This window comes from Lagopus leucura, unplaced genomic scaffold (genome assembly GCF_019238085.1).
Source record: "Lagopus leucura isolate 7727_CA_CO unplaced genomic scaffold, USGS_WTPT01 Super-Scaffold_100004, whole genome shotgun sequence".
In the NCBI taxonomy this organism is placed as follows: Eukaryota; Metazoa; Chordata; class Aves; order Galliformes; family Phasianidae; genus Lagopus; species Lagopus leucura.
In genome coordinates this window covers 52155407-52206109 of record NW_024962264.1, presented here as the reverse complement: position 1 = coordinate 52206109, position 50703 = coordinate 52155407, and the positions used below count along the sequence as shown (strand labels likewise).

General features: G+C 36.0%; 2 long non-coding RNA genes across 2 annotated transcripts; both read left to right on the top strand.

Annotated features, from left to right (window-relative positions):
- Positions 1 to 14218: 14218 nt before the first annotated feature.
- LOC122180298 lies at positions 14219 to 26906 on the top strand. Its single transcript, XR_006178989.1, has 3 exons — positions 14219 to 14731; positions 15089 to 15205; positions 26717 to 26906. It is a non-coding gene; the product is annotated as an uncharacterized LOC122180298 (long non-coding RNA).
- A 1849-nt stretch (positions 26907 to 28755) lies between these two features.
- Positions 28756 to 44691, top strand: LOC122180299. Its single transcript, XR_006178990.1, has 4 exons — positions 28756 to 28842; positions 29090 to 29167; positions 39410 to 39514; positions 44076 to 44691. It is a non-coding gene; the product is annotated as an uncharacterized LOC122180299 (long non-coding RNA).
- The last annotated feature ends 6012 nt before the right edge of the window (positions 44692 to 50703 follow it).

Here is a 50703-nt window from a genome sequence, read left to right as displayed (position 1 = left end):
CTTCCCTTTCTTCCCTTTCTTCCTTTCTTTCTTTCAGAGGCATATTTATCATAGGTTCAGGCTAACGTCCGGATTAGATGATTTGAGTCACTTCATTGTAAACCTTTATTATAGTAGTTATATTTTTAAACTCATAGAAAGAAAGTTGATACAATAATTATTAGGAAAGACTGCCTTATCCTTTTGTCAGGATTCACTACATACGATACAGTGCTGTACTACAGAAAAGATCAAAATATTTTCTCTTTCTCCAAAGATAGAGTTACAGTCATGCACAAATACATCTGAGCAGAATGTGAAATCCAAGGTGGTCTTTAGATGCTTTTTTATCTTGATTTGCCTGATTATTTTTCATTATTTGAAACTACAGCAAATATCAAACGTTACATCTTTTATGTCCCCAAAACTTTTAAAGAAAAAAAAAGGAAGAAGAAAAATATACAGAAAGGAGCAAAATTTCTGGATATGGAAAGCTTTTTAGAACTGATTATATTTCTTTTGTTGGGAAAAGATTTAAAATGAAAAGGTCAGCAGTGCGTGTTTTTTCCTAAGCTCTTGAACTCTTAACGGGTGTCAGTCTGATTTTACCATTTTTTGTTAATACAGTGTTAAAGCAGAGGGAAGAACAAAGGTTAATTCCAAATAGCACTATGCTGAATTCTATTCATAAAAAGTAAGATTAGGTTGTATTAGAGAAGCCATGTCTTTTTAGAATATAGCTTTCTGTTAATTGCAAATGTATTCAAATTTTTCTTTAGAACAGAAATGGATGTAGAGCCCAGAATCACATTTTGACCTTAAGCTTCCTAAGAAATAAAAAAATTATCCATCATTTTCAGCTATAAAGAATTTCTATATTCAGTGCACCTGAGCTCCTTTTCTCTCCTTCAGGCTTTTGAATCATGAAGGAACAAGAGGTAATGAAATTTAACATAGAAAGAACTGGAAATGTCAATTCCTACTAATTCAAGATTCCTATTTATTACTCTTCTCAGACCATTTTCTTACCATTCTGTTTAGTGTCCGTAAGCCTCCATGATAAGAAAAGCTGATTAAGTCATGAAATATTTTTCATTACTTTTTCTGGAATCAAAGAGTCATTTTTGCAACACATTTTTAGAGAATACTATGTGAAATCTTGCAATTTTAACAACATGCCAACATTGTTGTTCAGTTCACTCTGCAGTCATAAAACAATAAAGGGAAATTCTGAGCCAAGGAGCTTCAAAAGAAACAGAATATTATATACATAAATATACATGGTAAGCAATTGTCTTCAGACCTTTAAAGATCCCTTATAACTCATGTGATTCTTTGATACTATATATACATAAATAGACAGTAATTGACCAAAAGATCTTTCTGGCAGGCATGGGGTTCTTAATGTGTGTGCCCTGATCTCCTTGCCAGTTACTATGCAGTACATTGTGCTGCTTTGTGCCCTCAGGTGGTTGTGTTTCAGCAATAGAAGAATTGTTCCTTGTGTGCACTGTATTGATGTTTATAAAATGTCTTTAAGTTTCTCTGAGATAGAAGCTGATATGCCAGTATAAAGTCAAACTATTAATGTACAGTTAAACTTTAGCCCTGGATTTATCAGAAGAATCTGAGACTGAATCCTCCTTGATAAAGTCTCCATTAATCTTGCACTAACAGAGATACATATGCCCTCCATTGCCTTGATTCATTAGCATGATTTCCATAATGACATACCTGGAATGAAAAAGTTCACCTTTCTACTCAGTAAATGAGTTGGAACAAATGTAGAGAACATTGACCTTACAGAGAGGCTTCTAGGTGATTAAATTGTTGAAACCATGTCAGTAAGTACATTAGCCACTATAGAAACTTCCCTGTGGTGCTAATGAAGAAGAGAGGATAAAGATCTCTGTAAACCAATTGTCCATGTGTTTCCATCTGTCTAAGTGAGGATGAAAAAAATAGAAGTTTATCTAATCACAAGTCCTTAGTCTTTTCCTCCATTCTGCTGCTGTGGAGTGAAACCTAAAACAGTGTCAAATTTTGAATCAAAAGGCTTCCTAGTCTTGCATAAACACTCAGATGTACTTAATTCATTTTCTGCATTGATTTTTCAGACCTGATCAGTGGAAATTCCAAGGTGTTACAGTGAAGGGAACAATAGAAAAGCTTAGCAGACAAATAGAACCAGCAGTTTTCAAGTCTTTGAAAAAAACTTTACCTTTCAATATATTTGTACCACATATTTTCCTGCAGATCTAGTAAGAGTCAGAGTACTTGTAGTGGGAGTTAAAGAACACAGAAAGCAGAGCAGCTTTTCACTGGCACTTTTAATATATTATCCTTTCTAAGCTTAGCTTCCTGTTTGCAGATCTACAGTTCTCTGCATAATTCAGTGCCCAGCAAGAAATTCTGCATGCCTGTGCACAGAATATTAAATCACAATCTAATACAAAAGCGAGTCTGTCCCAGTGCACATGAAGACTGGGGTGTTTTCTATGCTGTGCTGCTCTTTTTCAGGTTATAAGCCTACAAAAATCATACAAAGACATGGCAATAGATAATTCACAGGTTCAGTCTTTTAAAAGCTCACAATGGATATAACAAAATGTTCATGAAAGAGTGTTAACAGAAGTTTTCCAAAATCAATTTTTCTTATTCTCTCTGACCACATCTCAGTCAGAATGATACCCTTGTGACCTACAAAATGTCTGAGAGAATAAAAATGCAGCAGTAGCTGAGCAAAGAGCAGAATTTTCCAAGTCAGAAGAAAAGGCAAAAAAGCAGCAGAAACAGGACAAAGCATTCTACTTAATCATACTCCATGATATAACTTTGTTATGGTAGAAAAGTTTCAGTCTTCCTAATGTTAGCATTCCCTTTCTGTCACATAAGCTGTATAATGCCCAATAATTAATACCTGGAAAATTGTTGTATGAGACGTACTTGCATGATGTAATTTATATGGCTAGGATTATTGGCTGCTCCAAAAACAGCTGAACTAATGAAGTCTTTTCTCTTATAATTTGTGTCTTCTGTCTCTAACCTTTTCCAGATGAGTTCTCTTTCATGTCATCTATGATATCCCTTACAGGCAAGAGACAGCAATGCTCTACCTAGTCTGAAACTATCTGCATACTGATCAGCCAGCCAGGATGCACTTGCTGACTCGCTGAAATGCTGCTGCCAAATGGAGTGTGTACTGGCAGAAATCTGTCTTTCTCTCAGTAGGACAGCAGTTTGTGCCCTACCCTTCCCACTAACTGCTGATTTTCACATACTTGAAGGAACATAATTATCTTTGATACTTTACTTTCATACATAGCTTAGTACAGAGAGCAGGATTCAAATAGTAGAAGAGGCAGGGGAAGAATAGACAGATAACTAGACAGATTTTAATATGATATATCAGATTTGTTATATTTGTAATATCTAATTCATTCCCTTTAGGAAAAGAAGGAAAGGCAAAACAAAACAAAATGAAAAACGACAACAAAAAACTCCTTTATCTATTGGTAGAAGATAATAGTCTACAGAGCATCATAAGAAATGCATGTGATTATATTTCTACACTGATGAACATATTTTTATCAGAAAGGATTTTTACCAATTTACTGAATCCATTCCTGCTTGCAGACCTGTTTCTTGCCTGTCAGCAGAATAATTTATTTTAACTTCTCAAGGTCACTCTGCCTAGAGATGATAAAATTGTACAGCCTGGATGCAGATGTTTTAAGTAGTCTTAATGAGCCTCTGATTCCTATCCCAACAGCACTCTAAAATCATTCATGTGGCTGCAATAGAACAAGACTTCTGGTTGGAACAGGGGAAAAATGAGTTTTTTTGTTCCAGAATAGTTACTAATCATTTTACTGCACTTTTCCAGAAGAGTATGAGTATGAGTAGACAGGAGAAACAACTTGTTTCAAGTACCTGGTGTACCAAGAGGTAAGGGAGGAAAACAGTGGTTGTGACTGAGAAAAGTGACAACAGATCCTTAAACTGGCTTTCCTTCTTAGCTCATTGTACCTAGAACTGCCTCTGTAGGAGATACTAATGTAGTATTAATTTGAACATAACTTTATCATTCTATACAGATTAAGTGACTTTACATTACTGAATAAATGCCACATTCTTTGCTCATACTAAAAAAAAAAACAATTAACATTCTTGATTCTCTAATAGTTCCTGCTGTCATTCACTGGTCACAAGATCATCAAAACTGCTTCATGAAAAAAAAAACCCGTAGGAGGCATTATTTTTAGAACAACCCTAATTTTTAGGAGTAGACATCTTAGTATGACCATTCCTAGCTATAGGCTGTGTATTATCCTTTACGTAAGAATTCCATGAGATTTCTGAGAGTACCACAGATAAAGCCCATAAAAATGCTGTTTCAAGCACAAGTGTCTAGTTTAACAGTGAGCATCAATGCAAATCAAAGCAGCATATAGGCAGCCGGGAATAACAGCACAAAAATCATATGCTAATACAGTTGTCCTCTACATTGAAGCCATGGATATTAAGGGCAACAAGAAAAATTTTTATAAGTATGTTGTTGAAAAAAGGAAAACTAAGGAAAATATGGTCCCTCTCTGGGAGATGAGAGACCTGGTTACTCAGAATATGAAGAGGATTGAGATACTCAACAACTTTTCTGGGGTCTGTTCAGTTCAATACCATTACTGATTACATGGATGAGGGCATTGAGTTCCCCCTCAATAAGTCTGCAGATGACACCAAGTTTGGAGTAGGAAGGCCCTACAAAAGGATCTGGACAGACTGGATCACTGGGCTGAGGCCAGTAGGATGAAGTTCAACAAGAACAAGTGCTGGGTCTGCACTTTGGCCACAACTCCAAGCAATGCTACAGGGTAGAGGAAATAGACCAGGGAGTATTAGGTGATCTTCATCTGAATGTGAATCATCAGTGTGCCCAATTGACCAAGAAGGCCAATGGCATCACAGCTTGCATCAGAAACAGTGTTGCCAGCAGGAGCAAAGTCCTGGTCATCCCTCTGTACTCAGCCCTGGTGAGGCCACGCCTTGAATACTGTGTTGTTTTGGGCCCCTCAGTACAAGAAAGGCATTGAGGCCCTGGAGTGACCAGGGAAGGGAAGCAAAGGTGGTGAGGGGTCTGACCACAGATCTTATGAGGAGTGGATGAGGGAACTGAAATTACTTAGTCTTTAGAAGAAGAGGTTCAGGGGAGACCTTATTGCTTTCTACAGCTACCTGAAGGGAGATTGTGGTGAGGTGGGAGTTAGCCTCTTTTCCTATGTAACTAGAGATAGGACTAGAGGGAATGGCCTCAAGTTGTGCCAGGGGAGATTCAGGTTGGACATTAGGAAAACTTTTTCTCCAAGAGTGGTCATGCACTGGAATGGGCTGCCCAGGGAGGTGGTAGAGTCACTGTCCCTGGAGTTCAAGGAACTCTTTGATGTTGTACTGAGCAAAGTGGGAAATATTGTGATAGTTGGATGTTTGGACTGGATGATCTTGTAGGTCTTTTCCAACCTTGGTGATTCTATGATTGTAGGATTCTTGTTATTTTCTCTCAATCTTAAGCAGCAAGTGCTGTAGCCACACCACTCAATTCATAGAATTCAAAGACGGGTACTGAGAGAATGAAGAACTGTCCGCTATAGGGAAAGAACAAGTTAAAGACCATCTAAAGACCATCTAAAGAAACTGAAGTTCATAGGATCTGATGAAATGAATCTGTAGTTCCCGAGGGAACTGGAGGATGAAGTTGCTAAGCAGCCCTCCATCATATTTGAGAAGTTGTGGCAGTTTGGTGAGGTTTCCACTGTCTAGAAAAGGGGAAGTATAACTTACATTTTTGATACATGAGTGCATGAATTTGAGTGCATCAAATTTACTGATTACACCAATCTGTGTTACTGCTGATACACTGGAGGGATGCCACTCAGAGGGACCTTGACAGGCTTGAGTAGTGGGTCTGTGTAAACCTCTTCAAGTTTGACAAGTCCAAGTGCGAAGTGCTAAACCTGTGCTGAGGCAGTCTCAAACACAAGTATAGCGTGAATGCAGAATGGATTGAGAGCAGCCCTGAAGAGAAGGACTTGGGGGAGTTTGTTAATGAAAACTCAGCATAAGCTGTCAGTTTGCACTTTTATTCCAGAAAACCAACTGTATCCAGGGCTGCATCAAAGTGTGACCAACAGGTCAAGTGAGGTGACTGTACATTCATTTCCTGTGAAACACCACCTGAAGTACTGCATTCAGCTCTGGGGCTCCCAACATATGAAGGACATGGACCTGTCAGTGTGGTTCCAGGAGAGGACCACGTAGATGCCTGGAGGGCTGGAGTACCTCTCCTCTGGAGACAAGCTGAGAAAGTTGAGATTGTTCATTCAGGAGAACAGAAGGCTTCAAGGAGACTTGGAAACCTTATAGCAGCCTTCCAGTACATACAGAAGGCTTACAGAAAAGCTGGAGAGGGATATTTTACAAGATCATGTAGTAATAGGACAAGAGGAAATTATTTTAAACTGCGAGAGGGGAGATCTAACTAGATATAGGGAAGAAATTCTTCTGCATGAGTCTGATGAGGCACTGGAACAGGTTGTCCAGAGAATCTGTGGATGCCCCATTCCTAGACGTGTTCAAGGCCAGGTTAGATGAGGCCCTAGGCAGTCAGATCCAGTAGATGGCAGCCCAGCCCATGGTGGTAGGTTTGGAACTAGCTGCCAAGCCAAACCATTCTATTAATCTGATTCTATAACTCTATTATTATGTCTCTAGCTGGTTTTGTGAGCTATGCTATGCAATAGCCAAGAAGTCAGACACATATTGAAAAACAAAATGCTTCTTTGCTGGCACATATACACTTAATTTCTGTGACAAATTTATGCAATTAATTGCGTTCAGTGTCTGTGCACTTGCAGCGTGTTTCACACTAATTAGTCAAGATAGAATCAGTATAGTTTATCTTTTGCATGTAAATGGTTACTGAAAATATATTGTTTACTTTAGCAGCAGTTTCATAAGGGAAAATTTTTGTTTGAGATAAACAGCTATACTCACTCTACCTCAGAGCTCTGACTGTCTTGAACAGGTACATGGCTTTGGGAAAGAAAATCTGCTGAGAGCATGATAACAGCACAGGAGCTGCAGAGTTAGTTCTAAGGAACTGAGAGGCCTCTCTGCAGTTTTAGGCATTACCTTCCATCTGTCTATATTATGTCAGGAACCATTTTTTTGAAATGCTTAATATTGGAAAGATTTTAAAATATGTCTATCTCTGCTCCAGGGATGCAGGCTGTATGCTGAGCCTTTTAATATTTAACCGTTAAGACTATGTAGTTAAATGCCAGCAAACTTGCCTAAGGATCATAAAATTTGGTCTTTGTTTTTTAATTTTTTTTTTTCTCAAGTATGTTGTGTGATTGAAATGAGCTATTTTTTCACATGTGGAAAGAAATTTGTGTCCTTATGAGTAGTGTGTAATCTATTTGATCTGATAGTCATTAGTAATAAATACATTTGTATGAGGGTAAAGAATCTATGAATCTGGATAATTGAAACATAGAAGTGCCCTCTGAAATTATAAGACTTTCCAGTACAAAGACGACATCAGGGTTTTTCTTAGATGGTCACACTGTGGTGACATTGCTTGGTAAAAGTGAACGGGTCTTTCTCTGACAGAAATGACAAAAAGTAGAGAAGCTGAGAGAAAAGCATTTGAGTACTTAGTGGGAAAAAACACTGTGAATGTAGCTTTGTGAAAAACTTAGAGAAAGATCTGTTGGGCTAATTGCTAGAAATTGGGCTAATTGGGCTAGAAAGAGCCTTGACCCCACAGACAAATAAGCAATATCTCCTGCTGTTTGATTTCTGCTTCATTCATGGGACACAGACTTTGTGCATTACTTGTAAACAAACAGGATTAACTGGAGAAACACCTGACCTGAGCTTCATCTCCCACCTGAAATAGGGTTAACGCCTTAAGTCAAAATGAGTCCTTTCAATATTACTTTAAACATGCTTGATATCAGAAAGGCTTTCATAGAATCATGGAATGGCTTGGTTTGGAAAGGACCCAAAGGATCATAGAGTTCCAACCCCTTGCCATAGGCTGGACCACCAACCTTCAGAATCTCGTACTGGAACAGGTTGCCCATTCATCACTGATCTCTTTACTAGTGATGTGGAGTTCAGAATTCTTTCCTATATATTACATGTATGTCTACAGTGGAATAAGGATATTTCAGAAGGGAAGAACTTGCAGTATTTGCATTGTATGTTCAAGAGATCTATGTTAAAAGAAATACGATATGCAGTCAAATTAAATGTAGAACAGCTGTTGCCTGAGAAGCATTAATATTCAGCAATAGAATCATGAAATTATCTACTCTGTGGATAAGTATATACAAATGAAAAGTGAATATTAAGTAATTTCATCTACAGGATACCTATTACATGTAAAATTTGAAGAATATTGAATAGAAATTTTGTTCTGAAGGACTTGACTCATTTTGTCTTCACTGATCCTTAATCAAATTTTAATTATTTTGCATTACATTCTAACATCTTTGTATTGTGCATAAGTTTGTGATATTTTTATTTAATCATCTCTAGTGATTTAGATAGAAATCTTTGGAGTGTAAAATACTTCTTTTGCAAAACTTGTCTCAAAGAAAAAGAAAGATTTCTAATCTTCTGTAAAAATACAAATGCTCGTATAATGCATGCTTTGAAAGAGACAATAGTCATCATGTGAAGAACATTCTTGCAAGAAGACAGGTCTACATTTAATTGCATGATTTCTTAGAAAACTTAGACTTATTTGGAGGTATGTTTGAAAATCATGAATTATTCAGAAGTTAACAGTTTCCTAAACTTAAGAATTTTTGTTCTGATCAATGTCTGATCATTTTTAATATGGATAATAATTCTAGTGTTAATTTTTTTTTTTTTAATTTAATTTTATTTTTTTTACTCTTAGTTAAGTAGCTCAGCAGAGGTAATTCCTAAATGTAAGCTTGGTTGAATTTGTCACCAGGCTGCTCTTAATTATTGCAATTATTTTCTTGAGTAAACAAATACTATCTATATAGTATTTCTCTCTCCTCAAGTCAAGGAACAGCAAATGGGTAAAGGCCTTATGTTCTTTTTTTTTTTCCTTCATGTACCCACTCCGTACTTCTCAGTCTTCTGCGAATCTCTTATCCTGTTTGCAGGTGACTATGGATTCAATCATGGACAGAACTAAGGAGACGGTGACTTGCGCCCAGTATTTCTGTCCACTTGAGATAAAGTCACTTGCTATAATTTAACAATAGTCTCTTAATATACCACCAAGAATTCAAGCATGTGAGACTGCATGAATAATGAGAGCTCCTGGAGATGAGACAGTGGTGATGAAAAAGAAATTGCTACTAGGTATCATATTGATGAGTTAGTTAATGGTCAGCGGCTGTCTGTTTTATGTGGAGAGGTTTTTTTTCTGTGGTTTCTCAAAACAAATACATATTTCATCTTTTAAAATGAGTTATTGTGTTTCTGTTTCATAAGGAGGCTCAGTGGTTGTTAGCAGGGGGAAACAGTGGGGAAAAAGAAGATGAAGGAAGGTCAGAAAAGGTATTTAGTCATAACAGACTTTTTCAGTGAATATCCTGGTTGGTGTGACTTGTTAAATTTAAAAAGAATCCCTGGTTGGTTTGGATCATAGGATTGTAACAACCTGTACTTCATACCAAAGGAAATGTACACATAGCTCACCTTGCTCTGAAGCAACAAACTGAATAACAAAATGAACTTGTGTTCTTGAGATTGAAGATTCAGGGTTTCATCCCTATATGCTTGATGTCATGGAACTTTTCCTGCTCCCGTACAAATAAAAAGAAATAGACAAGTGTTTAGATGAGAGCATAATTAGTCCTAATATATACAAAATATTACTGCTTTTACACTTTCAAACTTCCCTTTAATTTCATCAGGTTTTATCAGGAATTATATTGGCCTTTTGTGTATTTAAAGTTTATATTTTCTTTTATGTTCTTCACTATAATTGTCATTGCAAACATGAGCTAAAATGTCCCTCCTGAGGGAGAAATAACCATCCCAAGTTCCTAATCTCTCTTAATATTCTGCTTTCTTATTCTTTATAATTCTCCCTAAAAGATTTGATTCAATTCTTATTGAAGTCACTGGAATGTTTTCTGTTGATTTTAATGGGTGTTGTATAAAGCTACTTAATAGTTTATTGTTGTGACCTCTTTCACCTCAGTCAGTAGTCACTGCTCACTACGTGGTTTTGATGAGTGAGGTAGCTGCAAGCATAGAAAGGTGCTTTTTTAGATGTACTTGCATATAGTTGCAAGCACAGCATCTCTTAAAACCTGTTCTAACCTGTGTTTAGGGACTTTAAGGCAGTGAAGAATATAATTTAATTCCCTTTGAGATTTCTTTAAGAGGAATTGGCAGCCCATCTTGCTTTAGGAAGATATTTGGCATGACAGTATATTGACTTCAGACTTTCTTTCTCACTTCCAGTGAGACACATTTACCACTGAATGCGCAACATAATGACAATCTTTGAAGAACTAGAATGAAGTTCCCAAAAAAGATGTGTTCATTTCAAAATAAAGTAGAATTGTTTTCTGTAAAACATTTCAGTGAACATAAACCAGTTAACCCTTTTCCCTAAATGAAGTATGTACGTGTAATGAATTTGTTAAAGAGAAAAATGAAAATATTTTCTGTTTAGCTTGACAGCATGATAACATAATATTCTGCTGTATCTTGATAACATATAAGGTAATAATTTGAGTAGGTTACAAAAATGTGTGCAAAATTGCATCTATCATGCTGAAAACCTTTCTGTATAAAACACGTTTCCTTGGAATCATTGAAGCAAATCTTATTTAAATTGGCTTACATTCCAGCGCTGTCTTTTAGAGTCAAATTTAGTTAGCTAAAATGTACTCCATCTAAAAGGCAGACTCATAAATGGGTAGAGTAGTACCTTTTTTTTTTTTTTTTTTTTTTTTTCCCTGCATAGTGTCATTTTAAAAAATTAAGTTCAAAGGTAGCTATCCCAAACTGCTACTTAACTCTAGCTAGTCATAGTCATACCATATCCTCTAGGAAAGCTTCCTGGCCAGCTTTTTCTGCTTTTGGCTTAATAAGAATTACTGAACAGCAGAAATTGTTGAGAGATTCATTCCTTGTTAGCAATTATTCACATTAACGTGGCAATGTGGTAACACAAGGTTGTATCTTCCAAGTGTAATGACTTTGCCAATGCAAGGAACCATGGCCCACAGTAGCTTTTACAATTCGATTATTTTAACCTTGTAGACACTATATACATTTCTGTTTCTCTATTCCTATTGGAATTTTTTTCCAGAAACTTTTTCCTATGATGGGTAAAGACTTTCAATGTTTCTTATTCTGATTTTATTCCATAACCACTTGCTTTACTCTTTTGAAGATTTCAGCTTAAATAGCTTTTCTGTCTCTTACATTTAACTTTGTGATGTGTTTATATGAAGCAAATTTATCCCCTCTTGGCCATTCTTCTAAGAAGTTCAAAAAGCCATGCATTCTTTTAGACTTCCCTGTAAAACAGGCTGTCCAAAGCTCCGATCATACTGGTTGCTCCCCTGGAATTGTTTGAGCTAAAATGTGATTGTTCTTGAATATGAGTGACCAGAATTGTGATGGACTATTTCAGTGAAAATTTTGAAAGTATCTTATATAAATAACACAAATACTTTCTTACCTACCAAAAAAAAATATGTAAGTTGCTCCAGAAGTATTTATTTATATATTTATTTCCACAGAAACTGCAACAGATACAAAGAGTACGATAACTTTATTTGATAGAACAAATTGTTAGCTACAAAACACTCTTTTTCAACATAATCACCACCATTAGCTATTCATTTTGGTCAGCAATGAACAAGAGCCAGCATGCTGCGCTTGTGAAAATGTTCATGGCCATCCAGAACATGGTTTGCCTTTAATGCCAATGTAGCCACTGATGAAATGCACCACTCACTTCTCACTGTGCTGACATCCAATGTTTGGTCTCCATAAACGCTCAGTAAGTGACAATGAATGTCAGTGAGTGCCATTTTTTATTTGTAGAGGAGTTCACTGACACACCATTGCTTCACACATAAGCCCATGTCAGATGCCATTTTGTTAGATCTATAGGCTGCTGCCATCTGTCACATGGCAGCAAAATGTAATGGAATATTGATAAGAAGATTTTACCTCTATTGTCATACCACCAACATAATCACCACTCTGATGTCATAGGCCAACATAATGAAATAGGAGGCATTACTTTCAGAGCAGCCCTCATATTTCACATAATAACTTTCACAGATAGATTTGCCTTTCCTCTTGGTCTGATTACACGTTTGATTATTAGTCACTAAAAATTTATCTCCCTTCTCCTGTTCGCACTATTTGAAATTTCCTATTTCAAATGTTCTCCTGCATGTTGTGAATTTATTATAGCTCCTACAAGTATAACTTTGCATTTTATATTACTTAATTTCACTCAGATTCTATTTCTATAGTTCTCAGAGTGTGGCACTGAGATTCTTTGTGGTCTTTCTGAAGGATCTACCTTAATCAAGTTTCAGCAACACAATTCCAAATAAGACTATGCTGGGCCTAATTTATCATTATGTTGTTCTATTTATGAGTCACTAACTCCATGGAGTTCAACAGAGTTATGAAAGTTTAAATTTGAATTAACATATGAATCAGACCTTGCAGTCTCCTTCCCTAATGGCAGGCCATGTTTTTTTCTCTAAAAGGTAAATTATTCATGAAGTTAGAGAGTGTACGTATCTTATTTGAACAAATAATAACTAACATACTGAAATCATGAGAATTTTCATTTTTCCGGAAGTAAATTCTGTGACAGTATAATTTTCAGTTTAGATACAGGATCATTAAACTAGAGGATAACCATTGTTAGTAGTCTAGGGTTGGAACAGAGCAAGGATCCTATAAAAATATTTACAAATAGAAAAAAGACTTTCAATCAGTCTAAAGTAATTTAGTGAAAGCAAGTCAGAAACCACACAAGGCTATTCTTCTGGTTAAAGCACAACATGCAGAGAAAATTCCTAAGGAACTTGCTTTGGCAGAGAGGTTTCTTCCCATTCCTATGATTCTGTGATTCATGAAGGGATGGTTGGGCTCTGAAGGGCAGATCCCTGGAGATCCCTTCTAAGTCAGGATATTCTAAGATTCTGTGATTATGAGAATTTCCCTCTACAGTGGTGATTTTGAGATGAATAAGTTGAGTGGTAGTTCATTGCAAGAAATGACTGACCTGAAAAAATATGAAAGCAAATGCAGTTTATCAATCAAAGTTTAATGTAAAAAAAAAAAAAAGGAGGTGTAAATGGAGAGATTTGAAGCTACACCACAGTGAAGTACAGAATTTTGTCAAGATAATGATGATCATAAGCTAATGTAAATGTGAAATTTGGAAATGGGATTTTGAAGCAGCTCTCAGGAGTTGATAATATCAGGCTATTCTGACTTTTCTAAGGTGCTTCCAAGGTACTGAAGCTGCCTGCAGTACCAAGAATTCACCAGGCAGATCCAGGATGGAGGTAGGGCATAGTAGGCTCCTCATACTGTCATGAAAAAGTTGCGAGAAGGCTACCAGTATATATGAAGCAATGAAATCAGATAGAGTAGAGTACTTTTGCTGTTTGATGTCTGTATCCTTTCTCGCTTCCAATGTACAGGTTAGCTCTCAAGCCAGTGTAATATCTTAATAGCAGCAATACTTAGAACTGCTGTAATCAGACCTCCCTTTGTGTTCACTGCCCAAAACCTGACCAGCTGCAAGAGGAAATCCTCATACCAGCTGTTGCTCAGGGGTGAAATTATCTGGATTTAAGCTTGGATGTAATTTTTTAAATCAAGGAACCAGATTTTTATGTATGTCATATTCTGAATGAAAATAAGTTTTGATAGAGTTCGCATAATCTGTTAAATATCAGTCTGGGAAGTAACAAATTGTGAACAAAACCCATACAGCTTCCTTTAAAGCAAAGTAAAATACTATATAACCAACTGACAGAGCTTAATAATTGTTTTGTTTTCTGTCTGTTGAAAAGCTTCTCTTTACAAATTTAGGTAAAAAAAAGTAATGCTGTAGTTCTTTCTGGGGTTTTAAACCTTTGTTTTCATGTAGTATACCTTTTACTAATCAATAAATAGACCAGATTAGCCCAGTTTTGAGAAAACCATCTGGCCACTGTTTATCTCTGATCACATGTTCCAGAAAGGAAAAGTGCAGGTAACAAGTTGCATCAAACCAGCTGGAATAAGTATGATTGATGTAGACTGTATAATACCCAGAGTCTTGGTTTAAAACAGGAAGGACTGTGGCATTTTGCACTACATAAGACAGCTGGGCATTCTCAAAGAAGCACGGTAAGAGACCTGGTGGTCAGAAACAGTGTGAAAATCTCTGTTTCTGTTTCCCCAGAGACAAGTACTTTGAATGGAACCTATGAATATTTCTGTGATGTCTAATCAACAGCTGGACTGGTAAAGTACAGATGTACAGTACAGAAAGTTCCATATGGACTTTGAAACTCGCATTGTTCTAAATGGCACGAGAATTTCACCAGAAATGAAAAAAACAGTGAGCAGAGTCATTGCAAAGGTATTTAGACACTGTGCGGAGAAACACAAGGCAAGAGGCCATCTTACTCCCATTAGAAGATAAGCAACTGCGGTGAGACAGCTTGAATTCTTGGATGTTATGGGGGAGCCTGCTGGGGACATTGGCTGGAAAGTCTTTCTTAGAGCAGTGGTCACAGGTGGACTAATGGTGTTTAATGGTGTAGCTTGTGAGGTTTCCTAGTGCATGAACTTTATGCTGTGAATGACCCCAGCCACATATGCTACACATGTAATGTGTTTTAATCCCTCTGTAGACACCCGCAGGGACTGTGGGTGCTGTCAGAATTGCCCTGTTTAGAGTCCCCATCTGGACACATTTTCAGCTCTGAAACCCCGAAGTTCTCTCATGCTTTTCATTGATGCTCCTCATAATTAGTTCTTTTACCTCTCTTTCATTTCTTTCCAGCAGAGTTTCAAGATTTGGCTTTGTCTTGGCCAATACCGAGAAAAAAAGTGCAATAAAAGGACTCTGTTTAAATCTGCAGAAACTGAGATCCAACCCAAAGCAAGGCAGCATGAAAATAAGGTACAATTTATTTTTTCTCTAGTTTTCTTTAGATATAATACTGAGGGGAGAGAAAGAAATTGTAGCAATAAAGTACCAATTTTATTTGCAAAACTGATTTTCAGAATTACAGCGTTCTTTTAAAAAGCATACTCGAAGTCTGCAGCAGTTTCTCATGAGAGAAGAGACAACTAAGCCTCAGAATCCTATGTTAAAGTAGACCCTTCTACTCCCTTTTCTATTTTAAATATTAGAATACAGGTTTTTATCTACTAGAAAGTGTACTGATAATTCAGAGGAAGAGCTCAGGAAGCAGCCATCTTGTTTGATGTTCCCAAACAGCAGGGAAAACACCTGTGAAAATATGCAGCTGTTTGGGTGAAACACAAGGAGAGCCCTGACTACCTGCACCTGCTGTGTAGCTGGCAGCAAGAAGAAATGAGGCCAGGATTTCAATCACTTAATGATAGACAGAGTTAGGTTCAGGAACTAGGGCTTTGCTAGTGAAGGAAATGCTGGTATTCTCTGTGAGGAAGGTCACAAAATAGCTAGAGGGTAAGAAAAAGCAATAGAGGCAACATAGTAGAAATCACAGAAAGGAATCACTTCAATGTACAGGAATAAAATCACTGTAAGAAAGGTGGTTATTTTGAGTATGATCCACAGAATTTAGATTGTCTAGGTTTCATAGAAGAATGATATTAATGGGTAATTAAAACTTCTTGTGGTTTATGTTAATACAATTTCATGTTTCTGTTCCTACATTCTTCGTAACGACTGATATAAATATTACAACTCCACATTATTGACAGCAACTGTTACGGTCTCTGAGAAAGGAGATTGCATCTGAGATATCTCTCATATAGTGGAATACAGAAGTAAATACTGCCAGCTTACTCACTAGATCTCCTGTCTGCATCAATATATTTTCTCTCATTTCTTTCAGAATGATTTATTTCAGAAATAATTATTTCATAGAGATCAGATGTGACACCCTGGTCCTGTTGGCACCAGTGACAAAATGATCTCTGGCTTCAAATGATTCAAAACAAAGAATCCTAGAAGCACAAAAACAGACTTTCTGGAGCCCATACAGACCAAATGCTAGATGCTGATGGCCCCGTCTCCTATGAATTTCTCCTCTCTGGAAATCACTTTAACTTTTGGCTTTCAGAACATTATGTGGCGCTGTCTCACAATTTAATCATGCTATAATAATAGTAATTGTAGTAAGTGCCTATAATTAATTCTTATAATGTATTGTTATGTTGTTATAATTATATACATAGTTAATTGTTATTGCTAATCATTACAATTAATATCTGCAAACTATCATAGTAATTTCCTATTCATCCTCTGTGTACTATTAATGACTCAAGGATTGGAGTTACATGTATTGTTGTAACTACTCATATTTCTTCCTTATAAAATAGTTTTCCAAAACAGTATACATCCTCCTTTCTTCAGAAAGTCTTTTCCAAGCTGAAAAATCTTAGGTTTTATGTCTCTTTTTGTATATGTATAAGAGCTTCAGATCCTCAACCATTTGCGGTAGCTTTTTCCCACTTATCCTGTCTGCTACGGGATGATCAAAGCTGAATATATTTTTCAAGGAATGAACAATATTTACATACAAAATTTATTTTATGACATTGTTTTGATTTCTTTTCATTTCTTAGTTTCCTGCTAAATGTGCCATGCTTTTGATTATTTTTTACTACTGCTAACTGTAGTCAATACATTTCCATAAAACCTTCCACAATGACTATTTCTTGATATCTTTCTTGAGTCGTAGTTCATTTAGAGACCATTATGTTACGGGAACGCTTGGGATTTTCTCCCCGTGTACACTTTCTTTTTTTAAATTTAATGTTTATTTGTTTTGTCTCCTGCAATCAATTCATTCAAGATCTTCATCTACATATCTTTAGATATCTGCAAAGAATCGATTCTTTGCTGTTTTAAATTTAAATGTAATGAGTAATTTTCTGTCATCTAAAGACTATTACCTTATTCCTCATCCTTTTTTTTTTTTCCATACCCTTTATTTTATATTCATATTGGACTGTTTGCAAACCAACATAGATCTCAGCTCTGTTGGTAACTTGCTTCAAAAATCTAGTTTTTTTCTGGTCATTGAGAGGTGAAATGAGATCAGGTAGCCCACAGAATCAAATCAGAAGTCTTTTATGCAAGAGTGGGATATGGTTTTCCTCAGTTTTGTGACCAAGGTCTTTTATCTCGATACTTTTACAAATAGAAGAAAAGCAAACAACAAATTTCATTTCAGATAGGACTTTTCATATCTAACTTCTATTTTATTTTTTTTAATTTTGAAAGATAAATAGTTATCTGTATGAATTTCATTGTTTTCCACTACCAAACAGGTGTTTATCACCTGACCCTAATCTTAAAACTGTCATGATTGTTTTTTTTTTAACAGGAATTTCTTGGCAGAAATTTCATTCTTTATGTCCCTCAGAGTGAACAGCTTAATCCAGGCATTTTATCTCCATCAGTGATGGACGCGAAGTCAATTTCTGCCATAAAGATCTCTCTTTGCCTGTCCCTAATATCAGACACAGGAGTCAGGGAAGTGTTAGTCAGAAAAAAATTGGATCATCAATTCTCTGATGTTCTTTCCCAACTAGGTCTGGTTTTGAGAATCAGAAAAACAACTTCTTTTTGACTCAAAATGCTTGGTACTCTGGTTCACTGGAAAAAACAAGGATGATAAGATTTCTAGGAGTTTCAGTGAAATTAGCTTGGAAATATAATGGTGGAAGGAAAGTATGATTTCATAACAAAGCTTCATATACTGACAAAGTATCTGCATTAAAATATTCCTTTTTCAAATGCTTCCTTTTCCATAAGTTTTCATGTTGAAATAAATTTAGAGGAACAGATGTCTTTTGTTTGATGAAGAATGTGAAGCATTCATTTCTGAAGCACTTCAGTGAAAACGTGGCATTATTCTGTGGCTTTGAAAAATGTATACAAAAACCTTTTTATACTGGTGCCCAGCTTTAGAAAAGTCTGGAAAAGTTGTATGCCTAATTTCATTAATTCTAGTTCTGTTTTTTTTTTTTTTGTTTTGTTTTTTGTTTTTTTTTGTTTTGTTTTGTTTTCTATATGGAATAAGAACAAACCTTGCTCACTTATTTAAAAATCGATATCACATAGTGAACAAATTGCTTTTATGTCTTACTTTATGGTGTTACGGCTTACACTGTATTATTGTAGTTAATGCAGAAATGTTAGCACTGTTTAAATCAAAAGTGAGCATGAGTTGTTTACAGACAGCAAGCTCAGCAAACAAAAGTAGCATTATGGAAAAGAAAAACACATTAATAAAGTACTTTGTCACCTGATCATTCTATGCAGTTTATTCAAAACTGAATTTAAAGCTTTGGCTAGTAGGTGGACAATATTTTTTTCCATACTTCATTTTAAATAATGTGTATTCTGCTTTTCTTATTTAAAAGCTGTTATCTGTTAATACCATTAGAATCAGTGATGATGGCTGATTTTCATTATAAACAATACTATCTAATACTATCTACTCAAGATTACTGTGGTTTGCAGAATTGTTCTTTATTATTCCAAGTCAGTGATCACTTAATGTTTTGCAGGCTTTACACAAGTAATGACTAGCAGAGTCTAGCTCTGTAAATGTGACATATAAATACCTAGACATGTTTATATTATATTCCGTGAATAAATCTTATAGAATTAGATTACACTGCAATTAAATGGTAGCCTGTAGATGTAAACGCTCCAGCGCTATGTAGTATTTAGTGAACCCGGGCCATCGCTGATCCTTGCTTGCTGTGAGATGGATGGGATGTAATGAAACATAGTGACCTTTTTCTGTGTGTTGGCTGCACCTATTCTTATCTTGTGACGTGTAGATTCAATCCCCTCAGGGGCTGCTTTATTTGGCATGCTGAGATCTGACTGGAAATAAAGATGCAAAGGCTTTTCTTTCACTGTAGCATCCATCTAGGACATATATTTTAGGCCTTGATTATCAAGGAGACCTTGATTTAGGTCTAGTATTATTTAACTTTTTCTCTCAGAGAGTGGTCAGGCACTGGAATGGCCTGCCAAGGGAGGTGGTGGAGTCACCGTCCCTGGCAGTGTTCAAGAGGCGTCTGGATGAGGAGCTGCATGATATGGTTTAGTAGCTTGTGGTAGAAATGGTAATGAGAAGACGGTTGGACTAGATGATCTCATAGGTCATTTCCAACCTTGTGATTCTATGATTCCATGATTCTATGAACTTATTTGTCAGTGACTGGGATGGAGGAATGGAGTGCCTCCTCAGCAAGTTTTCTGATGGCACAAAACTAGGAGGAGTAGCTGATATCCAGAGTAATGTGCTGCCTTTCAGAAGGATCGTGACAGGCTGCAGAGGTGGCCAGAGAGGAACCCATTGAAATTAAACAAGGGTGAGTGTAGGGTCCTGGACCTGAGAAGGAATCACACCAGGGACCAAGCTGGGAGAGCTGACCTGCTGGAAAAGAGATCTCCAGTGAAGGTTCTAGTGGACAACAAGTTAACCATGGGCCTTTAATATGCCCCCATGGCCAAGAAAACCACTGTCATTCTGGGCTGCATTAGGCAGAGCGCTGCTCCATTCCATCTGGATATGAGGAAAAGCTCTACTGTGAGAGTAACTGAACTTTGGAACAGGTTGCCCAGAGTGATTGTGGAGTCTCCTTCCCCGCAGATATGCAAAAGCTGCCTGGACACAATCCTAGGTAATCTGCTTGAGAGACACTGGTTGAGCATGGAGTTTGGACCAGGTGATCTCCAGAGATCCCTTCCAACCCAAGTCATCCTCTTCCAAAAGCCCACATTCTCATTAGGTGGAGGACATTTTTCCTCTCCCATTAATGTTGCTCAGCAGTGAGCTCCAGTTCTCCCATTCTCTGTCCATAGCCCAGTCTTGGCACGGGGATTGCTGTATGTGTAAAATGATCACTGCACTTACAAAGCATGCTGCAGAGTAGAGCAATTGTTTTAATGTATTTTCTGTTGTAATTACAGCTGAGGCTGAAGTGGGGCGCTGATCCTATTGAATCTGTAGCTGACACAACTGTAGTGGGTAGAGGTTATAACAGCATCATTGAGTCTTTGCTACCTTGCAAACTGAACATGCTTCCATAAAGTTAAGCCATTCTGAAGGTTTCAGCAGAAGCAATTTCACTGATCAGACTTTTACAGAACCTGTTATTTATCATGTTTAACAGAGCTTGTAAATTGAAGTCTTAATGCAGTTTTGAGCAAGAAAGTTTGGGATTCACAAGACTTCATAGCAGAGTCTAAGGTTTGTCTCTCATAGACTTGTACAGTTATCTTAAAAAACATGAAATTATGTATTATACTGTTATGTCGGTTTATTTTAGAATATCTAAATGAGTAATGAAACCAGTTGCATTCCACTGTATTATCACCATGCCTCAATGTACTTAAGCAGATGCATAATCATAGAATAAGACTAGTTCCTTTCCATGTAAAGAGATAATATGTGTTTAAATTTAAAGGCATTTAAGCCTTTTGTTACTCAGGGGGTGAAATTTCAATAAAAATGTCAGCTTCTGTGTATCAAATAAGTGTTAAGATATCATGTAACTAATTGAAGGATGGATCACTCATGAATGAAGTGCACAAAAAGGAAAAGTTTGATTAATCAAACAGTATCTGCCTTTAATAACTGCAGAAAGGTAACAAACAGTTATTATACTGAGGTTTCTATGACAGCCTCCAAAACATCTTGTGGAAGAGCTAGCTTTTCCCTCCCATCCTAGGTAGAGAAGATGAGATGCAGAGGAGAGCTGTAGCCTGCATTTTGCTGCCCAGAATGCCAGTGTTCAAGTCTGTAACTGATCAATTTGCCCTCTAGTAAATACCTGTTCATATGCAATTTGGTATAAAATCATTTGTATAATAGCATTGGTTTTCTCACAGGATTTTCCATCCATTGCTGCTTCTTGTTCAGGTTTGTTTTATCAGATAATGGAATGGAGTATTTTGGATGCCTCTTGTGGTTCTGTTCCCTTTGATCTTGGTATGTCTCAAGATAGCAAGACTACCATTTTTCTGCGAGTCATTATAAGTAAATAATTACAGTGGCTTATAATAGCAGGCACATAACAATATTTAGCCTTAATTTAGGCAAAGAAAATAAAAGTGTAATCTGTTTTAGCAAATTAGCAAGTAAAAAGATTCAGTATAAAATATATATATATATCACTGGACTATCATTTTCTTACAAGAAATTAAAAACAAACAAACAAACAAGTGGTCATAAGACTTTGTCCAGAGAATATTTATCAAGATTGACAAAATTTTTTATTTACAACCTGACTTAGACATTTCTGCAATGATACTGGCAACTTGTAGGTGAAGTAAAATACCTATAAGTGAATATCAGGAAGCCCAGTTATTCCCTTAGGAGATAATTTCTTTTTCTTTTTATGAAGAAGGCAGAATTAGTATGCTATAAAATTTAATTTTGTACGCTAGTACTGTGCAAAAAAAAAAATGATTCAAGCACTGTCGGACAAAAAAGAAATAGATACCTCTAGAGGCAAGCTGAGATCAGAGAGGAGGGAGAAGGAGATGATGAGAGTGAAAATGTATAACAGAGCATACATTCTGTAGTCCAACAGTGATACCACTAAGCTTGAAGTACAGCACAGTTGAATTAGATCTTAAAGATCACATTAGCTTCAGTGAGATGCCATTCTGAATGGTTCATTAAGTAATTGATATTGACATTTTGGTGAGTAATTAATGCTGAATTCCATATAAAATGGTTTAACTATTAGGATTTTATTTCTTTAGATGGGATGACATAGTTATTAAATGTTAACACTGCTATTAATTCCTCTCAATTGGACTATAAGAAAAAAATATGCATTTTATAGAAATTGGGAGCAATCATACCATCTATTTTTTATTTCTTATTCTTATATAATTCAGTTTTGGATTGATAGGGAGAAGAGACAGGACTGAGATGGTGTCTTATTGTAGGCAATTGTACTACAGTGATAAGTTACATTCTACCAGGCTTCATGTTGAAAAATAAGAAAAGACAGGAACAATTTCTAGTGATATAGTATAGTTTCAAGAAGAGTATAAATTGATAATTTTCTCCTTTTCAGAGTTGTAATGAAGCTCTTCAAGGCAATACTCCTTACTGCAGAAATACTTTGTTCTCCATGAGTAGGAAAAGTTAAGAGGGTGAAATGATTGTCTTTTCTGAGTTCCAATCCAGCAGAACGTTGACATAAATAATCAGCACTAAGCTATTCCTTTTATTGTATTTGCATTCAGTGCAGACCTTAGGTTGTGATATGAATGAAATGTAAGCATACATTCGGAATAAATATCAACCTCTAAATATTTAGTATTACCAATTCTGGATTAAAAAAAAAAAAACAACAAAAAACAGATTAAAACCATAAATACCATAAATATGACTTTTGTCACTGAAGAACTTCCTTCAAAACGACAGAAGAAAAAAAAAAACGAAAAGAAGCTTGTCTGACTTGCATTTACCCTTAGAGCCTTTGCTTACAGACCCTTGCAAGCTTTATTCCTAAAGGAATTACTGGACTGGAAATACTAAAGCAGCTCCTAGTACCAAAGAACTGCAGTTTTTCCTGAAGTGACAATCCTGTTTTCACATAGAGAGATGGGAAGCAGGGGCAAAAGGCAGTCAAATCTTGCTGACCTGACGTCTGGCTCCTCACATCTATTTTTAGGTGGAGCCTGAGGTTGCTTTATACTCAGTAGCAGATTCTGGAAAGCAATTGTTTTGTGTCAATCTATAGATTAATTATATAAACTGCTAGTTTAAGCAAGAAATAAAGTTTGTGGTTTATACTTTTCTTTCCCATTGTAATCTTTTTCAACTTTGATAATCTTTTTCTTTGCAGTGCTTCTTCTAGCATTTAATTGAACTGTGGACTTTTTAAACCTCAGGCACCTCCTTCCTGAACTTTGTAAATTGCTATTATTGGCCTGGTTACCTTTCCTTATTTCCTACAATACAGTTGCCAGAACAGACTTATTTTGCTCTTATGTGATCATTTCAAAATCATCTGATGTGCCTTGAGTCAAAGAGAATGAGAGATGTTCCTTCAGTGAAACAAGTCATTCAGTCTATTTGCAAGACTGGCAGGCTCCCAAGACTTCCTCTTTTTTCTTCACTTGGGATATACCTCCAAGAAAGACATAACTTGACCACATAACATTCCAGAGTAAGATAGCATTGCTGCTGGGGAGAAAAAGTAATTCTCCATTAAATGAGGTCAGTAGTCCCTATTCCCTGTATCTCTACTATACCTTGAGATTTTTTTGTATGTCATTGTAGCTCCTGTTTAAATCAGAAAGAGACAAGGGAGGTAAGAAAGAGAGGTTATTCTATAAATCTATAAAATTATATTCTATTTATCTCTCCCTATGGCAATGCACCTGCTAAGTTCTTCTGTCTTTAATTGAGAAGGCATGATGTCCTTTCAATATGCTTGATCTACTGGCAAATAATTTCATTGAGACCATTCCTGAAGCAGCCCAGCTGACATACACCTGTTCTTTATTGGTGGAACATGAAGATTTTAAGCTTAGGTGACTTAATATGATATGATTTGGGAGAGAAAATGTGCATTCAAGGGCAGGCTGGATGTGTCTCTGGGCAGCCTGGTCTGGTAGTTGGTGACCCCACACGTAGCAGGGGGGTTGAAACGGATGATCATTGTGGTCCTTTTCAACTCAGGCCATTCTATAATTCTATGATTCTATCTTTTCTTTATCAGTGGTTAAAATCTGGGATTCTCACAAGTTCAATTTCCCACCTGTAAAACATGGATAAAACACCTCAAAGTAAAGACCTCAACCTAATGTTGAGAGGATGAATTTTTTATATGTAAGGTGACTGCCATAATGCAAGAAACTTAGAGCTGAGACGAATTGACTGACCTTTTAAAATCTTCAAATGTTTGTTCTTCATCATATTAAAAATAAATACCTCCTCTGTGTCATAATTTGATTTATAGATTTGAGGGACACTCCTTTAAAGGGAATCCCATTTTACCTAGGAGAGTAAAGAGGATGACAACCTTCTAAAAAAAATCATCAGTGTAGTTGCATTTTCCATCTTTTATCTTTTATCCATTGCTACCTATTTCTTAACAGATGTTGAAAGACATATCTTTTCTTGCTATAACATTTAGAGATTTTTGCCTTGGGCAGATTATCTGTCTTATGATTTTCACCAAAGTCATTGTAAGTATTTCTTTTCAGTCCTTTAAATTTATATGTCCTGCTCAGGGAAAATACCATTCCTGAGTAGCAGATAAACTGTACGTATTATAATATTCAAAATAACATATTTCACTTGAGTTTAATTATATTTAATCAGGCATATCTATTGTACACACAAATAAATGTGTTCTTCTTCTGATTTTCTTTCTACTCTGTTGAATTCAACTCACATATCATTGTTTTATCTTATTCTGTTTTCTGTAAGGAGGGCTCATTTTTGTCTTACTGCCTGTACAGTATTACATATTTACTTTATATATAAATATATATAAATATATAATATATAAATATATATTACATATATATTTAATGTAAATAATAGCTCATACGAATGATTCAGGTGTTTCTGTTATGAGAGAAACAAAAAGCAAAAAAACAAGAGCAGAGAGAAATAATTATTTTTTCGTACTTGTACACCTTTAAAAAGGTACAGTCTTGCTAAATAACGGGAAATGCAACTACCTGCCTCATTAAGGATTTCAGGAATTCACCACAATGCCCAAGCTGAGAGTAGCACACCTGCTATTGCTGTGCCAGTTGCTGCAGTTGCTACAACAGACGTAACGGGGTTATTCTTAAGCCTTCAGCATGAAAGTATGCTTAGCATTTTAAAAATATTTTGTTTTGATTAGTGAGGGGGTTTTGTAAGAAAGTACTATAGAAATCTAAGGCATAGAAAAATCTTTTAAATCACCAGTGCTCAAACATATGTAATGCAAGCAGGCTTTAAACTCTCGCAAACCAATGATGCTTCCTGCTGTGATGACCTGTCCAGTGGCACAATTTAAGTGGATTTTTTTTCTTGTTTATGATCTCTTATTTGTTCTATTACAGTTCTATTATAATTTCAGACAGCTCCAGCAACTTTCATCTTCAGGACCTGTTATGCTTTACTTAATTAAGTAAAGGACAGGTTTTGGGATCTAGAGTTCGGACATAAAGGTTTCTGTTAACTCTTATAGAGAAGATCTGATCTGAGATGTCATGTGATGTTATTCTTTTTTTGATTCTTATTTTGATCTCAATTAAACAATAATTTGCCCTTAAAAACCAAATAAAGATGAATTTTTCCTAATTGCAATCACATAAAATTAATCACTAATTCTTACTATAAAGCATCTCTTTTGCAGAAATTTTATTTTATAGTCTGAATATGCAAAAAATTACTCTGAATGCACAATATATTTTCTTTTCAGATTGATGAATATGAACTCTGAGTATATATTACGATCATGAAGTTATATATACATATAATATATACATATAAAGTATTTTTAGACTTTCAAACAATCAGAACCACACTGGTTTGAAGAATATCATCACAAAACCACAATGTGGAAATAATGATCTGCTTTAAATATGCTTTAATCTACTTCAGAAGCCAAGATTGAGTAGATCCACTTTTCAAGAGCTCCCTTCACAGGAGGCTCATCATCTTCTAAAGAGCAGTCTTCACAAAATATATAGATATATATGTAAGCAGAAACTACTGTGTAATACATATAGTAGTTTACAAATACTGTTGGATACATATAAACACTAAGTAGGGAACTCTTATATTTGCTCATCGTTTTGTTGCATATCCACTATTGAGAGAAAGAAAGTAAGAGAGGTAGCATTTCGTTTTAGCAATAACTTTCAGAAACTATCTGCCTAAATCTGTTGATTTGACACACAGCAAATGTTAATAGTGAAGGGAAAGGAAAGCAAGTATCTATTGCAGAATGTGTGCAGGCAGAAAGTTGTGTAGCCTCAATTTGTCTGCCACCACTGAAAGGATTCCTCTGCTACACAGCTCTAAAATGCTAACCTTGAGGGTAACATGTTAAACAAGCTTGTGAGCATATTCAAAAGGTGCTTTTCAGAATCTGTCTTCATGGTTCAGAAGATCATTTTAAAGCAGTAGTGGTAATGCTACTTGAGAACAGAAACTCTTATCCACTGAGATATTAAAATCGCTTTACACTTTTTTTTTTTTTTTCATGAATTTGGCTGAAATGAAAGGAAGATGCTGAATTCAGAAAAACAGTGATTAGAAAATGTTAAAATATAGCTATGCATTTAGCTGCAACACACAAATGAAGACTATTTATATTCCAGTTTTAAGGAGATTTATTTTCAGTTGTCAAAAATCATCAGAACAATGTATTCAGCTGTCTTTGATGTGAGACTGAATCTCTCTGTGTTGTCTCATAGAAGCTGTGGATCAAGCAGCTCACTAAGTGAGCTGGCCTCCTCAGCTGGACTGCCTGTTAGTCTTCACTGAACGAAAACTGCTCACCTCACTGTGAAAGACGCAGCACAAAAGCTTGACGTAGACTTGATTCCCTCAGTGTGACCTCTTGTATTGCCCGAGCAGATGGATGTCTCATTTCTGGATTCTGATCATGCTTAGGTATGGTAAAGTTACTTAATTTCTCATTCTTACCAAGATTAGCAGAATATTCAGACACACTTAATACCTGTGAACTTTAAAAATAAGATTAGTCCTTCAGATTAATATGGAGGTTGTATTTATTTATTTTTTTTTTAAGTATCATAGTTTGTTGCATACTATAGTTTAGGGCAAAAATTTCAGTGTATGCATCTAGTTCTCTCTTCATATGATCCTGGGTTCCTTATATGAGCCACCAAATAATTATTGCCTAACCCTGAGGTTAACCAGTTCTAGAAGGAAGACTTCAGAATCATAGAAGTAATTAGGAAGCATAATTCATTGTCTCTTTTTCATCATTCATTCATCCTTTAGATGGGGGCAGTAATGACTGCTAGTGGTAGAGGGCTGTTGGAAATTTAAGTTAACATTCATACAATGTTTGGAATGTATAAGAAATTGATTTGACAAGCTTTGTTTAGGCAGCAGATGAAATGTGCAGATACATTCATTTTAAGGTGCCCTTCTGCATTACTAAAGTGTAACATTTCATATGCTGACATTTATGTAGGAAAGGAAACATGTATATGGATGTAATAGAGCTGCCTTCTCTTCTGAGAACCTATTTATTCACCTCTTGCAGGGGAAAGAAGTAGAAGACAGAAGGGTGTTTGGGCTGAGGAAACAGTTGTCAGCCAATTCTGGAAGGTGAATGGAAGCTAAAATCAATCAGCTAAAAAATATACTTAAATGTTACATTCAATCTGGTATCTGTGCTTGTAGAAAGTGAAACAGGCTCTAGGAGAAATTGCTGACGAGTCACTGGCAACTGCAGTGACCCTAATCTCACTGGAAGATTACCCTCTGTTGGGTAGAGCAGCACAGATCAAAGGGTATAAAGGGGTTCAGTTTGTAACCAGAGTGCTGGAAAGTCAAGGGGATTTTGTATGTGTGTGTGTTTGTGCGTGTATGTATGCATGTATATAGAACAGAAAAGGAAAAATTTCTTTCAGGATATAGTGAAAGGCAAGTGATTAATGATTTAAGATTCTTTTCACACTGCAGTAAAAATTAATTAAAGATGTGCTGCCTTCAGGCAATTCTATGCTTACAGTGATAAATATGGAAATGTGCTGCATTTTGCAGGATAAAAACCATTGTCTTTACAACACACAGAAATGAATTGTATCCACATCAAGTTTTATGTAAACACTCTGAAATTTAATTGGTAAGGGTTCAGCTGAATGTCTCCTTTTGATTAAAGAAAAGCTGGTGGTGGCATCTCTGATAGCAAATGCATTTTCTCACTCAAGAAAAAACGGAAAGAAAAGATTTTTGTCAACTCTGGACAAATAAGGTGGAGAAGAAGGATCAACAGATACTTTTAGTAGCAAAATATGTTACAATTGTGATGAATGTATGGTTAGGTATTTTTGGTTTTATTTATTAAACTTAATGTCTGACATGCAAACCCTGAATCTTTCACCACAAATAGTCACTCAGTCCATTCTTCTTTTGGTTCTTATAAAATGAACTACAAGAGTAATATTCCTTTTTATTGACACAGAGATGTAATTCATTTCTTCAAATCCCTCCAGTGACTATCTCTCTATTATTTTATTAAATAGAACCTTTCATTACTGGCTTCAAACGGCCACATAACAGTAAACATAAATGTTCCTCTCTTCTGTTCCTTTCTTCTCTTCTTGTAGTTGCATCTTAGGGGTGCCAGAAGATTCCTGGTCCTTTTCTGCTGGACACATCTTCTGCAAAGCAGCTGTGGGAAGCTGGCTTAGGACCTTCTGCAGACTACAGCTCTCATCTCTGCCTCTGCTTATCCTTTCAGATCAACCTCTGTGATGCTGCTAGAAGTGACTTGTTCAAAAGGTGCCTTTCATCTGCTTTCTGCTTGCTCACCTGTTCTTCGGGTTCAGAAAGCCTGCTGCAGGTCAGAATGATGCTAAAATTAAAACAAAACAAAACAAAAAGCTAAACAGACAAACCCATCTAGAAAATTCTCTTTATTAGGAACCTGGTATGCCCCAGCTACTCCCATTGAGAAATATTTTAACACTGCTACTGATTTACTGTTGAGTGTATGTGTGTGTAAATCTCACTATGGCACATGCACCAGAGAATTTAATTGGCTAAATGAGAATAGAAACATTCTCAGAAATATTTTTTTGCTTCTTCAGGACTCTGAGGATAAAGCGAAGAAAATGGAAAGCTGAATGTATTGGGGAACTAAGTATGTAGCTGCATGGTGGAAACAGGTTAGTCAGAAAATTCCGTAGAACCAGCAGTTGGGTGGGGAGCTGCCTCCATGCCCTGCTACGCTTGTGCATTCTTGTTTTGAGTGACCAATACTTGTGATCCTATTGTGTTTATCATTCTATCAAAAGAGATTTCAGAACAGTACAAAGGCAGTGTAACTCTAATGGCACCAGTGGAGGTCACCAGCTGAAAGATTTGTCCAATCTGTCCACTTATGAAAATTCTTAGGATGTAGAGAGAAAGATGCAAATAAAGCCAAACTTAGATATCATTTTTGATATGAAAGAAAATTATCCTGCAATATGGGTAAAGATGATAAGGTACTAAAAATTCTAGAAAACTGACAGATGACTTTTTAGCACCTCTGAGGATGAATGTTTTGATGTAGGCGTAATGTGCTAATGAATTAGCCTTTCAAATTCAAATGGAGCAAATCTGGCTCATTCTAGTCCTAGAGCATGGAAAGTATTTGTTCAGGCCTAAAATCCATCATATGCTTTAGCAAATGTGTGGTAGGAGTGGAAATTTCCACTTGGTCAATGCAAAGCTGTAATAGCAAATACAATTTTGATACAGCTTTCCATAGTGCTTTTAAAGAAAACGAGTGGATTCTTGCGTAGTTTAGGGTCATATTTTGCCTAGTTTCAATAAGTGTTGCTGATGCTTGGACAAAAAATAAATCCAGTTAGAAAGGGATGAAAGCATGAGGCAAATTTGCTGGAGTATGTTGAACTAGGTTACAGGAGGCATTTAGCAAAAACAAGTTGATGAGTTATGTGCCCTTGAGACACATCCACAGTTGCCCAGCAGATTCTCCCCATCCATTGAGAGTGAAGCTAGTCAGTCCTTGAAAATCCTGTTACAAATCTTATAGACCACTGGATGAGCACACCAAGTTTTCTCAGCTTTAAAAACAGAAACATTGAAATCAAAATCAAGATTTTCTATGTACAAAAGGAAATTAAAAGTGCTGGGAAACTACACAGGGTTATCGTGGAACCCTTTTCGATGGAACATGGTGGAAACTCTTCATCCAGCATTCATCATCCTCAGTTATTGCCTGCAGCAACAGTAGTTCACGAGCTCCATATATCCATGTATCTTAACAAGAACCTTTCCTGTGCCTGCTCTGCAGTTTGCATTCAGTTTTGTCTCAGCCTCTGTAATATAAAGAAGAGCACTGAGATAATGTAGGTTAAGAAGAAACACTTCTTTAAACAAGTAGGAGAAGTGAGAAATGTTATTGGGTATAAGTGCTTACAGTAGCAAGGGAACTGTGAATTGCCTTAAATGGCCAGCAGCAGTTCAGCCGCATGGAAGCAGGGGGAATGAGTATTTGTATTTGCAGGCAGTAATTACAGCTGCTGCACATTCTCCACTCTAGAGAAATTAGGTTGCTTCTGATTTAAACTGTAGTTTCATTATACAAAGTGTTGGGTCCCAGTGCTGGTTTTCCTCTCATTCTTCCTTGTTCACTTTGCACCTTTGTGCTGTGTCAGTGCAAATCCTTGCTCATCGGTGAGTTGAATTGGGCATCAGAGAACTATTCTGACATGAAAAAAAAACAAACAAACAAACCAAAACAACAACAACAACAAAAAAAAAACAAAATAAAACACAGAGAAATTCTATGCCTGACAGATGCGATGTGAGAAATGAGGGATGAATGTACAGGATGAAATTATCACAGTCATCCCTTTCAGTGTTGGCAAACTTGGTCTTTCTACTTGTGCCTAGCAATCAGCCGTACTCTGTGCCTAGCATACAACTATATTCTGTGCTCTGCACAGACATACTGGAGTCGTGGAACAAGCAGTATAGAAAAGCATACTATCCATCAATTCCATCCTTTCTGCTAAGCATATTGTCACTAAACATTAATAAAATCTTATTGTTACTTGGCTTTAAACCTCCAACATAAGCAGTGCTATGCCACTAGAAAGAACAAATCTTTTTAGGAAAAAAGCATTACCTTTTATATTTTCCCTTAAAGGAGAAATATTTCACTATTTTACTGATCTCTAAGAATTTATTTCAATAAATTGTTTATAAACATTAAAAGATACGGAGTGTAGTTTATGGGATTTAAGCATACATTTTATTATTTGTTAACAGGATTTAGCTTCTCCATGCTGCTTCAAACATCCCTCTTGAATATACTTTCCTTAAGTTCTGTGTCTTGAAAGAATTCTAAAATAAGTCTTTCTTACCTGAGCTGGCCTTTGTCAAATATTCAGCAAGAAGACGTGATGTCAGTTAAAGTATTAAGCAGCTGTATAAACATTGTACTATTTGCTAAAAATCAACTTCAGTGAATGTCTTCTAGTTAGATTACTATTACTCATGAATATTTCAGTTATAAATCTAAAAAATATAGGAGTCAAGCTACAAAGAAAGCACTTATAACTTAATTTCCCCTTGACTGGCCTCATCATGCATTCAGCAACAAATTATTTCTTTTCTTGCCACCAGCATGAAGCTTGCTGGTGCTAAGTGCCAATACATAGCTTATAGGCTGAAAGGTTAATAAATGATGCACACTGTGCCATTTGCATTTGTGTTCTTTATATTTACAGTAAAATATTTATCTTTTTCATACATAGGAAAACCCACAAACATTTATTTATTTTATTGGCAGATTAGCCATTTGTTTTTAAAATGCGAGATGCTTATTTTTCACTTTATTGCACTGCTTTAATATTTTACTCTTGATAGGAATGAAGTAAGAGAGGTCAATAATAATTCGATAAATGTCATGCAATAAGTTTCATAAAATAATGATGTCGCAGAGAAATCCTCCTAGATGGGGCTTAGTGTGCTGTGTTTTCTGAGAACTGTTTGGTAGTCTTTTTAGGATGCACAGGAGCATCTCTGTACCAGGAAAGATGACAAATTCACTGACCTCAGAATAAATTCTCTGAAGATGAAGGCTTGAAAATCATGATAAAAAGAAACATTTGCTAGTAAAGAACAGGAAGAAATGGAAAATTTCACCTATCTAAGAAGATGAAATTCACTGGCTGATAAGATCTAACTGTTATGAAGACTATAAAATCACTGGGAATTTAGAGGTATAGAGTACATTTTAGTAGCTGCCAAAGCTGTGGTATAGCAAGATCTGTGTATAAACTAAACTGAAACAAAGCCACAGCAATACCTTGTCAAGATTTCACCGTTAAGCAAAAATGCAGCAGCAAATGAGGGAAAAGTGAAGCAGATTAGAAGCCTTTGACAGTTTCTGAGTCAGCTGGTGGCAGCTACCAGCATGGCGGTTTGCACAGTGCCCAGCCAGCTGTTCCTATCAGCCATCACTTTGTACAGGTTATTCTTACCTTTTGCTTATAGTGTAACTTCACAGAGAGGGCTGCACTTGCAGCCAATCAGCAGAGAATGTATCAATAGAAAATTAATAGAAGGCTGCTGCATGCTTCAGTGAGATGATTACAAACTGGATTTCTTGTCTGCAGTTTTTCAAGTGCTGAAAAAATACCTTGGGTAGAATGCTTACAGTGAAGAGAAACCAATTAAACAGATCTGTGTTCATGGAATGTCTCAAGTGCATTAATCTCTATGTAAATTTAAGTAGTCAGAAAAAGTCCCTACACAGCCATTCCTCCCTGTAAAAAATTATAAGTAAAATGTGACAGCTTAGCTAAATTCAGTTATTTGAGGTATTTTTCAGCTTTCGTAGTCAGGCACTGTAAGAAAAATAAGTTAATTTCTCTGAAAACTTGAAATTAAGTGATAATCCAACTTTGATGCTGTTGCTGAGCCCTTCTACATAATGTATTTGCTGTAGCTGTGGTGTTCTTAAAGAAAACAAGGACATTGCCCATTCAAAACCTACAGTATTAAGGTTGCAAAGTCATGTACTTAGAAGATAAGAAATGTCAGTTTAGGTTCCTATCTGAATCTAATTGTGTTCTTATACAGCAGTTTGTATTATTAGATTTATTTTATAACTTGTACAAATTCTACTTTTCCTTACATTATTTTGCTGTATTTGAATGCTTTTTTTTCTTAGATTGTATTGCCAAAATAATCAAAAAGGCTTTATTTCCATAAGTAAATTTCTGATGTTTGTAAACCAGAAGGATGTGCAGGGATCACATTTGCAACTGTATCAGATCTTCCTTTTCCTGTGCAAAATGCCACTGCAGGTCTGTCTGCACAGGTTCAGTCCCTTCCAGGCTGCCTGATCCTCATTCTTCATCTGTTGTGGGAATGGTGCCTCCTTGTGCCCTGCAGAGCTCAGAGATTTGTCAAACAGAAGGGAGTATGACTAGAACATGAGAGTGATTTCAGTGTTACCATTCCTGTAAGTGCAGCATGCCATCCTGGATCACCACCAGACTTTGGGTTTTATGGGTCTCCAAACTATAGAGGGTATAGAGCATGCTTCACTGTTACACTGCCACACTACCAGCAGATGACTTCAGTTTCTAGTGTTCTTGTTATGTTGCAATCTGTCAGCAAAATATAGCACTTCTCTGTTCAGTATTTTCTCTTAAAGCAGCATATTCAGCTCATGAACTTTCATGTTGTTTTATGACCCTGTTAAAAACTCAAGAGTAATAACCTGTCATTGAACAAAGGCATAAGCACAGGGAATTATCAAATCTAAACTGAGCTGTCAGGGTGAAGAGAATACATCTGCTGATTTTCTCTTGCTTCGTATTTCTTACCATTGATCAGAGAAGATTGAGTTTCTTGACCCTGACTGATAACATTCAAGTTGACCCAAGTTAACTGTACACATGTAACCTCTATCTTCAAAAAGGTGGATAATCCATTCTGTTTGCTCTTCCACTGGGTTGAACTAAAACCCAGTTTAGTTTAGTTCAGACCTCAAAATCTGAATGGAAACAAATTATAGTGGTGAAAAAAGGTAAAAAAGCATCACATCATCACTATAGAACTATTAATTTCTCCTCAATAATCTGCAAGGCTTTGTAAAATTTCCAGGAGAAAAGAACTACTGGAAGTACTTGTAGACAATGTAATTCAAAGAACTGTTCCACTCAGGAGAGAGGACAAAACAAAAAGATATTTTCCTACAAGTGTGGTATGTCTGGTTAACCTGTTGGCTTAATTTGGATTATAAACACATTTTGAGAAGAAAATCTGTTCTACAGTATTACCCAGACAATTAGTATGTAGTAGTTAAGTTACTGCAGACAGAGATTTGTACAAGAATTGTAAGGAAATGAGGAACCAGCATAAGAAGAGATGTTCAGCCTTGAGAAAAGAAGACTGGGAGGGGATCTGATCCAGGTCTATAAATATCTAAGGTGTGGAGGGCAGAATGGTGAGGCCGGACTCTTTTCAGTGGTGAGTGGAGACAGGACAAGGGGAAACGGCCAGAAACTGCAGCATAGGAAGTTCTGCACAAATATGCACAAGAACTTCTTTGTGGTGAGGGTGACGGAGCACTGGAACAGGCTGCCCAGGGAGGTGGTGGAGTCTCCTTCTCTGGAGATGTTCAAGACCTGCCTGGATGCCTACCTGTGCGACCTGCTGTAGGGAACCTGCTTTGGCAGGGGGGTTGGACTCGATGATCTCTGGAGGACCCTTCCAACCCTTACAATTCTGTGATTCTGTGACAATGGATTTTGTTAAAGTGGAAATATTACTAATGAAATTCCTCTAGGATCAGGCTTGCATCTGATCCCATGTAGAATTTTTGGTAATCATCATGGCAGAAATAAATTGATCTTGAGCACAGGGAAAATTTGATAGGATGAGATGTAATGGACTTAAGTTGTGCCAGGGGAGGTTCAGGTTGAACATTAAGAAAAATTTCTTCTCGGAAAGAGTGGTGAAGAACTGGAACAAGCTGCCTGGGGAGAGGTTGGAGTCACTATCCCTGGAGGTGTTCAAGAAAAGAATAGAAGTGTGACTGAGGGACATGGTTTAGTGATGGGTTTGTGGCTGGCCTAGATGATCTTAGTGATCTTTTCCAAAGTTAATTATTCTATGGTTCTCAAAGTACACTTTTGTGAGGCATGTGCGAGAATTTTTCTCACCCACTGGTGAGATAGTTACAGGGGTAGTTACAGGCCCCTAAACCAAGAGGTTAGTGATGATAGTGGGGAGAAAAATTCATCTCCAGAGGACAGCTCATAGAGTGTAGGTGAGCTTCCAGCTCCGACTAGTGCCTCCCTCTTTTAACCACAGAGAGAGGGGGGGGGGCAAGATGGCTCACTTCCTGTGGTAGGAAAGAATGACGGCTTTTTATATATGGTTGAAAACCCTGTATTCAGGTTTGCTCTAGTTGCTGTTCACAATATTAAAACAGGTCTTGAGCATTGGCTGTGCAACCTACCAGTCCCCTGCAGTGACTCTACTTGAGTTCATAGATAATTTAAATGTACATGAAAGGAGTAGACTAGACACAATATATTTCAAGTAGTTTGCTTTTTAAGTCTTTCAAATCTGCTTTTGCAGTTAGTTTTCTTTTGTTCCTTGTACACACTTGTAGGACAATACCTGATTCTCAGTCTCTCTGCTATTCACCTAGTGCTTCACAGAGGGCCGTATACCTGCTTATACACTAACTCTCCCCCTCACAAATCAGCATAATTCAATTACAGCAGAGAAATTGCTCTCAGCCTCAGACTTACTTTAAAGTTTGATGTTAATGTTTCAGAACTTATCTTGTTTTAAAAAAAATCAAAAAACAACTCATTCTCTCTACCCTGGATAACTGTTGAGAATCCTGCTGAAAACCAATAGTAACATACTTGTTACTATTCAATGTTACAAAAGGCATTGAAGATTAACAAATAATAGTCAATATATTTATTGTCTGTTTTTATTTTTGTATGCCTACTTTCCCAGCTTTTGTCTGCTTGTTTCTATTCCCTATATCATAATTTGTCACCTCCAGGATTTGCTTTCTATTTTCCATTCGTTTGGAGGAATGACTGTTTGGATTTGGTTTCTTTCTGCCTAAGTCATTTCTGTGAACTGGTTTACGCTTTGAGCCACATGGGACATTATGATGGAGATTACAAACTGTACCTCTATTCAGGAAAGGAGAAAAGAGCTGTGGGTTTTCTGAGCATTCTACATTTTAACACATGATAGTGTTTAACACATGAAGTGACATGAATCTTCTATCTGCTTCCTTGTAGTCAGACTTGACAATGCAATCAGACAGTACTATTTGAAATGTATAATTGATCTCATTGATCCTGTACAAAACTTTTGTAAGATATCCCAATATTCCAATTTCTTTTCCTGAAAGAAGTTGGTTCAAGCTACTAGTCCAGGTTTAGACACAAAATACCAATGTGGCTATTATACTAAGCACGTGATGCTAAGTATGTATAAAAAGTAGCATTGTGCATAGTTTTTCTGATATGAATTTGGAGAAGGGAGGGCAAGGATATCAGAATCAATAGAAAATGGTTTACAGTATGAGGCAAATATAGTAATTTTTAGACTATAGAATGTGGGCTAAGAGCTAGTGAATGTTCCTTGTAAATATCCTATATTTTTAACAACAAAGAATGGTAGGAGATACTTAGCTTAAAAAATAAAAAAAAAAGTAAAAGAAAAATAGTGTTGTAATGACAAAAGAATTCATGCCGTAAGACTGTGGAGTGTGGATTAGACTTCCAACCAAAGTAATGAAGGTAAGAAACTTAATGAATTCTGATCCAAATATTGATTAGTTGATGAAAAGCATGATTTTGTTGCTGTTATGATATACTTGCTCTTGCTTGCTTTGTTAGGATGTGTTCTGACTTGCTGTCTCCAGTGTATGCAAGTTCTGTTTTCCTAAATTATCATTGTTTAGTCTGAATTTTTTTTCTGTTTAACTTATCTGATGTGAAGTAATTACAAAAGAACTCATTCCTTCATTTGACTGCTTAATCTTAAACTTTAAACCTGATCCTGCAAGAATTGTATGAACTTAATTTAAAACACTGCAGGCATCTATAATGATTTCAGTAGCACAAACTTAGCATATTGTGAATTACATGTGGGTTACAAGGAAATGAGCCATCACCACCTATATTCAAATAAGATTTCAGAAGACTGTGTGCTGCTAGTTGATAGAATATTTTTTGGCTATTCAGTTTACAAAATAGCATACCCAGCAGCTGTCACTGAATTAGGGTCTTGAGCTAGTCTCAGTCTGAGTATAGTGATTTGGCAAGAATCACAAATGAGCAGCAGTCATTCGTTTGCTGTGTGTAATACGATTGGCAGAGTCTTTTGAGGGTTAACCCTGAAACACAAATCATTTGAGAAAGATTTTTAGAAAATACTTGAACAAGATAGTTCTTCAAAACAATAGCTACTGAAAGAGGCAATGTATAGATAAATTATGCATTCAACCTGAAAGATCTCACATCATATAGGAACATTTTGTCTCTTAGAACATCATGCAGAAAGAAAGACATCAGAAAATGGAGCAGTCAGAACAATCTGTATCTTCAAATCTAGTTTAGTTTCACTGCATTTCTATCCTAATTTTTTAAAACCAGATTAGAGTGTCTTGTAAGTCTCCCTGTTTACACCACTTTTGAGTTTTCTGTAGAGACAGTGAACAAGGTTGCTATGGTCTCCTGTAACTTAAATTCTCTTTTAGGAGTAGGTACTTTATCATCAAATTAATTTTGAAGAAAACTATTGTAAAAGTCAGCCAAAAACCACCTGAAAAAAGTCTGAAAACTTATTCTTGAGTTAAAAAGGTCCAAAATCCATTATCATGCTGCTGGCAGTAAGATACTGTTAGCACATACTTAGGCATATGCCTTTCTGAATTTGCAGATGTCAGTGATGTTTCAGAGGTTTGGGAAAGTAGAATGCATAAATAACAGCTATTGCTATGGTTGTTAACTTCTGGGTTTGGCAAGTCTTTTGCATTCTGATAGAGAACTTTCTTCCAGATGACAGCCAGAGGCAGTGAAAGAAAGATGGAATCTTAGGGAGATAGGACCCACACATATCCGTATGACAAATTGTAATGACAAGGTTGGGATTGGGATTTGTAAAGTGATATACTGAAATAAATAAAATTCATTTCCATATAGTGCATACAGGTCTACTGCTGTTTGAAATAATCATCTCTGCAAAGCATATTGTACTTTCTTTAGGTCAAGAAGCACACTCTTTTCCTGTGCCAAGGTGCTTATATATCTTATTCTCACAATCTAATATAATTCTGAGCTATAAAGATAGTTTGCTAAGGAATTCATAAGGGCATTATTACAGCTAAAATGGGCAGTCCAATAACTGAATTAATTTCATATTTGTGGGAAAGTACTGACATCAGAACTTCTCTTTCACAAAAATATTTTGAAATATACTATTTTGCATCATTATATTTTTGAGACAAATTCAATATGTGAAATAACATCATTGTGATTCTGTCACAAAAGACTCAGGTTTTTTTTCAACTTTTTTAAGGATACTGGTTACCCTTGCAGATAGCAATAGAAATTAACCTCAGAACAGCCAGCAGAAAGTACAGAGTATATTTTTTACATAACTGTGATCCTTCCTCATGCTTATAAATAGTAAATTACTGTCTTTTCTTTGCAAGCACTAGGAGGTTTATAAGCAAAGTAACCTACTGTTCTGGGGCCCAGTGAATATCATATTCTGTTAATCTCGAATGGGGAAGACAGAGCTGATTTTATAATTGTTTTGATTTTCACTGGTCACCAGCCTGTGTTGTTGACTGAGGAAACACATAGTGTTCACCAGAAAGTCTTGTTATCTATGAGCTTTTTTTTTTTTTTCCCCCATAGAAGCAGACTGAAACAGATGGGAGAGGGAATTCTCTCAATGAAACCAATTGTTATTCTCTCTTACTGTGAGATTCTTAAGCGCGAATGCACCATGTCACCCCTTGTATTACTGATGGATGCATTAGATTTACTTAGCAACTGCTCTCAATAAGCAAATCTATAGTTGAAAAAGATTGGTCAGTTCCTTTAAGTCACTGCAGAGGAATCTAGATCCTTGCATTATTTCTCCCTACTTCTGTTTTGCCTGCATTGAATCTCTACGTTAATCTTGTACAGATCTCTGGCTAATCTACCACACAGTGTTGAACTTTACTTTCAAATCTTGAACTCTTGTCTGTAACATCACCTGTTTCCTCTTTTGTGCCTGCATGTTCTTTTAAACTGCCTAACTCTGATGAATAAGATTGTTAGATTAGAATGTCCCCATTCTTTGTTGCAGCATCAGCTTTTTTTCATAGTTTCTTCTTTATCCAGGTTATCCTACTGGCTCTGTAATTGACTTTACTTAGAAGATGACCTCAGCCTTCTGGAAATTCTTGAATCTCTTCTGTGAATGGAGTGCTTCTGTACTTGGCACTGGTGAGACTATACCTTTAGTACTGTGTTCGGTTTTGGGTCCCTCACTCCAAGAAAGGCATTGAGGCCATGGAATGTCTTCAGAGAAGGTCAACAAAGCTGTTGGAGGGTCTTGAGTACAAGTCTGATGTGGAGTGGCTGAGGGTAACTAGCACTGTTTATTCTGGAGAAAAGGATGTTTGGGAGAGACCTTATAATTCTCTATAACTCCCTGAAAGAAGATTGTGGTGAGTGGAGATAGGCCTCTTTGCCCGTTTAATAGTGATAGGACAAGAGATAATGGATTTAAGTTGCACAAAGGAATGTACAGTTGAATATTAGGAACTTTTTTTTCTCAGGAAGAGTGGTACTGCATTGGAACAGGTTGTCCAAAGGAAAGATGGAGCCACCATCCCTGGAGGTTTTCAAGAAAAGAGTAGATGTGTTCCATAGTGGTGGCATTGTGGGCGTGGTGGTTCATTGTGGTGGCATTGTGGGCATGGTGGTTATGGGTCGATAGTTGGCTAGATGATGTTAGTAGTCTTTTCTGACCTTATTAATTTTATGATTATAGATACCTTCCTAAGCACATATGCTTTGAAATTATGAGCTAGTGAAAATGTGGTATAAAGTGAAGAGATTCCAAAGCAGATCTGGATAAAACTTGTCTGAGTATAGCTACTGTGTGGACTACTTATAATAGAAGATTGATAGGTGGTAATTATACACCATCCTTATCCTTCCAGAAACACTAGTTCTGTCTAATAAAAGATCATGTTAAGCACTTTTCTTTCCAGAACGGAATATTGGATCATACCTCTGTATGTACTGCTGTTTCTCTTTCAAATAATGCATGAATATAATGTAAACCTTTAAGTTTTAAGACAAGAAGGCAATAACATTTTGGAAATAATAAAACAGCAAACAAATTCCTTTTATTGAGCTTGAAACATTACTTCAAACAACGTGGAAAAATTTGCATTATGTTTAGTGAAAAGAATATGATAACAAGTCAAAAAATCAAAAGAAAATATATTGTGTGCAAAAAAAAGGAAAGATGTTACAGAATTCTATCAAAAAAGAAAAAAGTTGTGTGAAAAATCTGTAGAGGTACAGCTGCAATGCTGAAGACAAACAGATTTCTCATTTTGTACTTTTAGAAAGATAAAATCAATGACGGATACACTATTTTGAACTAAAATTATGGTTATGCCTCACTTCGAATGTAGTGTGAAATGTAGGTATAATGTGACTGTAAAAAGTGACTTTGAGTACATAGAATAGCACAAGAAACAAGATCAGATTGTAAGGATCTAGAGAGAAGAAAAGTTTGAAATAAAACTTTGTTCTCATTGAAAAATGAGAAAATTCCCTAGAATTAACTGAAATTTCCTATTTATTGCAGTAATGAATAAGTCTTAATGGCACTGCTGAAATGCAATTATACCAAAATACCTCAATATATTATTTGCTAAATTAGTGAAAGCAAACAAAAAGTAATAAAAATAACTTAAAGTAGATGATAGAACCCATCATGTTGTACCAAGGATAGCTGCTGAATGAACTGAAAATAGTGAGAATACAAAGGCAAAGTCTCTGGCAGTAAAGACAGCTTAAGAGGATTGTGCTTCTGAAGCAGGGAACAATAACCTACTGAGAAACTGGTCTGTAAAATAAAATGATTTCAGTTAAAAAATACATGTTTTCTACAAAACCTTATTTCAGTGATCCACTGGAGGAAGAAATCTGCAAACAAATAAGGGCAGTGGGTGCTAATGGACAGGGCAGTTGAGCAGTGTGCTAAAGCCAGTCTACATATTTCAGAAAGAAGCAGACGGATAAAGAGACTGGAAAGGTAGATAGTACTAAAAGAGAAATAGGAGTGAAATAAAATAAGATAATGAGCATCAGAAAACAATTGTCTTAGTGTTTATTAGGACTTAAATAATAGCTTTGATTTTAGATCTATAATTGCATTGATTTTAGGTGATTCCCACCGTCATTACAAATGAGTTTCTTAAAATCCATAAATTCATTCAATTTCACAGCATCACTTTATAGGGAATGTTGTCCAAAAAATGGGAGAATGTTTCTTATAGTCACATAGGTCATGCGAGTCAAAGCAGGAAGAGAAAATCAATATAATCTTCAAAACAGTGTATAGTCTGCTCACAGTTAATCTGTCTCTAGAATATATTTTGAATTTTAAACATTGTGCTTCTGACCAGGTAAATCTAACCACGGAGACAGGGTTTATGGAAATAACATTTTAGTGTTTAAGAGATTGTGCTGGGAAATTGGTCACTTTTGGTTCCAAAGAGAAAAAAACATAGTGTGTAAGTGAGCTTATAAAGGACTTTTAATGCATATTGAGAGAAAAGAGATTTCTGTTGCATAACAAGTTTACATTATTTGAGTCTTGGACCCAAGGTGGGTGACATGCTCCATGTAGGGCACCTGAAACTGTCCAGAAGACTTATATTTCTTGTTTCCTAGTCACAGAGCTCATCAGCAGAAGCTTCCATAATGTTGCAGAAAAAGAGAAGACAGGAAACTTTGCTGTGCAGCAGCTGAACTGTAGCTAGGACTGAGACTAGGCAATCTGTAGCTGAAAGTTGGAGTACATCTACATTTGAATCTGCTTGGACAGTAGTTGACAGAGAAAGAAAGCGTACAAATGCCACTTTGGCTGTAAGAGAGAAGATTAAGTATAATGCACAGTTATGCTTGAGTTTATGAGTAAAAGTTGTGGACATCAGGGAGTTGGATGATAGTTAAGTAGGATGACATTATAAGATTTCTATTACATATATAAATGGAGCATTATTATATTTTCTCTCACAAAATCTTCATTCACAGTTACTTTTCTCAAAAATTTTCAGCAAAAGATTAAAAAAATTAACCATGTATATGTATCCAGAAACTGATAATATGTTTCTGGGCAAAACTAAGTACTTTTTAAAATTCTAAAAAATGTCTGGAAGATTTAAAAATTGACTTTTGCATATATCAGTTGATTGATATATGCAAACAGTAAGAAACAGCAAGAAAATCAGAAGCAGCTTCAGCAATGATGAACCTACGAATTGGTGAAGAATGGCATTTCAGCTTCTTGCACAAATCAGTACACTGTTCTGACTGCATAATTATACAATATATTACATTCTAAAGTGAAAATTTACCAACATTGGTGAGAGAATTACCGAAGTAGTTGGACACCCTTAAAATATGTTTGTGATGATCATTTCAGGGATTTTGCTTCTTTATTAGAAAGCTGTAAGAACTACATTTTTCAGAAAGCTATCAAAAAAGACTATTCCATTAAAAGAAATTTTCTATGTTGAACCTAGGAAGAGAATATGAATACTGTGTTCCGTCAGTAGCAGAGCTGTGCAAAAAATGTGGTGCCAAACTGAGCTCTGCAGAGTTTGCAAAGTTTCAGTTAAACTAAAATATTCCGTGCCACACTTTTAGGAGAAAACCTTTACTGGAAATCTGTGTTAAAGTTAGGTGCAACATTTTTAGTGTGTTTCCTTAACAGATTGGTAATTTTAACGGGAAAACTTGACACAGTTAACTTCAAAGACCTACACTGCTGCTAAGCTGTGACTCTTGGTCTTCTTTTTTTAATGGTTGCTGGAGATTACTGCTTTTAACAAATATGTTCTGAATAAGCCATTTTGGCTTGCTTTGCCAAAGCAGTTAATGACAGAACTATGTCCTCTCTTTGAGAGAACATTATATAATAATACCACTTAACAATTCTTTTCCTAAGTTATATTGCTGTTAAACGCCATGAGATAAAGTGTTCCCAACCCATGCAAATAGGAACACAGAGGCATAGTTTGTTACACACATCTGGAGATCCAAGTTTGAGACTAATGAGACACACCCCAAATAGTAATTTTTCCAGCCCAGGTTTTCTGTCAAATTTCATAATGGGCCAGTAGAGAACAATACTCCTTACAGACACCTAAATGAAGAACATCCATTGGAGATTTGTAAAAAGATGTGAAAGAAGGAAGGTGCCCAATTTTCTATGAATCAGCCAAGAAGAGAAGTGTTAACATTCCCAACAGACCTTATGTATTTTATTTATCCCTCTAATAAAGGCAATGCAAGATGCAGATGAAGAGGTTGAAGGAGGAGATATGGTGATATATCTGTAATGTGCCTGTCTGGGATTGAAAGGAATATGTGAGGGCTTTACAAAAGTCCTTATCAATCTCTGGGAAGTATTAGATACATGAGTATTACTCCAAAAAAAAAGTGTGAGGTTTCTCCTCTTTTTGGGTTTTTTATGTTAGTTTTCATTAAAACTTAATTAAAATTACTGTTGGAGATTTTTTAAGCTGGGCTGAAGTTAAAATGTGTGCCTCCTCTGTGGGCATATGAGGCTGGGAGAAGAGTTCTAGCACAATCATTAGCACAATAAATATATTCCTACCTCTCCCCAGCTTCTGAGAAGTGGATTTTGAGATTTGGTAATTAAAATCATGCACTGAACTCCCATAAGTGAAAATGGCCATATTCCATACTGTTTCATATCTATATTTATTCATATTAATTTCTTCTTCTCTTTTAGAAATGTTATCCAGCCAACATTTGTGAACTACGTACTTGTCTTGGGATATCTGAACAACCTGAAGTCATTCGGGCAACCTTTGTCCATGCCTGAGGTTATATGGGCAGATCAATTGAAAAGCAGTATGTACAGTGGCTGAGATACATTTTTGGATAAATCAGACTTGTTAAACATATGCAGCACATCTCAGGCACATTTCCATCTGTGAAATCTTGGAAAGTAGTGTGAGAACCCTGATTTTCCACTCTGCAAAGATGCATTGAAATGGAAAGTGAAGTTTCGAATTTAATGTACTTTTAGCTTTCGAGTCAATATTCCAATCATATTCCTTTTTATCTAACAACTGGGAAGAAATATGATAGAAAGATGGAATGAAGCATCATTCGAAGAGGTCTTGGGAGTCAGCTTTTTATTCCTAGTCCAGCTACATATTGGAAAATACTACCTCCCATTCTAAAGCATGATCAGATTCTAGGGCAGAAGGTGTCTGTAATGAATCTTTGTTAATGTTATTGTTCATATTTAAACTTTCTGCACAGCTTTATGGTTCTAATTAAAGGGAAAGGACAAAAGTATACTGAAATGAATAACAATTCTTGTTCAGTGCGATTTTGAGGTATGTCATTTCTTTAAAAGTTATTTTCTTTTAGAGAATGCAATCAAATAGCCAAATTTAGAACATTAAATTCATTTAAACATATCTACAACTCTTTAATTGTAATACATATCTTACTTTTTATTGTTACAAGTAAGTTCCTCTCTTTGTTTTCCATTTTCTTCCTCAGTGGTGGTGCAATGCAGGTCAGAATGTAAGAGTTTTCAGACTCTTGCAAAATATATTTAGAAACTTGTTATACTCTCCAGAAATTTAATTGGTAATTGAGGTTGGTTTTTTTTTCCCCTTAATAGACTGTGAACTGAAAAGGACACTCTATATTACTTTAATAGTCTATCTGACAAATTATGCTCTTTAATTCTACTTAGGAAACAGTCTTTTACATTAACTAAACACCACCCCCCTCCCCGACCCTTCTTGACATTTAAAGCTTAAGCAACTACAGACTACTTCTAACAAGTTCTTCTTCAGTGTAATTAAAATAAAGTGGTACTGAACAAAATGATCCATTATCAAACAGTGGTTTCCACTAGGATTTATTTGAGACTGTTCATGAACAAATAGAGGAATTCAATTAAAAAAACAACCAAGGTCCTAAGCAAACTCTCAATATTAGCAGAATGCAAAGTAACTTGACAGAGAGTTCACCACATTGTATATTGTTGTATACTCATATATATGCACATGTAGACACAATAGAATGTCTTCTGGTCTCCTGATTTATGATATTCATAGTTCAATTAAGAGTATCTCTTAATTTAGTTAGTTCACTCAGACTTACTGTTGTGAGCGTCCTCAACAGCATTATCCTGGAATTTTCATTTCTCTAGGATGTAGGTAAGTCATGTACTTTGTTTGGCTCTCATATATGCTCATTTAAATAACTAACAGGAAGTTTGCTTCTCATCTTCTAAAATACTTTGGGACATAATTATGATTAGATTGTTCAGGTACGCTTGCAGTCATCTCTATATCCCAGGGATATCATGCATGGCAAAATTCAAATTTCTATGCTAAACTTATTTTAGACATTTGTTGAACTTTGTTGTTTGCTTTGTTCAAATCCAGGGAGCATACATGTCATATATTTAAACTAGATTGGTAATATTAATGAAAAAAAAATAATGCTTGTATGCTTGCATAACATATCAAAACTATTCAGTTGAGCATTGGTAGTATACTTGCAGAGGCAGCATATCAGTCTCTTTCCATGTCACTCCTTGTTATTTTTAATGCTAGAGACAGCTCTTTCTTTGGATTAAGTATTTATTTTGATATTATATTTTTCATGAGAATTTTCATTAGATGGCCAAAACCCCTGCATTTCTGGAAATTAACTGGAAGATTTATTGATATATTTTTACAAGCAGAGAATAATTCATTTATGGAAAATATACTTTAATGGGATTTTAATCATAGTCTGACTTATAATGCCCTGAACAGCCGTACCTTCAACAGATGAGAACCCTTGCATATGGGGTTTCTCTTAAGTGGTTTAAACATGTAGCAACTGATAAATCTTTTTGGATTTGATGTGCATTACATACAAAAGACTAAGTGAATCTGATGCAATGTTCTGGACCACAAGATTAGAAGTATTTCTGAGAGACTAGAAAAAAATGGGATATGAAAATTAATTTCAGATATTGCTACTCTCTAACACTATAAAAAGATACTGCATGTAAAAGAAAATAAATTATAAATGTAATAATTTCTTTTTTTTTTTTTTTTTTTCTGCTATGGTAGTACACTCTTTAAAAATCATGAAGTCCTGGAATAGCATTAGAGAAATATCCAGGTTGGTTCCTAATGAGGCACACACAATTTTTCATCTTTGGGACTTATCCAGGATAGGCTTAAATATGTGCTTAACTTTCAGCACTGCTTAAATCTCATCAAGTTCGATAGAATTTGATTATATATGCAAACATCCCCAAAGAATAAGATCATTTTCTGTAAGTCAGATTTTTTAAAAAGTTGATTATAGAAAAAAACTTCGGCTGTACATTTCAGCTACAGTACTGTGTCTGCTTAGTAAATGAACTGTTGTAATTTTAGCTGACTGGCTTTAGTATTAGAGAACTCAGTGAGTGTTAATCTAGCATAGTTAGTCTCTTTTATTCTTAGTGAATTCGTTGGGTTCTGTGAAGTATTACTAGGGGTGAATCTGGTCCACTGTTGGTAATGTGCTTGTTCTGACTGCATGCGACAGCACAATTTAGTAAAAGTATATTAAATATACCATTTAGACACCACACATAGCATTTTTGAGATCCAAAGGAAGCACATCTGTTAAATTGCTCTCTGAAATTAATGGTTTGGTTTGATAGTTGTCTACATGATTAAAAATAAGCAGGAAGTTTTTGAATCAGAAATTTCAGAGGAAAACTGTGAGAGATGATAAGCACACTTACTGTACTATCTAGATGGACCATTGGTTTGATCTAGCATGAGTTCCTACGTTCTTGCAAACAGCTTTTCAGTGCACAACTGTGAAAAGAATTTGGTCGCGAGCATAGGTTAGAACAAGTTAATTCTATTTTAAATTCTCATGCTGAGAGAATATTAAAATATAGAATGATTAATTTTAGGAGAATGCACACTTTTTAATGCATAAGTCCAATGTATTGAAGAAATCACAAATGAATTCAACATCCTACTTCTCTGGGATTGTGAGAATTCAGCTGCTCCCAGTTTCAGACCAGTATCTACTGATGATTTAGAAAACAAATGCAGAGTCTGTGTCTGTTTTGAATTTGAACTTATTTTACTAACTGAATTTCCCTGTCAAAGTGCCTGAATGTTGTGTTTTCAACAGTGGTCATTCTTTGTGATCCAAGGGGCAACTACTGAACTATTCAAGCATGCAATTTATGAACACTGACGCTTTATTAAAAATGCATGAAATGTTCAATTTTCAATATTGGTAATATAGTGAATGATAGTGAATGATGAAAACTAACCTTAAACTGGAGGAAAGTACATGATGAATGATCTTTGAAGATTTGTTAGTGTTACTTCCTTGCATGCAAGTTTGTTTTAGACATATTGCAGATTTTGTGCAACTGAAGAAAACTGACTTAAACATAAACTGAAAGTAGATCTGGCTCTACACCAACGTTAATATTATTGCAAGCCAAAATGTACTATTGTCTCTAAGCTAAAGAACTGGTTGATAATTTCGTTTTGTTTGACAGCTGAATGAGGTCTGCCAACTGTATCTCTCTATCACTTGTTTCTTATGCATAGACTTATCTTCTTTGAAAGTTAAGACAAGGAAACATTATATTTTCCCAAGTTAGTATTAATTTCTGACAAAATATGAATTTGAGACAGGTAGTAGCATAGTGCTGGAAAGCAACCACGGTGAGATTTTTCCATCAGGTTAGTTTGTAACAAAATACGGGTCTCAGACTTGCTGCAGTGAAGAGCTCCGATCTCTGTCATTATGTCCACAAGTTACTATAGAAGGTAAGTCAGCTATTGAATCTTTCTTTATTCTTTCCCCCCTTCTTTTTATGGTGAATTCCAGCTATGTTCTTGAATGGCTGCAACCACCTGTTCTCCCATGCCTGTTTCAGTTTATAAACCATATATTGCAGTCACACACTGTAGACATGACGTGGTTTCTTGTAAATATTCTGTAGACTTCCTAATCTCTTCACTTCAAAATAATTTGAAAGCATTGATTTACTGAAAATTTGAATGCTCTCTTAATATTATATATGCTTTTTAGGCAAAGAGTTATAACGATTGCTGAATGATAAAAAATGCTTGTGGAACTAATAACATTTTGTTATTTGAAAATTAATCTTACTTGATCAATGCTAATGCAATAAAAGATATAATAACTATGTAACAAAGGTATGCTTAAGCACATTATAAATAATAATTTGCAGAATGATACACAGCCAAAAAAGTTTTGCTATCAAATATTCAGAAAGAAAATTTCCTAATATTACTTTATATGAAAGAGATGTTTGGATAGTTGGCTAAATCCTCATCTGGTGTATGCTATAATACTTTGTTTTGAAGTTATACCTATGTTTACATTAATTATATAAATGCATCATAAATGTTCAATTTCCTAGTATGAACATCTGGAAATTCATAAACATTCAGAAGGGTGGTAGCTTCACATATTTAGGCATAATGTGCCTTTCATTCTGTTGGTAATGGAGTAAAACCTCACACTGACAACATTTTATAACTTAAACTTGTCCCTGATCAGTAGAACTTCCACACTTTTTGGAAGATTGATGAATACTGATGGTAGATAGCCAAAATATTCATAGTATCATAGAATCAGTAAGGTTGGAAAAGGTCACTAAGATCATCTAGTTCAACTGTCGACTCATCACCACCGTGTTCATTAAACCATGTCCTCAATGTCATGTCTACACATTTCTTGAAAATATCCAGGAATGATGACTCAACCATTTCCCAGGTCAGCCTGTTCCAAGGAAATACCAGTCTTTCTGAATGGAAATGTTACGTAGTATCCAAACTGAACCTCTGTTAGTGCAATTTAAGCACTTTGACCCTTACCTCTCATCCTATTGTTACCTGAGAGAAGAGAATGACATCCAACCTGCCACAGCCTTCTTTCAGGGAGTTTCAGAGAGTGTTAAGGCTTCCCCTGAGCCTTATCTTTTCCAAACTAAATAACCCCAGTTCTGTCTCTCACTCCTCATAGGACTTGTGCTTCAGACCCTTCAACTGCTTCACTGACCTTCTCTGGGTGCACTCCAGGTCCTCAATGACTTTCTTGGGGTGAGAGGCATCCTTAAGATGAAGCCTCATCTGTACCGAGTAAAGAGATGACCAGTTCCCTAGTCCTGCTGACTACACTATTTCTGATTCTAGCCAGGATGCTTAGCCAGGCCTTATTGGTGACCTGGGCACATTTCTGGCTCATGTTCAGCCAGTTAACATCCACAGATCTTCTTACTCCACATAGCTTTCCATTCATTCTGTCCCAAGCTTGTAGTGCTGCATGGCACTGTTGTGAACAAAGCGAAGAGCTCAGCCCTTGGTCGCATTGAAGCTCACACAATTGGCCTCAGCCCAGTGATACAGCCTATTTAGATCCCTCTATAGGCCCTTCCTACCCTCAGGCAGATCAACATTTCCTCCCAACTTTGTGTCATACGCAAACTTACTGAGGGTGTACTCAATCCCCTCACCCAGATTATCAATAAAGATATTAAACATGGCAGCCCCAATACTAACAGCTGAGGAACACTACTAGTGACCAGTCACCAATTGGATTTAGTTCATTCGCCACCATTTCTCATGGAATTAGTAGATTTTATAGTAGGCCCATTCTTTGGACTTTCAGTCACTTCCTATATCAAAGTTTGGATCCAGTTGTTGTCCATAGCCATATTTCGTCACTATCTTGTGCTGAATTGGCTTGGAACAAAAAGAAACTCTTGCACATAGGCATGTCTTCAGAAGCCATTTGCCTGGATGGAGAATGAGGTGGCCTTATGAAACCCTTCATGCTTCGCTGACTTTCATTTGCTGTAAAGCATTTGAATGAAGTGGAATGGCTTGCAAAATGATTTACTATGGCATGGACTCTATGTTTCACTTTTACTCTTCATAGTGAACTAGGACTGTATATTTATTACACTGTGCACGGGTAGTGAATCATCAACAGGTGATACAGAACTCAATGTTTAATTAATGTGATGGATAAACCAGAGTAATATTATGCTCTCTGCCTACCATTGTCAAAAGAGCAGCAGCTGCCAATGTAAAAAGTCAATTACATTCTTAATAGCTTGTACTGGTGAAAAATCAAGCCTGTTGGAGGTGGTGTACATTTCTTCCTTTTCCCTCATCAATTTCTTCATTCCTCTTTTTCTTGATTTTTGCTCCTCCTTTTTTTTTTCTCTGCTGTGTACTCAGTTCACTGATTGCTTATTCTGAGGAGGAGTGGTTGTTGTATCTGAAATAATGCATTGTTTTCTTGCTTCTTCTATTTGCCCTTCCTTTTTTTTTTTT